General features: G+C 31.7%; 3 protein-coding genes across 3 annotated transcripts; 2 read left to right on the top strand and 1 right to left on the bottom strand.

Annotated features, from left to right (window-relative positions):
- Nucleotides 1-18139: 18139 nt before the first annotated feature.
- LOC21401798 (cytokinin riboside 5'-monophosphate phosphoribohydrolase LOG7) lies at nucleotides 18140-22785 on the bottom strand. Its single transcript, XM_010106483.2, has 7 exons — nucleotides 22622-22785; nucleotides 21417-21514; nucleotides 20562-20592; nucleotides 20296-20395; nucleotides 20084-20154; nucleotides 18827-18970; nucleotides 18140-18480 (listed from the first exon to the last, which is right to left on the bottom strand). Exons 1-7 carry the CDS (start codon nucleotides 22733-22735, stop codon nucleotides 18385-18387), a joined length of 654 nt encoding a protein of 217 aa, XP_010104785.1. The 5' UTR covers nucleotides 22736-22785; the 3' UTR covers nucleotides 18140-18384.
- A 28196-nt stretch (nucleotides 22786-50981) lies between these two features.
- On the top strand, nucleotides 50982-53131 carry LOC21401796 (aspartic proteinase nepenthesin-2). Its single transcript, XM_024171072.1, has 3 exons — nucleotides 50982-51156; nucleotides 52306-52482; nucleotides 52536-53131. Exons 1-3 carry the CDS (start codon nucleotides 50982-50984, stop codon nucleotides 53129-53131), a joined length of 948 nt encoding a protein of 315 aa, XP_024026840.1.
- Nucleotides 53132-60715: 7584 nt separating this feature from the next.
- Nucleotides 60716-62465, top strand: LOC21401795 (probable aspartyl protease At4g16563). Its single transcript, XM_010106480.2, has one exon. The coding sequence runs from the start codon at nucleotides 60921-60923 to the stop codon at nucleotides 62340-62342; it is 1422 nt and encodes a 473-aa protein (XP_010104782.1). The 5' UTR covers nucleotides 60716-60920; the 3' UTR covers nucleotides 62343-62465.
- Nucleotides 62466-69828: the final 7363 nt, after the last annotated feature.

Genomic DNA, 69828 nt, shown 5'->3' with positions numbered 1-69828 from the left:
GAAATAGAGAAGAAACGGAGGAGAGAGAGAGATTGAGAGGGTTTTGGATTGGAAATGGAAGAGAAGACAAAGGAGCGAGAGAGAAAGGGGAAATGTAGCCGTTGGAGGAGAGAGACTGGGGGAGATATGGGAGATTGAATTTTCGGGTAGAAGCACTGCATAGGGCCTTTTTTTTATCGATTGTTTGTGTAAATGAATTTCTGTATTTTTCATTACTAAAACTGATTAACACTGTATATATTTTTTCAAGTCCATTCTCTTAGTTGTTTTGTTTTTTTACCTAAAAGTTTATTTATTTTTTTCATTTTAGTCCTTATCAAAGTGCTCCCCCCTCCTTTTTTTTTTTTTCTTTTTTCGAAGCTCCTCTTTTTTGTTTTTTTTTTTTGTTTTTTACTCTAAAATTTTTTTATTTTTCATTTTTAGTCTTTTTTACCCTTTCTTTTTTATTTCTATTCCAAAACTTTATTTTATTTGTTTCTTTTGGTTTTTTTCCGATAATACTCTAGAACTTATTTATTTTTTTATTTTAGTCCTTTTTTTATCTTTTTTATCCAAAATTTTATATTTTTTTCGTTGTAGTTCCTTTTGTCCTAAAATTTATTTATTTCCTCATTTTGATCCTTTTTTACCCTTCTTTTTATTTTTCCACTAAAACTTTATTTTTTTTTGTTTTAGTTTCTTTTGCTTTAAAACTTATGTATTGATTCATTTTAGTCCTTTCTTGATCATTTTTAAATTTTTTCCCTTAAAATTGTTTTTTATGTTTTGGTTTATTCTATCCTATAACTTATTTATTTTTTTATTTTAGTCCTTTTTATCTTTTTTTTGGCTACTTACCTTAAAAATTTACTTTTTTCCAATTTAACTTTTTGAGACTTTATATTCAGATGATATATGCTTTTTAATAATAATACGATAATTAGAACTTAATATACAAATTACTCTTAACGTGCATAGCACGTGATCTTAAACTAATATATTAAGAAAAATTAAAATAACCAATTTGTATAGAAGGAAATATATATGTTGGCAAAGTCAAAGAAAAATTAAAATAACCAATTTGTATTGAAGGAAAAGTATATAGCAAAGTCAAGCCCATATGTTAAAATATTGAGTTCAATTTATATAAAATACCTAAAATTTTCTTCTCTCTTGTAACAGTTCATTTTAAAAATTCATTTGTCAAGAGTTGTATTAAATTTAGTCGGCAATTTTAAAAATGTGCCAGTGTTAATTACATACTTTATATTAAATATGAGAAGTTATATCAAATTTCATTTGTGAACTGAAGAATGTTTTCCTTTTATTATATAGATGGAAAACATTAGGACTATTATGTAGCTTACTCCTCGTTCTAAGTCACTCTTTAAAGCACATTTTTGTTTTTTGTTTTTGAAAGAATGTGAATTTTTGTTTTAGTTTTAGAAAATACTTATAGTAATATTATTTTTTACTTTTTCATTCAATTTATTATTAATTTTTTTTGCTTGTTTAAAAAACAGTTTTTTTCAAGATGAAAATTTCTTGTGTTCTAAAATCAATATCAGGATTGGGGTTGAGGTTGGGGTCAGATTTGGTTAGGGCTCTAGTTTTAATCTTGGCCTCATCCATGTTAGTCTTGACCTTAACCCCAACCTCGACTCCCTATTTATACCCTAACGCCAACCTCGACCTATACTTTCGATCCTCAACCCAGACGTTTGCTAGTTTTAATGCAAAATAATAACAATAATAATAAAAGCAATGAACTCATTAAAAATTTTCAAAAATGAAAGGATTGATTTTTTTGTTGCAAATATTTTTTCGTATTATGACATAATTTATCATGACTGAGAAATTTGTCGAAGAAATTATTGTATAAGACAAAATTTTTTAGAATTCTCTGTATTATAAATATGAATACTTTTATGATAAGTATTTGTTGATATTTATATTTAATAGCAAATAATAAGCTAAAGATCATAAATTTCTAAACTATGATGCAATTACTGAATTTCAGACTGTAATCAAGGAAGAGGCACGGAATGTTGTGTTATTCCAGCAAGCGGACAAACACATGAATATTAAGTTTAAGAAATGAAAAGGAATTGTAAAACATCAATGTTAGGGTTTTAGAAACAATCAGAACGAAACACGGACGAAAAAAGGGGGACGCATCAAGAAAATTAAGGTTTTCGACCGATTAGGGTTGACCGAGTCAAAATTTCTTGACCAAGAGTCGACCACTAGGTCACTCTTGAAAAGTTAGTCAAGGTTGAATAAAGTTGACTAAGTTAACCAACTGTTCGAAAAACGTATATAAAACGTGCACCAGATGAGAATTAAAGTGAACCGAAATAAGATAATTACTAAAAGTGAATGGTTGAGATGTAAGGTGATTAATGGATGGAGGGCTGAGATTAGTACACTTGGAAATGAAGGATGATGGCCGGCCAACCTTAGGGGAGAAGCAAGCATATATTTTGACTTTTTTTTGCAAAAAGAGACTTTAGAAAATGTCAAAATTGTACCTAGGTCCCCATCACCTTAAGACCGGTTTTATATGGGGAAAAATACAAACCAAATGTTCATTTTTCATGCAAGAAAACCAGAGAGCATTTAGCCAAAGAGAGAAAGAGAAAAATCTTTCCTAAAAAGAGAAAAACCAGTTCTAATCGAAATCGGTGAAAAAAATACCGTTGATTTGTGTCACCGCAGCTTTCTCTTCATTTCCCTAGGGTAAAATTTCAATTTTTCTCCTCATTTTCTACTGTAGTTGCACGTCCATGAACATTAGAAACCATGGAAATTTTTTTTTAGGGATGATGATTTGCTTATAGTTATTAAAGGGATCGAAAAACCTAATGACTAAAGGATAAATCTGTGGTTATTAGGTTACATGTTTAGTGTTTTTGTTTATAGAGAATTCTAGTGTAAATGATGATGAAACCCTAGTGTCTATGATGTTTATGATGATAAAAAGAATGAGAAAGGTTGTGATATGAGTTTGAGAGTTGAAACAAAGGATAAAATGTGCAATGATTAGCTCGAGAAACACGAAAGATTATGTGGAACTCTACCAAAATTAAGATTGAAAAATGTGAACCAACCTTGGTTATAATGAAGAATAAGAGGAATGAGATGTGTAAAATAAGTTGATTAGATGGTTAAAGATGTGTGGAAACCTAAAACGGTGAAAATTCCCAATTTCGGACCAAAATCGAAAACTAGGTTAATGACCCAGAAACTTGTACCGAAAATGTTTAGGCTAGAGGACCAAGATAAAAGCTTAATTTTAAAAAGTGACCAACATCAAAGTTGTAGAAAATTTTATTTCAAACAACTTTTGTGAAATAGCTTTTTTCCTAAATATGCACGGGTTTGGTGCACATTGGTGATATAGGAGATGTTTCGGTCCGGATACTGAACAAAAAAATCGTAGATCACAGTAAGAAACTGATTGTACAGTATTGCCCTAAAGTCAACTGTAAGTAGGTGCAAAACATCACAGTAAGAAAAGAAAAATGGGACATTAAATAGGTTTATGAAATAAACATAAAACCTAACGATTTTAGACACGACATGTGCACTTCATGAAAATAACATTTACAGAACAACAAATTCGAGTCAAATTGCATCGGGAATTTATATCATAGGATCAGTAGGCGATCAAAGCAATAAAGTTTTTGATGACTCAAAAGTTGTGACTTTAGCGGAACTCCTACAAGTACCAGCAGTTCCTTTGTCTATGACACGAACGCGCTTATTTCTCTGTGCTGCACAAAATTGTGCATATTATAAGTTCAATGTATGCTAATATGTGAAAGAAGTTTTTTGAACATTATTTGTTGCGAGGAATGTCCTTATGGACTTAAGGTAGTGGTAGAATTCTAATATGTGAAAAAGTCCAAAGTCAAAGTCAAAGTCAAAATCAAGAAAAGTCAAACTTTTAAATAAAGTCAAATTTCAAAGGAAATTAATAGAAATGCGTAAAGACGCAATAATAAGTTTAAAATTACTGTCATAATAAGAAAAAATGACAGTAAGACGATATATGAAGTAAAGATGATAAATGACAAAAAGTTAATAAAACTGTTTACACCGGCCTTCGTAGGGGAGGTTATTATGAATGAAACAGTGAGTAAGTTAGTTTTGGGTGGCTACCACACTCCTCATTGGTTATGCGTGCAACGGTTGTTGCACAAAATTGTGCATATTATAAGTTCAATGTATGCTAATATGTGAAAGAAGTTTTTTGAACATTATTTGTTGCGAGGAATGTCCTTATGGACTTAAGGTAGTGGTAGAATTCTAATATGTGAAAAAGTCCAAAGTCAAAGTCAAAGTCAAAATCAAGAAAAGTCAAACTTTTAAATAAAGTCAAATTTCAAAGGAAATTAATAGAAATGCGTAAAGACGCAATAATAAGTTTAAAATTACTGTCATAATAAGAAAAAATGACAGTAAGACGATATATGAAGTAAAGATGATAAATGACAAAAAGTTAATAAAACTGTTTACACCGGCCTTCGTAGGGGAGGTTATTATGAATGAAACAGTGAGTAAGTTAGTTTTGGGTGGCTACCACACTCCTCATTGGTTATGCGTGCAACGGTACAACAAGAATGGGGCCCATAAGAAGTAAAAATTGTGAAAAAGAACGATACAAGAAAGAAAGTTGTAAAGTGGTATGTAATAAAATAAAGAAAGCATAATACAATAAATGCTTTAAATGTTTAGAAAATATGTTAGGATGTATGACATGAATGCATACATGGGTATGCATTATTATTTGCACTTATTGTGGTCTGTTGTTACTTGTTGAGCAAAACCTCATGTGAAATAGCTAGAGGACCCGTGAAGCTTAATTTTAAAAAGTAACCAAAATCAAAGTTGTAGGAAATTTCGTTTCAAACAACTTTTGTGAAATAGCTTTTTTCTTAAAAATGACCCCAGACTTCAGTTTTGGGCTAATATTCAAAACATGTCCAAAATGGTGATTTTAGGCCTAAGTATGCATGGGTTTGGTGCATATTGGTGATATAGGAGATGTTTCTGTCCGGATACTGAACATGAAAACCGTAGATCTTTTCGAGGATAAGAAGCCCCATGAAGAACATTTTTCAAGAAACTGATGGTACAATATTCTCCCAAAGTCAACTGTAAGTAGGTGCAAAACATCGCCAATAAGAAACGAAAAATGGGACATTAAATAGGTTTATGAAATAAACATAAAACCTAAAGATTTTAGACACGACATGTGCACTTTATCAAAATAACATTTTCAGAACAACAAATTCGAGTCAAATTGTATTGTAACTACTTGTCTTAGATTGTAAATCTAACGATTGGGAATTTATATGATAGGATCAGTAATCGATCAAAGCGGTAAAGTTTCTGACGACTTGAAAGTCGTGACCTTAGCGGAACTCCTATAAGTACCAGCAGTTCTTTTGTTTATGACACGAACAAGCTTATTTCTCTCTGTTGCACAAAATTGTGCATATTATAAGTTCAATGTATGCTAATATGAGAAGAAGTTTCTTGACATTATTTGTTGCGAGGAATGTGCTTATGGACTTAAGGTAGTAGTAGAATTTTAATCTGTGAAAAAGTCAAAAGTCAAAGTCAATAAAAGTCAAACTTTTAAATAAAGTCAAATTTCAAAGGAAATTGATAAAAATGCATGAAGACGCAATAATAAGTTTAAAATTACTGTCATAATTAGAAAAAATGATAGTAAGACGATATATGAAGTAGAGATGATAAATGACAAAAAATTAATAAAACTGTTTGTACCAGCCTTTGCAAGGGAGGTTATTATGAATGAAACTGTGAGTGAGTTAGTTTTGGGTCGCTACCCCACTCCTCATTGGTTGTGCGAGCAACGATATAACAAGAACAGGGCCCATAAAAAGTAAAAGTTATTAAAAAGAACGATACAAGAAAGAAAGTTGTATATGTTGGGAATGGTGTCCTAGAAACATGAGATGTAATAGGATATTTATTATTTATTTAATAAAAGAGTTTATTCATCATTTTATGTGCATATACTTATGAATATTTTATGAATATCAAATGAAAATTCTGTGATTATTTATGTAACCTTAAACATTGTATATAAGTGTTGTATATGAGAGGATAATGTTTAAGGATAATAATCAAAATGTGATGTTTGTAATAAATCTAATTAAAGTTCAGAATATTTAATTAGAACATTACTAATACATGTCATTCCCATTTAGAATGGAACGGTGTTATTCGCACTGTTAATATGGTGTGATATTGAATGAGTGTATTACGCATAATGAGATTATGTGGAACATGGACAAAGACACAATATGAATTTTTAATAATTTCCATTAAGTATAGAAATTCTAATTGAGTCTACCGATGGTCATATATAGAATGGTCTTAATCATGAGTTCTTAGCAAACTCCTATTTATGGATTTGTGTCTTTTAATTTACTTGGTACGGATTCTGAGACCCTGAATCCTATTCCTTGTATTTTGGAGACATGATGAAATAGGTAGCTGAGAATGTTATTATACGAGATGGAATCCATTCCTTCTTGAGAAAGAAGTAGATAAATAATTCTCTTGAGTGTTGATTCGGTACTTGGATTAGTTAGAGCGCTCTGGTTCATGAATGTGTTTTATGAATCACTATTCATTAGAGAATCAATGGTATTCAATGATGAAGATATAATTAGAGAGGTTGACGGATTCTACTTGGCTCTAATTATGAATTATTTATGAAGGATTGATCTATATGCAGTGACTATATCAAATGGATACTTCATAGTTTAGAAGTAATTTATGTCTATAATTTTGAGAGTGCAATTCCAAGTTTATAGTGGAGTAACTATTAGAATTAATAGAATTAATTAATTAATTAAAGTGTTTAATTAATTATTAATTTTATTGGAGCTTTGGATTATAGGTCCATTAATCCCCATGTCGTCCTAGTAATTCTACTAGACACAAACGGCAAAATGGGAATTTTAGAATTACAGAATTCTAAAATTAAACACTCAAAAATAATTAATTGAGAATTAATTATTATTTAAATAGTGTGATTATTTAAATTTGAATTTGAATTGTGAACATAATTTAAATTTATCCTTTTAAACTTATTTGATAAGTTGTTTAATTTAGAATTCAAATTAATTTAAGTTTGACTTAAATTGGAATTTGAATTTGAATCAAAATTTGATTGCAGGATAAAGAATGATTTTTTATTCCTTCCCTATCTGTAATTGGCGCCACACAGGGATGAGAATCCCCGTGCATGGTCGGCCACATTAAGGATAAGGAAGAGGATATTTTGTTCCAAATTCAAATAAGAGATAATTAATAAGCTTTATCTTGTAGATAGAGATTGGATTCCTTCTAGAAGTTTGACTTCTACTCTATAAATAAGAGAATGAAAGAAAATTGTGGAGACAATTTTTGACCTAATTTTTAAAGGGTGGCCGAAATTCTCTTATTGTGGGAAGGAAAAAAAATTTTCCAAAAAAATTCCACATCGTGCATGCATTGGTGTTTATGAAAATTCGAGTGTTTATTCTAAACCTGTTTTGTCTCAGGTGTGCCCACACACACATCTTCATGGATTCCAGGAATTGACGTGAAAGACATTAGTTTTTTAAACACAAGGCTTTGGAGCAAGGATTGTTCGAGGTCAAAGAACTCAAGTTATCATCCTAATCGGTCGCCATGTATTATTCCTAATTGAGTTCTTAATAAATAAATTAATGTGATTAATTTATTCCTGCATAAATTAATATAATTTATAGAGTATCTCAAAGGTTTTATGAAAATTTTTGTTATACTTCATCCGCTATCCCCACGCTTCCGCATCCGAATTTGATTCGGAAACCAACAGTATCGTGGTATGAAATGAAAGAAAGAAAGCATAATACGATAAACACTTTAAATGTTTAGAAAATGTGTTAGAATGTATGACATGAATGCATATATGGGTTTGGATTATTGTTTGTACTTATTATGGTCTACTGTTACTTGCTGAGCAAAAACTTATTCATTTTGTTTGTATTGTAGGAAGCTAGGGTAAGACACCGGCTCCCTAAAACCTGTTGCTTGGTGTGCAGAAAGGATGAAGCAGTGGAGTGTGGGCAATTGGGTAATGGATGCACCACATGTTTTGAAAACGCTGCTAAGTGTTTAAAATAAACAATACTTATGGATGTAAATATGATGTGTAATGAATGTAAAGTATATGAGACAAGGAGGCTATGCTTAGCAACCTCAAGTCACAAAGTATATTAATGTATCTAAAATGCTATTATGTGAATTGCATATGAATGATAATGGTACGCAAATAATAAGTTAAATATATGACCATGCCTAAGGAAAATTTTTTAAAGTTTCAAAAGAATTTTATCTACAGATTATTTAATATTAAGAAGTTAAAAATATTTTAAGAAAAGTATTTTTAATATTCGAGTTTTACTATGAAATACTGATTGAAGTTTTATTCCAACAAAGTATATTAGTATTTATTTTACTATTAAAGTTTAAAAAATGTAGCCTAAAATTAGGGTTTTATAGTTGAAAAGTAAAAAAGTTAAGATATGAGTTAAGTATGAACGTAGTAATGATGATGAGAAGTAAGGGTCGTCACATATTTAAACGGTATCTCCCCCTTAAAAAAAGTTCTTTCGATATCCTAACACTAATTTTTGAGACATATAATGTCAGAACTACCATTTACATTAATAAAATAGAAATAAATAACTTTAAAAATATTTAAGAAAACTTTTTACTTATTTTAATTTTTAATTTATAAATATTTTAAAGTATTTTCATAATTTTTTAAAAAATTATTAGTTTGTTGTTAATTAGTGAGAAGGATATAATGGGCATTTTATATCGAAAAATCAATCTTAGGGTACCGTAAAAACATTTTTGCAGGTCGGACCCACAGAACGAGAGGAAGACAAGAACGACGGCGGATAAGAACGCGAAAGTGGGCTTTAGCCCAGTCTCTTTAAAATAGGGACCAGGCCCGCTTGGCATTACTTTCAGGTTCTAAGAGAAAAATCCCTATTTGACTACGAAAATATTAATAAAAAGGAAGGAGTACAAATCTAGGGCTAGTTTAGTTCGTTAATTCGAGTTTTTAATTTGAGTTGAAATGTGACTTTATGTGAGAGTTTTTTACTGTAGTAAAAAAGTTAGATGTGACGTTTCTGAGAGGCTTTTATTGTAGCAAAACTCGAATTTTAAACTCGAATCAATAAAATGAACGATGTCCTAAACTCTCAAAAGTACTTGTCTCCTTTTTTAAAGAGAATTATATAAACGTTCATTTTACATGGGATGAAAAAAAAAGACCACAAATTTTTGATATTTACATACAAGTGTGAGACATTCTTATCATTTGTTAATCATTCTTATTCTAAATTATACAAATTTAGCACTCATGTAAAAAATGACATGCAAAATAATATCATCACAATAATAAAGTAGACTGATTAATAATATTATTAAATTAAAGATACATTATAAACACGAAGTTTAAAAAGGATAATTTTGTGTAAATTCTCTCTTTAAAGAAAACTTTCAAAATGCTACAGCCTACAAGAATAGGTAGGGCCGACAATATGGGTCACGACACGACAACACGACTCGAAAACGACACGAATTTTGCAGGTTAGGGTTGAAAAAAAAAGAAGTTCAAGTCAGAATTGGGTCAACCTAAAATTAACACGAAAAACACGGATAAATTTTGAGTTGGACCCATCAAACTCGAACACGACACGAAACTCATAAAAAATTAAAAAATACATATATTTTTCATTACATATTTTTGATTTTATTATGAACTTGTAATATCATGATAGTTATACTCAAAATCTTATACTATTATTTGCTTAATTTCAATAGATGTTATTGTATTTTAGTGTGTTATAAATTTTAAGTTATTTCTAATATGTAAAAAACTAAATAAAAGTATACAATTTTCGCGTTAATTTCATATTCACGGGTCATTTTCTTGTCGTGTCGTGTCAACCCGTAAAGTGGTCGTATCGTGTGCGTGTTGCAGTTTTAAAACATTTCGTATCACGAGTCGTGTTCGGGTTGACTGCAAATTTAAAAAAAAAAAGGTCAAAACACGACATGTGACATGAATTACCACCCTTAAGAATATGAGCATCTCTTTAATGCAGCTTCCAATTACTATGCTAATTTTAAGTTTTAGCATTTGATTAAAAAACCACTCTCTTATATTAAAATATATTATTTCCTATGCTAAACTTAACATATATAGCAATGTTAAATTTAGTATTTGATTGATATTGCTTAATATATCAATTTAGCATAACATTGTCATTTTAAAATTATTTTTACTATTAAAAGTTTATTTTACAAGTTTCAAATCTTAATAATCATGATAAAAAGTAAATATATCATTTGAAATAGCTTTATGCAACATTGGCATTCTGAATTACATTAGAGATGGTCTAAGATATGTTAAAAAATTTTGTCATTCAGATAAGAGTGTTAGATCTATGTAATTTCAAAGCATCAATCAAGAATCAACTAAATGTGTTTTGTCAAAATTGCCCCGCCATTTGTTGGTGGGTAATATATTATAGATGTCAATTGAAAATTTTCGTCCGAATGAATAGTAACCACCAACCGTTGTCTAACCACCAACTGTTGTCGGCAACTAATCATCTAGATTAAATACTAGTTGATTACCCGCGCTGCAACGCGCGAGAAATAATTTCGTATTGTTAAAAAAATTGGAGATTTTTGTAATACAGAATTAGATTATACTAGCTGTATGCCCGCCCGCGCATTGCAGGCGGTAATTTTATATCAATTAGAGTTGATAATCTAAGGCGGACAGTAATTTTATATTATTCAAAGCGTTGATAATCTTTATAATACAGAGTTAGGTTATATGTACATATTTATATATACGTGTGTGTTTGGATAATGTTGTTGTAAAAAGCTGATTACAGTATAGCTGAGCTTTTGTCTTTGTGCTTTGTCCTTGTTTCGTCTTTTTAGCTGTAAAATATAAATTTTGAAAAGAAATCGGTATTGATAATCAAGAGAATTGGAAATATTTTGATTTAGGGATAATTATATTACCTAGCGTTTTCTAGCTTATTCTGTTTCCTTCTGTTAGGAATTGAGATGATAAAAAGTTGTTAAATATGTATATAAAATAATGACTCGTCTTTTATATTGATAAATAATATAAATTGGTAATTGTGTTTTACTTTGTGGCAGATTTTTTTAGATCTGGTGTTTGCGTATGAATTGATATTGGTGTTGATGTTGGTGTAGATGTTGCTGTTTTTAACCGGGGACTGAAATAATAAATTATTGGTTAGATGTGTATTTCAAATAATAAATATCATTTTTTATGTATAATTGATTTAAGTTGGAGAATATATGTTACCTTGTTGTTGGTGCTGTGATGGCCAAGACAATATATTTAGTATCAACAATAAATATTAAGAGTATTTGGACAAAAATCATTAATAATACCTGAACTATTGTGAGCTGTGCCTTAAATAACCAATATCAACCAACCAAATAAAACCCAAAGAGACAGGAATAAGACGGGCAGTAAATAGGCCAAGGTAAAACAGAACAATAAAAGATCAACCTTGGAGCAGAAAAGGAGAGATCTCAAGTGTGGAAGAGAAAACATGAGAGAATTTAGATAACACATTAATATACAGAAACAACATTTTGCATACATAAAGAGCAAGATAACCAATAACAATGCCACACGTAATAGTTGGAAATCGGTGCATGAAAATTGTAAAGAAAAAATTTCATTGATAAAGAAAATGATAGAAATGGGATGGGATTAAAAGCGGCAAAAGAGCCAAAAAAAAAGAGAGAAAAAAAAAAAGAAAATCATAAGCAAAAAAGAAAAAAAGAAAAAAAAACGGACGAAAAAGAAAAAACCCCTAACAATATTTAATACAGAAAAAGGAACAATATTCAATACAGAGAAAAAGAAAATACATTAAAAAAAGAGGGAGAGGAAAAAAAGATACATTTTTTTGGGCAAATTTTGTACATATTCCGGACAACAAAAAGAAGAAAAAATCCCAAAATCATTTAATGCTTCTGTAAAAACAAAATGACATAGATCAACATAGAAGTACAAATGAGTATCCTAAGCATCACAGATCAGCAACATAGACCAGTAAAAAAGAAGAAAAAATGCACAAATCATTTAATGCTTATGTAAAAAAAAAAAAAATGACACAGATCAACATAGAAGTACAAATGAGTATCCTAGGCATTACAGATCATCAACATAGATCAGCAAAATCAATAAATGTAAAAGAGATTAATTTAAGCGAAAGTCGGATACACAATAAGCAAATAGGAAGGTCTATAATGACAACTGCATAAATGTGTAAGAAATATGACCATTTTATGGCTACCAATTAATGGCAACTGAATAAAAGCACAAAAATTAATCAGATCTTATATTTGCCATACAGATTATGACTTTTTTGTCATATAAAATAAAGAGCCAGAGCAAAATATACGTAAACATGAACATTAGAAAGACAATGAGGCCGGACAGAATCTGACCGCAGTGTGGTTCTATGTTTCAGCCAAGTAAAATGGAGGAAATGGGTGGAACGAAGTCATTAAATAATAAATTGCTACTCATATTTTATTTGAATCAAAGTAACTAGGAAAGCTGAAGCCAACAACAATAGGGAAAATGAAGGCATAGAAGACAAAAATTTAATTATTTAATTCTAGGATTTTCTCTGTCATTACAGTTATTGCTGATGAAAATATTTCTGACTCTTGGATCTTGGATTCTGGATGTTCGTTTCATATGTGTCCATATAAGGAGTGGTTTGATTCTTATAAGCCCTATGATGCTAGTACTTTGTTGTTGGCCAATGATTTTAGTGTTAAAGCTGTTGAAATAGGTACTTTTAAGGTGAAGATGTTTGATGGTGTTGTTAGGAAATTGACAAATGTTAGACATGTTCCTCAACTAAAGAGAAGTTTGATTTCTTTGGGAGCTTTGAACACTTTGGGTTGTGAGTACTATACAAATGGTAGTTTTATGGAAGTTAAGAGAGGTGATTTAGTAGCCATAAAGGGTGAAAAAGTACAAAACTTGTATAAGCTGATTAGAACTATAGCTGTAGGTGGAGCTATAAAGGTAGAGCCAAGCCATAAAGAGTCTTCTTATGTTGTTAAAGAAGTTGCATGAGTAAAAAAGTGCAACAAGATGATGACAGTAAAAGATAATAAAAGCGAGATGGTGAAGACTTATGGCAATGAAGATGCTTTGAAGAATAAGAAGAAGACAATTCCTTGTGTCAAGTTTGATGAGAGTTTAAACTTGATGCGTGTTTATTTGTATTGAAGTTTGCATCGTCATCACCCCATCCATGAGGGGTGCGATGATACCTAAATGTGTGAGTTGAGAGAATTTGAGTTAAGGTGGAGGTTGTTAGGCAAGTGACTCAAATTAGTTTTGGAAAAGTTACTATTTTGTATTTTTGGGTAAGTTAATGTTTTCAGTTTTTTGGTAAGGGTTATTTTATGACTTATTATGAGTCTATAGATTACTGCTTTGTGTAAGACTTTATGTGCTCATAGAATAGTGTAGAGAAAGAGTGTCTCTTTTTTTAGAGAAAGAGAGAAAAGTGAGGAGAGAGATTGACACGCCCCAAAGCAGGGGTTAGTGACGTGGAGGCTCGTTTAGAAGTTAAATATAATTAAGAAAGTAATTAAATAATAGGAAATATAATAATCAAAACCGAAAGTAAAATATTAAAGAAATTTCTAAACAAGCCCCACATTTTACTGAAATTAGATTACAAGAAAGTGATGGGGACTTTCACACTTTTCTAATAAAATGGGTTTAAAAACTGAGCCTCTGGTATCATTCAGGGTTTCACCCAGAGGATATACAATATTGTACATACATGAACATATAAATAATATTTACAGACAGTAACCACAATCTAGAGTTTATAATCTTAGAATTTACAATCCTTACATTTATACACAAGGATAATGGATATAATGTCTTCACTTGAGCATATGGCAGCAACTAATTCAGCTACTCTGCATTGCTTCTAGCGTCGCCTGGGAGGGGTTTAATATATATATATATATATATATATAAACAGAAACAAAACGTGAGCAGAAGGCCCAGTAGGATGTATTTCAAATAAACTTTATAAATAAGTAAATAAATGAATGAGTAAATAAATAAAGATATTCAGTTTCAACACAACAGCTGGAACCTAACATCCTTTTTTCTGAAAGGAAGTATAAACATTAAATTTCGTATTACAGGCATCAGCAAATAATTTATACTATGATAAATTACTTACACAACCACAAGCACAAGCCTTAACACCACCGTAATGGCCCGGTCCGAATTTCAAGTTATGCCCCCAAGGATACTCTCTGCTTATCCTTTTTAGGCCATCAGCAGGTTTACTAGTTCGCAATATATCTTATCTTAAGAAATCATTCATTAAAACTTTGAAAGAGTTCATTATGATTCCAATAGCTAAAATCAAGCTATTGTGTTAAAATACTTTTCGTTATCAATCATGTCTTTTCTTTCAAACATTTATAAGGCCAAAACTCTTTAAAAACATGTTATCAAAGAAAAGGATAAGAAATCCTACCTCTTAAATACCAAACTTGTTGCTAGCGCTGCGTTATCCTAACCTCTGCTTTCTCAAAGCCCTCCAATCCGATTCTTCAACTAGCATTGATACAAAACAATGTTTTAGGATTCAATTTTCATTCCTAAAACAAATCAAGCTCAATTATACACTTTGATTTCCTATTAGTGTGCCTTAATCCAATTTCAAGTTTCACAAATCATTTCATGCTTCAAATCATCATTCCAAGGATTTTGATCTCAAAACATGGATTAAAGATGCTAATCCATCTACTTAAAGTTTCCAAATGAAACTAATTTGGGTTCTTTATGAAAATCAGGGTCAAAATAAGGTTTTAACACAAAACAAGTTCAAATCACGTGTGCACTGGTCGACCGGTGACAGAGAAGTTATTCTCCACCGGTCGGCCGGTGAAGAAGGAGCCGGTCGACCAGTGGGGGCTGCACAGGATGGCCGACATGGCCGATCCGAAGAAAATAAGACCAAAACCTATAAATCCAAGTTCCAATCTGAAATATTTCAAAGGAAATTTACTAAATCCAAGTTCCAAATGACAAATCCAATCCAAAGAACTAATTTTCCCAAATTTTTACAGTGATTTTACCCATAATCCATCAAAATCTAATTTAAACCAAAAATAGGTTTTTCTAACGGAAAAATTCAAGATTCAAGATAAGTTTTTCAAAAATCTTACCCTAAACCCTTCCCTTGACGTTGAAAACTCCTTAAAGTTCCTCTTTGGTCCAAGATCCTTGAGAATTGGTGACAAATTGGAAGAGAGCGAGAGAGAAGGCGTTCGAGAGTGAGAGAGAAACGACATAATGAGTGAGAGAGAGAGAGAAACGACAGGGAGAGTGAGAGAGCTGAGAGGAAGCCACGGGGAAAGAAAAGAAAAGGAAAGAAAAGAAAAAAGAAAAAGGAAAAAGATCAACATCAAAGATATTTAGGAAAATATATCAGAAAATGTGTCTACACACACTTTTAGGGTGCAAATGTAAATACTAAAAATGTTTAAATCCCTTGAAAATATTTAAACATAAATATCCGAAGCATTTAATAAACATAATTAGTTAATTAAACTAGATTAGGCACACTAATAAATCTCAATTATCTTAATTAATCTTGTTTAATTGCTCGAGGTGTTACAGAGATAGGCAAGGGTGTAAGGGGTTTTGGGTAGAGAGAAAGTGAGAAAGTTATATAAGTGTGTAATTCTAAAACTGTTAGTGACTTTTTCTTCCTCTTCCGTAGATGTAGAAAATTTTTTTGAACCACATAAATTTTTGTCTTTTATATTTTTCTGTTATTTTGTTTCAGTTTATTTTTCTCCCGCATGAATATAGGGGTGTGTTTTTCCCAACAAACATTAACCTGAAGATTCGAATAAATCATAAACAAAAATCTAAATAATCCAAGTTTAACCAAAAACACAGTCCTACAATAAACACAAACTCAAACATTTGCTCAATAACAAATACAAACTAATTCTGGGATTGAAAATCTTAACATAAACAACTATATGAGCATTTTTCTAAAGAAGTCGACCTATAACTGTATTTTAAGAGAATAAAGAAGTTGTGTTTGATACAAGCACAACTTAGGAAGCTTCTTCATATCATGTTCACCTTAATTAACGAAGTAGATGGGTCTAATTTACGAGAAAATACAATAACACATGAATGGTTGTTAGCCAACATGGAGGCCCCACCAAGGAGTGGGACCGCAAAGATCGGTATTTGCCATTTGGTCTATCAAACTCTCACACACGTGATTCACATTAAGACCTGAATCTGATCGTGAAGAGAAAAAGACAATTTTTTCTCTCATCCTTTCAAGTTTCAATCGATCGTTTTCTTTGGTTTTCTGAGTCCAAATGCCTCGGCCTAGCTTAGATCAGCCGACACAAAGTACACAAAAATTCTGTCGTTTGAAGTTAAGAAATTATGATTAGATTTATAATTCTTTTGCGACCTTAAGGTTGTGGGTTATTTATAATTTTTATAAATTCACGTCACAATTAGCGTCCTTTGTGGCAAAGGTCTCGGTCTTGAAATGGCTCGAAAATGTAGAATAAAGTAGAACCTTTTTTTTTTTTTTTTAATAGGATTTCCTACTTGGAGAAATAGGTTTGTCACATTTGCAAGTAATCGGTGGAAAGCTTATGCCTTTGAACAAAAATTTGAAAGGAATAATATACGTGAAGCACATTTGCATGAAAGTGAAAATTCTAGAGATGTAAATTATATTGGTGACCGTTTTTCCATTTCTTTTGGTTTTGGAAATATTGGGTTTTTCCACAAAGCAAAGTTACTTTCTTCCGGAAGAAAAGCTCCTTTTTGCTAATATTGACTAGTAAGAAATTATTTGTAGAATAATTTACACTTTGTTAATGTACAAAAGTAGCGAAAGAATAGAAAAACTTTGATATGCGCTAATAAACTATTACAGATTGAAATACAACGAAGAGTAAAAAGTAACTAAAAGTATTTGCAAATTGAGTTATGATAAAGGATTAAAGGAAAAAAAAAAAAAATAGAAGACTTTGAAAGATATATAAAATACATCTTTCACGGCTCTCAACCCTTTATCTAAGAGACGTCAAAATGCACTCCAAATCTTAAAAGCATCTCTCCAGAGAATCAGGATAATCAAATCGTATCTACTTCTAAGATTTGCCAAAATTTATTACTTTCATATGATTAGAACACTGGCAAATAAATTTTCTATAATGAGGATAAGATAAGGTCGGTTATGGTGTCTCACTCCTGATCAGTAAGTCTTCTAATAAATGAAATTATCAAATGAAATAAAATGTAAGATTTTATTGAAATAGTGGGTTGACTACTGTAATTACTATTTACAGTTCTTCGTATTTTTAATTTGAGGAAATCATCTTTGTATAAGTACAAAGAGATTTATAAAACCTAATGTAGAAAATTAATTATAGAATGTCCACTCGTAAATAATTTGTACCATAAAGTGATCGTCTCTAGATATATTTATAAGTAACCAGCTTGTTGTAAAAGCACAACTAAGGATGAAAAATATTTTTCCTATTTGTAAATATAGACATATTGCCGAACTGTATTAAATCTTCATCTTCTTTTTTTTTTTCTTATGTATTTTTACCTGCAACTTGGATTAAATGCAAGGTTTAAAGACCTGCTTTTTTTTTTGGCCAAATTGATCGAATTGAATCACCAATCCTTTGAATATCATCCCAGAAAAAATCACAATAGCTAAACCCAATATTTCAACAGATTTTGGATATTACTCCTCGGTTTTGACTCCAAAAAATCTCTAATGGCGTTCAAATGATAAAAGAAATTTGTACATATATTGACATGGAAAAATTGAATACATCCATAAAAGAAAAGAAAACGGGGGCCAAAAAACCTGATATTGAATTAAACATTTGATTCCTTCACAGTTTCACAAAATTAGGAAAGCCATACATAAACATTTGATTTCTTTTCTTCTTTTTTGTTTTTCTGGGACGTATATATATATCATCAGAAACTTTGACAAAAGATGACTGTGCTTGGCTCAGCTACAAAAAGAACCCAGAATTTCCTACGCTGCAGAGACTACGGTGTCAGACCCCGTATATATATAATATTACATACAACTACACATATATATATATATATGTATTGTGCAGAACGTACGCAAAACCCAAAAAAGACATGTATAGTTCATGTAACATGCACATTCATAATTATTATGTGGCAACTTCTGACTCCGCCACATAATTTAGTCTCTCCACCTCTTCCCACACCAACTTGGAGGTTACCTCATCATACTCCGGAACGTATTCCTGATAATTACATATTAATACACTAATAAATTATTAATTAAGTAAAACACATAACCCCTCAATCATAATAATGTTATATAATTCTCAACATAACTTGGATACATTAAACCATTTTTAGGGCATTAATAAACTGTAGCAATATAGAATTAGTCTTTGCTCTAGAAACACCAAGTCATGACCAACCATATATATCTACATATATAAATATATATGTAATATTGAAGGAGCAAGTGGGACCTTAAACACATAATTCTCCTCATAAACTCATTTTCTTGAATTGTATATTATTAATTTTTATAAGAGAAGGATCAAGAATAGTTAATAATATTATAGTTAATTTCTATACCTCAAGAAGTCTGACCAATTGTTTGGCTGTTGGAGCAGAAACGATAATGCGACGTGCGGTCGGCGAGATGAAGCCTTCATCAACAGCCTTGTCGATGAAGGACAACAACGAATTATAGTACCCATCAACATTCAAAAGCCCCACCTAATTAAAGAAAAAATATATAATTAATATCATTAATTACTATTAATATTAATGCTATAATGAATATGAGAAATTAACTTACAATATCCAATTACTATTATATTAATTAAGACGTCTAGTATATGTTGGTAAGGGTTATACATATCAACTTCTTTAACCAATGATCTCTTTTTCTTATTTTCTTAATAGACTATGAGGAATCTTTCTCCCACTAAAACGGAGATCCTTTAAAATCAAATTAAAGAACCACCAAATTATATATATGTAACACCCATTTGATTGAAATACATAACGCATATCTTCGATTGCGCAATTGCAAATCTTATACTAATCTTTCCATGTGATTTGGAATTAAATATCACAATCACTGATTCTAAGCCCCGTGATATGTGTGTGTGTGTGTGTGTGTATGATAACTTCTCTTGTATTACATCCATCCCACTCACAAAGATTTCTTTAGCTTATGACCCGTCAAACTTTGCTTTCTAATTGTATGGCTTATAAGCCTAGAATTTATTAAAAAGAAAGTAATAATAGCCGTGTGTACTTGAGAAAGCATGACAAATAATACTTGTATGATGGCACCACTACTTCATCACATGGAGACAAGGGAACACAAAATAAAATAATTTTTATTTATTTCGAGTGATAGTTTATTATTTACAGTTCCGAAACAGCTTCGCTGAAAGGAGCAGCAATTAATTTTAATTTATGGATCGTCAATTATTACAGTTGAACAACATGAAACATGCCCCATGTGAAAGCTTGATGTTTAAGCGTTTGATTTGAATAACTAAGTACCATTGAAAACATTTTTACGCATTGTTTCTCAATATTCATAAAGCTCAAAAGAGTATTTAGTAATTATTTTTAGAGTTTAGTATAAAAGATATATATATATATATATATATGTCTTGATTGTTTATGCATAACAATTAATTAAGAGAACAACTTATTTATAAACTATTCCTTTTAAAATGTTGGTCAATAGTACTTATCTGATGAGCACTAATTTTGGTCAAACTTAATACGTTTATGGGGACCAATCTTATCGCTATCATTCCAATCGCTTTGTTAATCAAATAGGGGAAAAAAATTGCAAATTATTCTTACAGGTTTGCGATGGATTCCAAGCTGAGCCCATGTAATGACTTCAAGAAGCTCTTCAAGAGTACCATATCCACCTGATATTATTTAGTAGAGCATAAATATTAATTCTACTATACATAAGAACTTTGTTGAAGCAATCAAACCAGCTATATAAACAATATACATACATACATAAATATATATATATATATATAATTTTGTATTAAATGGCATACCGGGAAGGGCAATGAAGGCATCTGCTTGACGGGTCATCTCAGCTTTCCTCTGATGCATATCAGATACAGTTCTCACTTCTCCAACAGTCTCACCAGTTATCTGTTAAAATTTAATGTTTCTTGTATGTTATAAATCCTACAATATATAAACAAAATTATCTGAACAGTATATAAACATATATATATATATGTATTATAATATGGTACATATCCAAGTATTAATTAAGGGATAAGACATAAAACAGGACTTTGAATATTATTTATACCTCTCTAGGCATTAGGGTCTTCGGAATAACTCTGCAAAATAAACAATGAAAACATATTAATTAGGTCGGTACTAAGATCATCTAGCCAATTGAAAACCAAAGGAACAAGAAATAAAAATATGTGTGCAGTATAATTTTACTAGTCAATAAAAAGCTAGAAGACAAGTCTACTACGGATTTCTACATGGTTTTTTTTTTTTTTTTTTACTTTTTATTTTTCAATTCTTTTTTCGGTGTGACAAATAGAGGGTCATGTATACCTTTTTTGTGTACACATTATAGGGCAAGTTGCATGACCAATCACAAAAAGTTTACAAACTTTCCATGTTGACACCTTTTTGTCTTTCACTTTCTAACTGGAAAGTTTCAGTTTACATTGATCGAAACGGATAATATTTAATTTTAACCTTATCCAACTGTATAAAATGCTCCTCAAAAGGTCTCCTATATAGTAGAGACACTAGTGAACTTTGCACTTCATTCAATAAGACCAAATAGACCTAGTTTTACTAATTAATCTCTGGAATACCCATTAAGCTATATAATTAAAAAAAGACACTTTGGGCTCCCAAAAAAAAAAAACATGCGCATGTATTATTATGTCTGGCCTAGCATTTGATCCTATGATGTCTGCCTTTGTGCAGTTTGAGAGAGAAATGTTAAACCCCACTTCATGGGTACTAGTGAAGAGAATTTGCAAGGTTCAAGAGCTAACAATTAAGAAGCTGATAATTATGGGGCATAGAAAATTCATGGCCTTTGTCCTATGAAAACCCATTTTCATTTTCTTGGAACTCCACACTTGAAGGCCGGAGAGAGAGAGAGAGAGAGAGAAAGAGAGAGAGAGAGAGAGACCCTAGAACATGACGCCCACCATCATGAACTGCCTGAGAAACAAGACCCATCAATCCCACGCTTCCACCTCCATACACCAAATCAATCCTTCTCTCCACCTAAACCCACACAAAAAAAAATATTGCACATCAAAATTAAAAACCCATCAACACGTGTCACAAAAATCATGAAACAAGAGTAATATAATCAATTTAATTAATGAATGACTGAAGAGATGTAGCTAGTAATAATAGTAGTATGCTTGAGGGAGGAAATAACAATGAAAACCCTAGCTAAGACTACGGCTAGTGACTAGTACTGAAATTATACTATTAATAAATAAACAAATAGATAAATAAATATTAATCTTCATGGAATCCCATAAACAAAAATCATGGAGGTTTTTGGCAATGGAGAGATAGAGGGTATAACAAGGAACACACTCAAAAGGGTCATGATACCAAAGGAGCACGTTAGGTTTCCTGTGGAAAAGCAGGAGATTATTATTTTAGAAAACCAAAAATATAAAAAGAGCTTAAAATTTTTGTTTCTTTTTTAAAAAATAAAATAAAATAAAACTGAGATCATGCAAGAAGGCTGCTTAACTGACAGGCAGGTTACAGCTAGCATTAATTCTTCTCACTCTCTCTCATTCATTCCTAACATGAACCCTAAAAAACACTTCGCTGCCTACTGCCCAAAAGAATTTTAATCATAATTAAGCCCGCGTTTAGAGCTTTAGGTATATAGATTAGAATCATTAGAATTATTTTTGATTTATATATATTTTTTTGTGAAAAAAAAATACTTTAACTAACCACGGATCATAATTTGAATAGGGATACAACTCACAATCCCACTTTAGAAGGAAGAAAAAGAATGAATAAGGAAGAAGAAGAAGAGAAAAATGGTTACAACACGGAAAAAAAAAGTAAAATTTCTATTATGAGAAAAAAGAGCAAAAAGGAAACACCTCCCATTGTGTATGAATTTCCCATGTAGGATGATAAATGGGAGAAAACTTAAAATATGCCAAAAAAAAAAAAAGAGAGAAAAAAAAAGGGTTTAAAATGCAAGATAACATTTATCTTTCTAGGAAAGTTACAAAGCTTTGTGAAGAGACGAAATAATAAGAAAAGAAAAGAAAAACAAAATGGAAATATATATGTGAAAAAGTAGTGAACAATGACGATGACTTTAAAAAGGGTTGTTATGATATGTAATACCAGTTCTTTTCCGAGTTCAACAGCAGCTTCCTGGTAGCTAGCTTTCTTTCCTGAACTGCTTCCACAGAAGACACAAATCCTCTGGAACCTCGATTTTGTCTGCAGATCTTCCATATCTTTCTCTTTGATTTGATGATCTCTCTCTCTCTCTCTCTCTCTCTCTCTCTCTCTAGCAGTTTAGTTATAAGAATGTTGATTGAGAATGAGAACAAAGTGAGTTTTATAATAGAAACTCCTTCAGGCTCAAACTAACGCGTTGGCCAGTAAGTAAATGATATATATTATATGTATATTTTATACACAGCGGCTGTACTTTTTCTTTTTAGTTTTTTCTTTTTTATATATTGTGGATGGTGGAAAATACAAACGATTGTCTTTCCATAAAAGGTATATATTATAAAGTCGTTTCGAATTTATATTCCCACTGGAGTTTTGATTATTAATATGAATAATCTCATCGACAGGTAATGATCTACTGCTTCGCATCTAGGAAATGACATCATGTTCGTTGTGGCACGTTGACACCTGGCATATGGATTTTGATTCATCAGCCCCATTAATTACCTCTCTCATAAATATTCACTTATTTGAGTTTTTAATTTGAATTTAGATGTGATTTTATATATGAAGTTTTATTGTAATAATAAAATTAGATGTGATTATTTTTAAAATTTTTTTATTATAATAAAATTTAAATTTTAAACTCGAATCGATAAAATAAACGGAGCCTAATTTTACATCTATATTAAGCTTGATTTTTAAAAAAAAAGTCTTTAGCATTCGAGTACTAATCCTTTAAAGTCACGTTTAATAGCTTGTATTATATTATATTGTATCGTATTATATAAATTAAGGTGTATTGTATTGATATGATAAAATATAATATTTAATGTCATGACATATTGTATAAGAGATCAAAATTTAAAAATTTTAAGCTCAAAATGTTTTTTAAAATAATTTTAGAGTCAAAATATAATTTTTCAAAATTTTAGGGTTAAAAATATAATTTTTTAAAAAATATGATCAAAATGTAATTTTACAAAAATAAGGACTCAAAATTGTAAATTTTAAAAATTATAAATTTACATTGTGTCTCTTAAATTTTTAAACAATTATAAATTCTGACATTATCCTATATTAGTTTGACCCGACTTCAATCGTGCCCGACCAATATAAATAATAGATTCACTGTAATTCGGTACTCTAACACAGTCAAATAAATATACTATAAGGGCGTTATTTCTCTAAATTCACTTAAATATCAATCAACTTTGATCATCAGTTGATTTGTTCTCTTTTTGTACATTTCTTGTTCAATTCGCTTAATTAATTTGCTTTTGGACTAGTGAAATATTAAACAAAGCTGTAGGACAGGTTAAATGCCTAAAAGTTCTAATCAATATAGAAAGGTATTAATTGAAAAATTAAGCCAAGATTTTCTTTCTAACACAAAAAAAAAAAAAAAAAATTAAGCCAACATTAATAGTGGTATTTAATTGACTAGAGGCCAGTCGTATTGATCAGGAGTTAATTAGATTCAAACATTTATAAAAAGAGGGTTCATGGTGATTCACATGTGAAAGCTCCCTCTTTCAACCTAAAAATACAAATGAAATATACTAAAAGAATTTTAAAATATGTATCGAACTCTTTTTAAAATTTCATAATACATATTGTATATATAGGCTCCGTTCATTTCGCTAATTTGAGTTTAGAATTCGAGTTTTGCTACAGTAAAAAACTCTCACAAACAATCACATCTAACTTTTTTGCCACAGTAAAAAGCTCTCACATAAAATCACATCTCAACTCGAATTAAAAACTCGAATCAACGAACTAAACGGGCCCATAATGATTTTGTCTTCTTTACACGGCATAGCAGCTCACGTGTAAACCCCATTTTTTGGGTGCGGCAGTCTCTTGAAGGCCCGAATTAAACAAATTAGATATATTTAATTTGTATTAGAAAAAGTATATTATATATCGTGCAACAGTAGCTACATATTTTATTAGTGTAGATACAATTTTATATTTGAGTTGCATAAGAAGGTACCGAGTGCTATCACATGCAAGGTGCATTAAGAAATTATGGATATTAATTCATCAAACAACGAAATTCTGGATTATATCCCTAAAAGTGCCTTTCAACAATGATTTTCTGAAATTTTGTTACGTAGTTGATTCTTCTACCACATATATATGCATATACATATGCATTTATAAAAAATATAAATAAAAAGGATACGAGAGAAAAATACTTACGGATATTACTAAATAATTAAGAGGGCTTTGTTTTCGCCCTTTGTTTGTTTATGATCTCAGTAACTTAAACTGACGTTAACTGATCGATATTCACTTATAATAATTGGGGTATAACAAACTGATGCCACTATGACATAATTTGGTGAACACAGAGGTTAAGTTTCGAGTCTCTTTAAAAGAAAACAACTAAATTATTTTCATGACTACCATATTTTAAGCACGTGTATATTTTACAGGTTTTAAAACCATTTGAGTATTAGTAATATTAGGCATAACTTAAGACTCTCTTTTACCTTCTCTCTCTCTCTCTTTGGTTTTTTTTTTTTTTTTTTAAGCAAGGTCAAGGACACAAATATCATTAAGAAATTTCTATGGTAAAATCTGAAAAATGAATTATCAATAGGTTTTTATTTTTTTACTGTCAGATTTATATCATGATTTATTTGTTATGTAATTTTTTTCTATTTTAGTGTGATTTTTATCACATTCTACAAATATAAGGTCCTATTGTAGAAGAACCCGTGTCATTGAAGGAAATCTTTATAATGAAGAAGACTATTTCGCTTGTTAGATAAGAATCATTATTTTTAGCTGCTAGATTAATTTTTTAATAATTAGATATGCAAATTATTGTATTATAAATTTACAACGTGCGATATAAAACTATTCTCACTACATATTCAACTGCAGTATATTATCAATAGAGTAAAAGAGCCTTTTCCATAGAAGTGCACCCAAAATTACTAATTTAATGACCGTATTTGGAATTGATCCCGTTTTTATTTTTACATTTTTGGAGAAAAAAAAAATGAAAACGTTTTTAAAACGACGTTTGACGAAATAAAGACAAAAAATATAAATGAAAATGATTTTTTTAGTTTAGTATAAAATGAGAGATAAATGAAAAATAACTTTTAGTCGTTTTTCATTTTTTATTTTCGTTTTCTCCTCTTTTAACAGAGAGAGACATTAATGAATTTTTTATACTGAAAATAATCTCTTAATAAAATTATTAAACACATTTTTAAAAATAATTTATGTAAGAAATTAAAAATATTTTTATTTTTATTTTATAAAAAAATAAAATTATTTTAGAATAAGTTTTAAATCGCTTAATAAAACTTTGTGACACGTGTAATTCTCAACAAGATTTTTTATAACATCAAACTGACCAGATATTGATCTAGTTTGCTGAACGGCAACCCAATCTCAGACAACTAGAATCCAAATGTCGGCGTTACTATGTCCATATTAGACATATAATTAAAACAATATAATTAGCGAAGACCCATTTTCTGAATCAAACCGATTTATACGCGGTACACACGCTGAGAGACCAATCACACCAAGGAAACACCCTTGGCACTAGACACGATCTCTTGCCACAGCCAAAAAGTTATTCCACTTTTTTGGTTGATCACTTTCTGTTTTTTCAGTTGAAATTAATTAATTATTTAAATTAAAAAATGAAGAAAAAAGAATTATTGCATGTGACGCGGGCCATGATCTTGACCAGTTATTTGTAGCCACATGGTAAATAATACAAAGCTGAAGGGGTTTTAAGCAATAAAAAAATCTGAAATTATATCGTTGATGCGTATGGAAATGAGAATGAAATACTCCTTTGGGAGATGTTTCTTACTGACTATGTGATCATTGCGCTTTTGCTTGATTTATGCATCTTGACTGATTGATGTGCTGCAAAATATTTAATTGAGGGATATTGCTGTTTTTTTTTCTTCTTTTTTCAAGAAAGAAAAATAATTCACTAGAGTCACTCTTACAACGACTGGATTCATAGGCCCTGCAACATGTTTGGGAGTATAATTATTTGGGACTTGTTTCTTTGTAATATAAGAGCCCGTTTAATTCGTTGATTTGAGTTTTTAATTTGAGTTGAGATGTAATTTTATGTGAGAGTTTTTTATTGTAGTAAAAAAGTTAGATGTGATTATTTGTGAGAGCTTTTTACTGTAACAAAACTCAAATTTTAAACTCAAATTAGCGAAATGAACAGGGCCTAATTATGTTTGTTCGTAAAATTTAAGAGTAAATTTGAGTTTTAATTTGAGTTGAGTTTAAAATTTTTCTTTCAATTCAAGTTTAAATTTAAGTTTATGAATAATTTTTTTATTTTTAAAAACGTCATAATTTTTTTATTTTAAGTCCAATTGAAATGATATTTTTTCTATACGCTCAACAAATAGACGAATAAAACATCACTTATATATTATATTAAAAATTTTTATCACCATTGAATTTTTATTAAAATATTATCTAAATATAAATTTAAGTTTTGACCTACTCAAACACAAACTCAAATAGATTCTCAATTTAAATTATAACTCAAATGTGTACATCTAAACACAAACTCAAATTATAACTTCAACTCTCAAATTATAACTCAAATTCAATTTAAGATCTACATTTAAATCATTATAACTCAAAAATACGTTTTTCTTCTTGGGAATATTGATACATTTTCTTGCCCATCTTATTTGTCCTTAATTATTTGGAGGAGATTTTGATGGTACGACTTGAAAAAATAAATTGTAAAGAGATTTTTAACTTTTAGCTGAAAGATCTACATTAAAAACTCTTTATTCTGTTTTATTTTGATGTGTTTTTAATGACTCTTATTCTCATTTATTTTATAAATTTGAGTTTTATTATAATAAAAAATTCTTAGAAACAGAAATGTTTAACTTTTTTATTATAGTAAAAAACTCTCAAATAAATCATATCTCAACTCAAATTAAAAATTCGAATTAGTAAACTTAAATAAAAATTTTACTCTATTCTTTACAATTGGATTGAATATGAATTCATCCCTAATTCTACAACAATTCTTTTAGTGCCTATTTAGTAAGAGAGTTCAAATGGGTTTGAACCTAAAAGTCAATTTAAATCCTTGTTTAGTTGCATAACATTTTAAATTTAGATTTGTATTTTGAACTCATTTAAACTTAAAATTGAAGTTTCTACCCAACTTGATCTCCCTTCCTTTAAATTTATGGTTGTTCTAACTTATATTACTTTTCAATAACTCATCCTAAAGGTTGAGAATCAACTATTTTCACTCACGTTTTTTTTGAAAACCCATAATTTTAATAATGTAACTAAACACTAGTTCAAACTTTATTTTTTATTTAGATTTTTTACTACTATACGCCAATTCAAACCACAAAAAAACTCACATATAGATTTAAACCCACATAATTTGAACCAGCAAAGTGAACGGAACCTAAGGTTCTGCTCATTTCACTCATTCGAGTTATAAATTTTAATTGAAAAGTGAATTTATGTGAGAAAAAATACTGCAATAAAAAAAATAAATTAAAATTTTTATCGGATAAAATACTATAACAAAAGTTTAAGCTATATTTCAAATGGTAAAACAAATGAACTGTAGATGTTGTCACGTGGCGTACAATTTAGTAGGAGATGTAGGAATGTTGTATATAGGTGGGTCAAGGGTTGTGAACGGGGAAGTCTTTCTTTGAGCTTTTGGAGGTGGCGGTTGAAGCGGGGTATTATCATAGAGTGATGTGAAGGTTGTCTTGGATTCTTTTACCTTATTGGAGTGTGCAGAAGATTGAGAGACTAAAGATTTGTGTTATAGGCCTTGGATTTAGCTTGCGATTTTCTGTTAATGCTCTTTCAGGAATTTTTACGGTGAAGCATATTATTTTGCTTCACAATAGGAGCAGTAAGTGTTAGTATCGGTTTGAATCTTTTAATACTTTATAAGACAATATAAATAATGCATAAACATAAAATAAAAGAACACGAGAGAAATGGTATCGTAGTTCGGTAATACCCTACTCCGCGGGGCAACGCCCAGATGATGAACAATCCACTAAGAACTCTTTTACAATTCAATTGGACTTAATCTACCCGAGACTCCCTCTCTAAGAAGACGCCTATGAACTTGCAATTTCCCAATGGACTTAAACAGCGAGATCCCCTCGACATTTTAACATTAGAATCCCTCCAACTAAGTTTTTCTCTCGAAAAACACTCAAATCATCTCTTTGAATACAAGTGCTCACTCATGTCTCACAACCAGTAAAAACTCATCAAAAGGCGTACAATTACTCCAGAGACTCTTTCAATAAAAAAACAAAAAGTTAAAGGCTTGACCACTTCTTGAAAAATTCGCTGAACAAAATCTGTTGCAGATCCTTGTTGCAACAATAATTGCAACATAGTTGTCACGGTCAACTTTCTCAAAACCAATCCGAATCAAACTCCTTTAATTTTGAAACCTTCCCGAACTGATATAAGAATCTGTACTCATTCCTAGGAGACAGAGGAAGATCATCCAGCCACGAAAATCTCAATCAAAAATCAATCAAATCAATTTACCATCTTTGGCTCAATAGTTGAGTTACAAAAATAGAAACTAAATTAAGTTTACAGATCTTGCAGAAACCTTCCATAAAGACCTTTCCAGCTGCACATCTATTCTCAATCACAATCAACCAGCCAAACATTTCCAAAATAATGCCAATCAAATCCGATTACAATCAATACACAAATTAGGAAATAAATCCCAACAATCTCTGAAAATAAATCCCAACAATCTTCCCCTTTAGCATTGTTTTGGCAAAACTAATAATAGCAACTAAAACACAATACTTTTTGTAAAGACAACCCGCACAAATCAAACCTACTAGGTTACTTACTCCCGCTTTTTCACAAAAATAAGCCAAAAATTCTAGAAACTGTGCAACATCTTCCTGCAAATCACGTTCCAATTCATTGAGTTTTACAAATTACTCCCCCTGAATCCACCACGAGTCTTACTCCCCCTAAATATGGTATTCTCCCATGCATATTACTTTTATCACCTATTAAAAGCTTGAAGTGACCATTACCACAATACTCAGAGTTAGTAGTACATGCTTTAAAAGAAGTATAAGCCCCTAGACACCTTAAATCAGATTTCCTTACCCACACACGTCTAGGAAATTTATTTTTCACATCAATCTTTGCTTTAGGTGTCCTTCTTGTGAATGCGGAATTTGGTGGATTAGTGATCATACCTCTTTCTAAAGCAGTCAAGTATTTGTAACATCTAGGTCTAATGTGGCCAGGCAAATTACAATAGTGACAGATAGGAATGAACCTGTCTGTTACTTGTCTTGTTACAACAGGCTTTGCAACAAATTTCTTGTCTAATCTTACCCGAGATTTCTTAAAGGACTGCATCATAGTACTGGTGGCTCCTTTCAAAAAGACAGTCTTCCCAGAAATTTCTTGACCCTTGTAGCCAAGGCCTAAATGATCACCACAAGTTTTTTGTTGTGAGAGCAAGTGATTCAATTTTAATGTGCCCGAGTTTAGCATCCTTAAATTCTTCTTGGTATGCTCTAATTCGAATCCGGTCTCAGCAAGCTTTCTCTGATGCTTTGTTGCCAAGATTTCATAATTTGTTGCAGCCTTCTTCAACTCATCTCTTTCCTTTGTTAAGACACCAACTTCATCTTCAAGCGATTTGTTTCGTTTACAAACAACAAGTCATTTGCTGTACATCTTGCTATAAGCCTCTTGAATCTCCTCAAGACTTAAGTCATCATTGTCACTGTCATCTTTAGTTTCATCTTCAAAATCTGTATCATCAACAATTCCACCAGAGGTTGTTGCAGACGCTGTTGCAACAGACTCTGCAACAACATTATTAGTGCAAAATAAATTTTTATCCGTGAGTTCATTTCTTATAGTGAAAGCCACATAATTGCTGGTGTGATCATCTGCATCCTCTTCATTTTCATCCAAATCATCACTCCATGTAGTTGCCATGGCAGCCTTATTTGTCTTCTTGAGAGTGTTTGCACATTCCGCTTGAACATGTCCGAATCCTTCACATTCTCGGCATTGTATTCCCTTATTTCTTTTCTTCTCTTCAAACCGTTGAGAGTTAAAATTCTTCTTTTGAGAATTTTTGTTCTTTGAATTCTCTCCAAATCTCCCTTTATTGTTGATCTTTCTCAGCATTCTATTGAAGTTTTTGGTGAGTAAAGTAAGAGACTCACTCAAGTCCTCATCTTCGTCGGTCTTATCTTTGGTGGACATATCATCACAATCTGCATGAAGAGTAATGCCTCTACTTTTCTTTTTATCTTTAAAGTTCATCTTAAAGGTTTGAAGATTACCCACGAGTTCATCAAGTCTCATCTTCTCCACATTTTTTGCTTCTTCGATGGCTGTCACTTTGTAAGCAAAACGTGCCGGAAGTGATCTCAAGGTCTTTTTCACCAATTTGGCGTCAGAATATTTTTCTCCAAGGGCGAAGGCTTCGTTGGCAATATCACAAAGCTTTGAGTTGAAATCGGCAATGCACTCATCCTCCTCCATTCGTAAACGTTCAAAGCGAGTTGTGAGCATTTGAAGCTTTGAGGCCTTTACAGCATCCGTACCTTCATGCGCAGTTTGAAGAATGTCCCAAGCTTCTTTTGCGGTTTCACACGTGGAAATCAATTTAAATTGATTAACATCCACAGCATTGAAGATGGCGTTCAATGATTTTGAATTGATGTTTGCCAGCTTGTCCTCATCACTGGATCATTCTTCTTCTGGCTTCGGAACACTATTGCCTTTATCATCTTTAGTTGTTGGATGCGTCTATCCAGTTAAGATAGATTGCCATGTCTTCTCATCAATCGCTTTAATGAAAGCTTTCATGCGAGCCTTCCAATAGGGGTAATTGACACCTTCTAGAAATGGTGGTTTGTTCACAAATCCTCCTTCTCTCATGACATCCATTCCTGCAAAATCAACCAATACACCAGGATCTCACCGAAACACACGTCAGTGACCCGCTCTAATACCAATTGTTAGTATCGGTTTGAGTCTTTTAACACTTTATAAGATAGTATGAATAATGCAGGAATATAAAATAAAAGAACAAGAGAGAAATGGTATCGCAGTTCGGTAACACCTTACTCCACAGGGCCACGCCCAGATAATGAACAATCCACTAAGAACTCTTTTACAATTCAATTGGACTTAATCTACCTGAGACTCCCTCTCTAAGAAGACGCCTATGAACTTGTAATTTCCCAATGGACTTGAACAGCGAGATCCCCTCGACTTTTTAACATTGGAATCCCTCCAACTAAGTTTTTCTCCCGAAAAACACTCAAATCATCTATTTGAATACAAGTGCTCACCCCTATCTCACAACCCCAGCAAAAACTCATCAAAAGGCATACAATTACTCCAGAGACACTTTCAATAAAAAAAACATAAAGTTAAAGGCTTGACCACTTCTTGAAAAATTCGTTGAACCAAATCTGTTGCAGATCCTTGTTGCAACAATAACTGCAACATAGCTGTCATGGTCAACTTTCTCAAAACCAGTCCGAATCAAACTCCTTTAATTCTGAAACCTTCCCGAACTGATATAAGAATCTGGACTCATTCCTAGGAGACAGAGGAAGATCATCCAGCCACGAAAATCTCAATAAAAAATTAATCAAATCAATTTACCATCTTTGGCTCAATAGTTGACTTACAAAAATAGAAACTAAATTAAGTTTCCAGATCTTGTTGAAACCTTCCATAAAGACCTTTCCAACTGTACATCTATTCTCAATCACAATCAACCAGCCAAACATTCCCAAAATAATGCCAATCAAATCCGATTACAATCAATACACAAATTAGGAAATAAATCCCAACAATCTCTGAAAATAAATCCCAACAGTAAGTTTTAACTGTTGGATTAATTTTTTTTTATAATTAAATCTGTGTTAATCTGTAGTAAACATTTACATCACACCATAACAAAATGTATGAGTTAATCTGTAGTAAAAATTTACATCACACCATAAAAAAATGTTCTTAATATAAATCTAACGGTTAAAAAATTAATCTAATAATAAATATACAATTTCTACCGATAAAAAAAGAATAACATGTTCCACTATAAAAACTCCTTTTTCTTTTATTTTTCGATCAACAAAAGTGTTGTAGCTCATATAGTGTTCGGATGAGTGCTCTTGTCTCCTGTAATGTGGTCTTTTGGTTTCCTCTCGGTTCCTAGGAATAAGTTATCTTTCTTCTTCTTTTTTTTCTCTCTTTTTAGTAATTTACCTTTCTCTTTTATCTTTCGCTGCCGCTTGTTGATTCCTTGCTGCGTTTTGTTGTTCGCTTTGTATTGTTTCACTATCGTAGTTTAAGACTTTCTCTGTTAGATTTTTTTACTGATAATATTAATTTTTAACCGTTCAATCTTATCAAAATTAAATCGGATTAATATGGTATATAGAATAAATTATTTTTAATATATATTTACGATTGAAAAATAGATAATTATTGGTAATTTTCTATATGAAATTTACTTTTAAAAAATGATCTTTTTGTGGTGGTCTTCTACTGATAGTGTTTATTTATTTATTTTTTTTTACCATTGACTCTAAATCACATTAAAATAAATAAATAAAATATGTAGAACAGACGTTAATATAGATTGTTAAATGAAGAGACCTATAGGTAACTTAATATTTTCAAGCCCTACTAAAGAAATCTAATGAAAGGTGATTTTTATGGTTGAGTATTTTAAAAAAAAGGAGATACTTTGGTACGTCAGTGTATGAGTAGGTTATGTTTTTTTAGCCGTTAGATTTTCATACCTTTTAACTTTTATGTAATTTTATACAAATCTAACAAACAAAAAACTTGACCTATCAGTATGTTAACGTACTGAAGAATGTTCCTTCAAAAAATATATTCTATGGCTATCATTCCTTTTTGAAGCATCACATTTGTATTAAGTTTTTTTTTTTTTTAGTGTGATATTTGCTAAATATAAGGTTTATTATACATGTTCTTTGGTAAGATCGTCTTATTAGTAGGATCAGTTTTTAATTATAGAATTTAGTTAAAATCACATTAGATTGAAAAAATATATAAGACAAATAGTTTATAATATAAATCCGGCGGTTTAAAACATAGTCTTATCGATAATTCATTTTTTTAATCTTACTAGAGAAACTTTCTTAATATACAGTAAAAGACTTCAAAAAAAAAAAAAAAGAGAGGTCTGATGTGAGTGAATTATTTTTGACATTTTACACTTCGTTTCACATATTTGAATTGGAATTTTGAGTTGAAAAATAAATTTATATTAAAAAATACTCTGTAAAAATATTGAATTCAAATTTTTATAACGAAAACTCTATGGTAAAAAATTTAAGTAGATGAAACGAACAAGGCCAAACTGTTCGTGTAACCGATAAGACACGACATCAATTGTGGAATTGTCATAAGAAAAGCACAGGGAGCAATATTTGACAAATAAGCGAAATTGTGACCGCATGAGTTGACTAATTAATGATATTTGTCTTTGTTAGAAAAGCATTCAACTAATCAGTAACACAATAGTCGTACTTTTGTTCACATAACTACTTACAAGTTTTCAATTATATTTGTTCCTATTGAGTTACCATATATATTTTTCTGAATTAAGAAGTTTCAACACCAACTTATTCAACGAAAACAAAAGGTTGATCATGTTCATGAAGTCCCATATTTTATGTATCAATTAGTACTCGTTACAAGAAAGTATAGAGTTTCACACGCCAAAGCAGAAAATAAATATTTTATATAAAATATGTCTCTAATGCTCTGTTTCGTACGAGGGATAAAGAGTAGCAAGGATGGTTAGAGTTAAAAGGATATAGAGAATATGAAAGATAAAAAAGATTAAGTTAATTCTTTATATTATTTGATAAGAGAGAGAAATAGTTAAAAAAACGAATAATGTAGTTGTTAATTTATTATATTATTTTTTTATTATTTATAATAGATTTTTTTAGAAGATAAAAAGTATTTTTAAGCACAATTGAGATAGATTTCATTAGTCATCTAATAAGAGGAAGGATGCAATTTTATGGGCTCAAGAACAGAGCTCTTCCCTCTATCTTTTTATTTTTTTTTCTCTCATCCTTCTAATCAAACAAGTGATTAGTCATCTTCCTCTATCTCTCTCTCCACTCCTCTTCATCGTTCCATCTCTCTTTTAAACATGCAAACACATGACGTTTGGTTCATGAATTAGAACCATGTGATTAGAATCATTTTCAATTTACGTGTATTTTTTATGAGAAAAAATACTGTAGCGAATCACGAACCATGATTCGATTCAGGGGACGAATCCCCTAACCAAACAACCTCTGATTGGCAATGCTTTAAAGCTATGTGATGTAACGAAAAAAAAATTAGGGGTTCATTTAGTTGATGTATTTAAACCATCGATTCTGATTATGTTATAATGTTTTTCTTTCATAAAATTTTAAATCAAAAAATTTCTACTAATGATTCTCTCACAAAATTTCTACCAATATATGAGAATCACTAACTTAAATGTATAAATCAAATGAGCCCTAACTGTCCAAAAAAAAATTTTAAAAAATAGAGAATTTACCTTTGAGAGTGCATGAGTTTGGATCTTTACCCCTTACTCTTGATAAATACTCTTTTGTTAGTGTAATTATTTGATTAAAAATATTATGAATTAAGAGTCAAAGGTAAAAATCCTGACTCATACTCTTTTAAAAAGTATTTATCAAGATTGCTCTAAAAAATTTTAGGTCTTGTTGGTTAATGTATCAAGCTAACATGCATGGTAATTGGCAATTTGGCATTGGCATATTATCCGAGAGAATGGACGGGTGAAGTATTTAGGGGTTGTTTTTTTGCATTTTAGAGTTAGGCATTCTTGAGTTAAGATTTTGAGTTGAGTTTGAGTTATAATTTGGGTTGAAGTTGTAACTTGAGTTTGTCTTTGGCTGTGTACATTTGAGTTATGGTTTGAGATAATAATCTTTTTGAGTTTGTGTTTGTTTGTGATAAGACTTAAGTTGTGAATAGTGGATAGCATTTTTTTTCTTTTTCAGTTTTATTCAATTCTTTTGCAATTTTTTTTCTTTTTTGAATTTATTCAATTTTTTGTAATTGAATATGAATAATTGGAATTATTTGCAAATAATTATGAATAATGGGTAATCTGATAATTTTAAAAAATACATAAATACCAAAAAAACTATAATAAAAATAAATAGTAGAATATGAGTTTCCATTATAATTAAGTTCAAAAGGACAACAATAAATACAAAAATTATAACATAAGTATTTATACACCATATAATATCATATTGCAGCACATCAACGTCTTATGAATAAGGGCTATTAGCGCGCACGACGGTGACAGTACACTACCCACATTGTATGCGCCCTTGCATCCCTTAAAGCATTCATCTCCACTTCTGCATTATAATCCAATGGTTGACCCTCATGGTTAGTATTGTTGTTGATGTCCTCATCAACATTCTGTGGATCAATGTCCGCAACCGGAACGCCATCTTGTGAGTACTGCTCCAATAGGTTATCTCCATTACGGTACATATGGATAAAATTATGTATTATAGCACATGCTACTAGAATCATAGCTTGTTTGGTCATAGGGTAACGGTTAATGGTTTTCAAAATACGAAATCTAGCCTTCCACACACCAAATATTCTTTCAATGACATTACGCAATGAGGAGTGGGAGTTGTTGAACAGCTCATGTTCACTGTGGAAACCTTCTTCACGGCGATTCCTATACTCTTGTAAATGGTACGTTGTCCCCCGATATGGTGCCATGAAGCATCCGTTGTTAGCATAACCCGAGTCGACGAGGTAAAATTTTGCTATACATATACGTATAATAATTAACAAATAAGCGTACGGATGAAGTATTTGGAATGTCATTGTACATATAAAAAAATTATTGCTCTCTAACGTGGTGGCGGTTTCAAAAATCTTTTGATTGGGCTATCTAAGGCGGATGCGAGTACTCTCACATCGTGTGCCGAACCCTCCCATCCAGATAACATGTACGTAAATTTCATATCAAATGAGCACACCGCAAGCACATTAAGTGAAAAGAACCCCTTCCTATTTCTATAAAGTTTAACAGTTTCGCGAGGAGGAACACATGGGACGTGAGTACCGTCAAGTGCGCCAACACAATCCTTCACATTTACAAGAGTTTTGTTGGTTATATTATATAAGGTAATAATTTTTAGAAAGCATTATAAACTGCATTAAAATTTAGATGTGCCTAATTAATGTAGAATACCGAACTTACATCGAACCACGGCGAGTATTTGTTTCCACTAGCAAGTATGTGCGGGTGAACGGTTTGAAAATCTGGATGTCTAATGAAGTCCTTCTTCAATGTGCATACCGCCTCAAGAACTTTGGTGAAGTACTCTGACACCGTTGATCCAGATCGCTGCCAATGGTTATGCGCCTCCCTGTTAGTTTGGTTCTGACATAATATAGTTAGGAATATGAATAATTACTTGTCAACATTTAGGTGGACGATCGGTTGCAATAAGCCCCTCTCCTCAAGGATATAACGTAGACGCAAGAATGCATCACTACTCATACGGACTTTGTTATACATCACTGCTGGACTGCGTTCCAGATAATAATTCACTCTAATTGCACCTCCCCAACCTGAAGTGTGCCTTTGGCGGGAAGGTTCTCTGTACACAAATCCAACACATAACAAAGTCGCTGCAACTACCACTTGCATGAAAAAATCATCCTCACTATCATTTGCTGATTCATTAAAATCCATTGGGTTTGAATTCCCACCTATATCCATCCGTGCCAAATTTTTCAACTAATAAAGCATAAAGTTAAATACTGCAAATCGTATGCATAACTATAAATCATATAAAACAACTCTTGGAGAAAATTAGTTTGCATTAAGCAACAACATTGTCCTCAAATTGGATATGCTTTTCAGTACTAATAACGACAAATAATGAAGGAAATAAAACCATAAATGAATAAATAACGACAAGCCTATTTAAGTTCGTAACAAGTAAATGTAATCTAGGATTGTCAACCAAGTCTGTCGCCATCATCACAGTTGTGAAGAACCATCCCATCCACGTGGCATTGGAAATGGTGGCCTTGGAAATGGTGCCACATACAGTTGAAAATTTGAAGTGGTTTGATGGAATGTGTAGGCAGGTGCAGGGTTCGGTTGTACGTTCGCCAGAAAGAATGAGGGGATAGGCATTTGATGTGGTGGCGGAGGAGGAACTTGTTGATTTGCACACTGCTCCATAGTCTGCTGAATCCACGCAAGCCGATGGTGTTCTGGCATACAAAGGAATGACCGCTGAAGTCTAGGATTCAAAGTCATTAAGTTGAACATGAAAAGGTACTGATCTTGGGGTATTTGCAACGTTCCTAATAAATTAATGCAATGATCCTCAATGTTTTCAATTTGAACGGACATATTCGCAAATGAATTTATACCTCGAGTCTGACTACTTGTTTCTATAAAACTTACGAGTCGATCCACGACACGCTCCATAAAGGTCGGTGAGACTCTACGAGTGTTTCGGCTTGACTTTTTACGTATCAATCGTGATGAGAATTTGGCACATGGTGCGCGGCTTTGCCTCATATCTCTAAAAGGTAAATCCTCACCGTCATTAAAACTTGTTGGTCCTCTTTCAATGTTAATGGGGCTGTCATCACATTGTTGTGGTGGTGGAGGCGGACTGTTTGGTGTTTCATCCTGGCCATACTCAAAGGTCCTAGTTGCCCATGAATTGGCGAACGCGCAATAATACAAATCGTAATCAATCAAGCATCAAACTTACACTGATAAATTGTTGCTAATATTCGTCAGTGCAGGTGGGTTTCTTATGAATTGAATCCCAACCAAGTCCGGTGGCAGTACGAAGTAGAAACTCAGTATCAAACATTTTCTTCAGTCTACCAGCTTTTTGTTTCACTTTGTCCCAAGTTAGAGGGACGATAAAATGCTCACTTAGTTGGGTTGCCCATTCAGCATACTTGTCTCGGTTTGTTGCAGTATCGGATGAGTGGGCTAAATTAAAGTCACCTAGTCGCCGATGCAACTCCACCTCTGCTTTGGGGCTCCAATTGACATCTCTATCCCTTCTTCATGCCATCTAGTTAGTGGTGAAATCCAATCCGGTTGTAATACATATGTACATTTGAAGCAAAAATCATGTAATGAAAGAAGTTGTAATCAAATAGGCTCAGGAATTATAATGCATAATTTTATCCACATGTACCGTAATGGAGACACACTATTAGATCAGTACTCACAATGGTTTTCCGGTTGCGGACATTGATCCCCATAATGTTGAAGAGGACATCAACGACAATAACAACCACGAAGAACAACCATTGAATTATGAGATGAATGCGTTAAGGGATGAAAGGGCACACACAATGTGGACAGTGTAGCGTAATCGTCGTACACGCTAATAACCTAAAATTTTGATGTTCAAGTGCTGTGAGGTGATATTACATGGTGTATGTAGACTTATGTTATAAATTATGTATATTTTGTTGTCCTTTTTGCTCTCCATTATAATAGAAACTGATCTTCTAGTCTTTTTATATATGGTTTTTTAATTTATTAAATGAAGAAAAATTTTAACTTTATTTTTAAATTTATTGCTACTTATAGATGATTCCACTTTTATTTATAGATTTTTTAATTACCTAAAAACCCATTAATCAATTAAATTAAAAAAAGGAAAAATCAAGTTACTATTCACAACTCAAGTTTTAGTAGAAACAAACACAAACTCAAATAGATTATAATCTCAAACCATAATTCAAATGTATACAACTAAACACAAACTCAAATTACAACTTCAACTCAAGTTATAACTCAAACTCAGCTCAAGATCTACACTCAAATCACCCTAAGTCAAAAACGACAAAAGAACAAATCCTAAACAATATATAACTTTTCTAAATAACCTTAATATGTCGATGAGAAAAAAAAACCTTAATATGCCAGATTTATAAAACTATAGAAAAAAATAAGAGAAAATTTTCAATATACTTAGCGTATTAGTAGATTAAATTTTTTTAATTATTAAAGCTATATATTTCTTAATTTTTACATGATTTTATATAAATTTATCAGACAACAAATTTAACCAACTAATATGTGTTAACGTGCGGGGGAAATAGTTAAGTTAAAAAAATTTAATAGACGTTTAGTTTATAAATTCAGAATTATAATTTAAAATTATTTTTAATTTATATATATTTTTAAAAATATATATATTATAATAAATAATAAATTATGATTTAAATTATAACACGAATTTACTAACCAAACGAACACTAAACCAACCGAAAAAAAAAGGACAAAAGGCATATTCGGCAATTTCATTCCTTGCCGACACACAATAACGTGGACCTAGTTACGACCGCACGATTTATTATGGTACGCAGAGATGACGTCATTAGAAACATTTAAGATAAACGGCGGAAAAGCAAAAGCACAAGAAAGGCGACTAGAAAATAGGGATTCATTGTCTGAGCGGGGCCCACAAAGTCAATTTCACGTGGTGATGAGATAAGATGAGATGACACACGTGCGACAAGCCGCCGGCAGAGCAACCGACTGATGAAAGAAAGCATTGGAATTATATGTTTATAGAGAGAGAGGAGAGAGAGACAGAGAGGAGAGAGAGAGAGATCATCGTTGAATTGTCCACGTTTGGTTTTTATATGTCCTCAGGCTTTTTGTCTTGTTTTGATTTGTTTTGTTTTGACGAATTGGGGGTTGGTTTCTCTGTGTCTTTCCTTCATCGAAGCAAAGGCCACATCGCAAATTTAATGCAAACAGAGATGAAATAAGTTCGATTGGACATCTTTCTGTCATTCTAACTTAAATGCTGTTTTGATTTGATGGTGGTGGGATTAGGATTTCGTAATTTTCTTCTTTCTCTCCGCTTATGCTAATAATAAGAAACTCGTGCACGTTTCTGACCTTAAAATTGACCAAAATTACATCAAAAATTGTATCAGAATTAAGAGGTATAAAAGACATATGATCATTTTTAATATAGATATAACTGAAAGCCCGACACCTACCAGTATTTTACGTTTTTTTTATTATTATTTAAGTTCTCTTATTATAGTATTTTTTTAAAATTATATTTAATTTTTTTATTATAATATTTTCTCTCACATAAAAAAAATTAAATTATTACTTAAATTATAAAAAAGATACATAAATATTATATGTTTTTTAAACCATTTTTATATAAAAATTTTGATTGTAATTTTTTGAAAAATTTTAACATATAATAGTATGGCATGGCAATGCTTTTCTTTATAATTTTTTAATTTTAGGGTTTTTTCTAATAAGGTCTCCTTACTAATATGGTCAACTTTTATCGTTGAATATGATCAAAATATTTTAAATTAAAAATATGTAGAATACATAATTTTTAATATAAATCTGATAGTTAAAAACATAATGTTTTTGGTAATTCATTGTGCTACTAAAGAAATCTTTTTAATTTTATCGTCTGACTAATGTTAGAAACATCAACGGTACTTAATACAAATCAAAATAGATGCCTGACCTCATATAACATAAGACTCATAAGTGTAAGAGTTTACTTTCTATTGGTTGTAGTGTTTGATATTAGCAGTTCTCTCAAGCATTTTTCTCCAAACGATGGAGATTAAGACTTTGTTCGGTACACACATTTAAACTCATGATTTTAATTTTGTTACAATATTTTCTTCTCACAAAGAATTTGAATCAAAAGAATGCTCACCAATAGTTCTCTCACAAATTATTTAAATATGAATCAGAATCATTAAGGGTATGTTTCACAACTAAGGATGAAAATATCAATATCAGAAGAAATATTGGTACTCCAATTTTATGAAAATATCAGAAAAAATATTGATGTCGGTGGCAATATCAATATCGGTGGAAATATCAAAAAAGACATTTATGAAAATGACAAAAATTTACGTTATTTTTAATACTTTTTGATAACATTAACATTAAAAAGTTACATAAATAAACAAGTTTTACATAAAAAAAAGCTTCGTACATATTTCTTAATACCCAAAGAAAGTTCTATGAAGCTCAAATGTGGTCACGATCGTATCTTGATTCAAACAATATTGGTATTATGACATGTTATTTGAATAATATTGAACATAATTATGAACGTGCCACATGAAAGTTTGTTGACTTTCCCACTGTATTTTTATGAATTAGCAACTGTGAATTTCCCTAATCATTTGCCTAGATGGTAGTGAGATGTTCGGGTTAGGATAATTTAAAATTCCATACCTATTATAGTTTCCACAATTATGATTGTATGGATAATGAACGTTAGAAGTCTCTTGGAAGAATTGCAATAATTGGAAGCTAAATTTATCGATTGTAAACTAATGGAAAGATTATCTTCTTCAGATGTTTGCATTCTTGATATTCCTCACTCTCTTTGCTCGATGACAAAAGAAATATTGCAAGAAAACATATATTATAAAACATATTAAAAAAAACAAAAAAAACTTTTAAAATTTCCATTTCTGATATCACTGAAATTCCACCGAAATTTTGCTGAAATTTTCTGACATTCTGCCATAATTACTCTATATGTAAACCGATATCGATATTTCAACCGATATTTACTGATATTTTTGATATTTTCCCTATATTGATATTATAGTGAAAAAAATTTCGAGACCCTCAAAAATCTAAAATTTCCATCGAAATTTCAGAAATTTTAGTGAAATTTTTGTCCATGTTCAGAACTCAAGTTAAGAACTTGAGTTATGTATATGAGAGAAAATATTATAGTAAAAAAGTTAAATTTAAATTTTTATGAGAGAAAATACTGTAGCAATAAAAACTTAAATTATGAAATGGACAAACCCTACCTTAAACAAGTGAACCAAACGAGACCTAAGCATTTCAAATTCACTCGACGTGACTCTCTCACCTGCATCATTCTAGAATTGCAAAAAGCTCGGTCTAACGCTAGAGTGAAAAAGGCTGAGGGGCAAAGGGCAAAAAAATAAAAAATAAATAAATAAAATAAAAGAGAGAGATCTTGAAAAAGAAAGAGAATGTTAATTAAGCTTGGAACAAAACAAGTTTATATACATTATTAGATCTTTTTTAGTACGTTAACATATTAATACATCATATTTTTTGTCTATTAAATTTACATAAAATTTCGTAAAAATCAAGAAATATGCATATATAACAATTAAAAAAATATGGCCTAATGCTACACTAGGAGTACCAGAAAACCTCCTTATGCTGTCTCCAATTTTCCGTTTTATTGTTGTCCCATTATACACTCTTGAATTTATTTATTTAATCACATACTAATGCTGAAAAAACTTCAAACGAATCTGAACTTTGGAGAGACGAATTTACCAAGTTATCATTTCAATCTTAATCACAACTCATATTTTCAATTGTGTGAAAGTACATTATTATAATTGTAAAAATAGAGTAGATTAGATTTTTTTTTTCTCTATCTAATCGCAATGAAATAAAAACGAGGTCTTTGCAAAAACCAACATCCCGAGAAAAACGACAACGTGCTAAAAAACAACAAAAAACTATAGCTGGGCTTGGAACCAAAAACCAAATGTAAAATACCTTAAAAAAAAAACCAAATGTAAAATGACAACGTTACGAAAAAATTTAGGAACATAAAAACTATAGTCCTAATAAACGAGGTCATAACATATTAGAAAAAGAGAAATTTAGAACGACGATAATAGAAAGAAACGACCTTAGAAGAAAAAAGTCTAATAAACAAATACAGAGAACCAGATTAACATAAAGAAAAATTATAACGTCAAAAGCATTTTTTGTACCCCCCTTGTTGCGGTATTTTACAAAAGTTTCCTTCTCGTAATAAAAATCAAGACAAAATCTGATCATGTCATTTATAGGGAGCAAAACTAATCTCACTAAGCAAAAACGACAACAAACAATTAAAACAGTATCTTGGGGAAAGAGAGCATCAACGTCACTAAACAACAACAATATCAATGAAAGACGTCACGAAATCATAGAAACGGCAATCTCTATAAACTCGGCATTTTGAAGGCGACATTGTTTTTCTAACGATGAGATCAAACGATTATTATCAATTCTTTAGTAAGGAGATCTTAAAACAATTATTGTCATTTATCTAATTGTTTAATTTTCGATATTTGAGGGGGTGGAGGATAATTTTATATGTAATTCCGCGCAACTTACAGATTAATTAATCGCATTATATTTTTGTATCTTTGAACCTTGGATATTCTAAACTATATATAGGATTAAATATTTTTAATCTAAAACTAAGATCTGGCCGTCCCTATCTTTTTGCTTCCATTAGAGATTCTTCAATCTTTGTTTGATACCAAATTAACCAAGTACATATCTATGTTGATTTGTTCAGGTTCCAGTTTGTTTGATCACTTTCTTGGAAAAATTGCTTTCGAGAGAACTATTGGGGGACCATTATAATTGGATATTTTCATCTTTTTCAAGTTTTAAAACTTATAAAAGGAAACTTTCAATTTTAAAAGAATATGAAAAGGACAAGTAATGATTAAATGAAAATCTCAATACATCAATAAGAACTAAATAAGAAATTTGGCATATGTTATACTTAATGTCAAATTTGCCACCAAATATAATATATGTACAATTAGCATAAAAATAACATTTTATTGTAGTGGGTTTTCTAATAAAATGCTAAAATTTGATATTAACACACTGTAACGAAGATGTTCTAATGCATACAAGTCTTGCCTAAACAGAAATAGTCAATCGGATGTATTAGCTATCAATTCTCTATGATTATGTGTAGTTTGATGATTTGATTGCAACTTGCAAGTTGCAGCTTAATATTTCATTCCAACATTGTATATTAGATTAGATTACAATTTACAAGAACTTAAAAACAACTTGGGTCAATTGCTAGGCTCATGGCAAGTACTTTAGATATGATTTTGATGATCTACATTTTTCAACTCCACATTTTTCTCCCCAATGATTAACATGCTATGTATTTGAAAAGTTTTAAAAAATAGGAAAAAGAAAAAGAAAAGGGATAGATTTGCCTCTAGACATGATTTTTATGGTTGGTGGTTGCCAACGCTCAAAAGAAACAACATGATGATTTCCTATCACATCCAACTTAGCTATGAGCCTATGACCAGCATGGAAAATTGGGAATTTTAAACTACACCCCAAGGCCAAAAAAAAAAAAAAAAACGAATAATATTAAAATATGCGGGTCTTTTGAAAAGTTCAGATTTGATTCGTGTTTCATTTTCAGTGTTCTAAAAAGCTCTTAATTTTGTAATTGGCTGATGCTCTGAAGTTTAAAAAAAGGGTGCAATTATGTTTGGTTTACAGTTCAAAAACATAAATTATGCAGGGGAAGAAAATTTATATTTGGGACCGTTTAGTTCGCTGATTTAAATTGAGATGTGATTTTATATAAAATTTTTTTATTATAATAAAAAAATTAGATGTAACTGTTTCTAAGAGTTTTTTATTGTAACAAAACTCGAATTCTAAACTTCAATCAGTGAAATGATCGGTGCCTTAATTGATTTACTTTTAAAAACACAGACTTTTTTTTTCGGTAGAACTTTTTTATCGGTAGTATCAGTTGTTTTTTATTATTAAATTTAATTAAAATCACATCAAATTAAAAAATATACAGAATAAATAATTTTTAATAAAGATCTGATAGTTAAAAATAAAGAATTATATACATTAGTTCATTCTTTATGGTCCTATCAGGAAAACAATCATTATAAAAAAAGAGAGTTTTTCTGGTTGGTTTTGAAAAAATGACCTCCTGAAATGTCCATGTTTTCAACTGTTAAATGTGTATTAAAAATTATTTATTCTGTATATATTTTTTTAATCTGATGTATATTTAACTAAATTTAACAAAATATATCAGTAATGAGACTCTACCAGATAAACTCTCAAATTATATTATTTTTATGGTTTAGTGCCCAGTATTTTAGGACTAAGTTGATTTAAGGCATGTTCTTTTTTTGAGCTTGAGTTAAAAATTTGAATTCAGTATGTGAGAGAAAACACTATAATAAAAAAGTTACGTTTAGTGCCCAGTATTTTAGGACTAAGTTGATTTAAGGCATGTTCTTTTCTTGAGCTTGAGTTAAAAATTTGAATTCAGTATGTGAGAGAAAACACTATAATAAAAAAGTTATATTTGAATTTTTATAAGAGAAAATACTATAATAAAAAATGAGCTGTGATTTAAGTTAATTAAAAGAACATGCCCTTCAAAAATCGGGCTATCCAACGAGTTTCAAAAGTGGTTTTTCTTCATTTCTATTTTCTGTAAAAGTGGTTTCAGAAGTGGTTTTCGAGATTTACATGGATAAATATGTTCATGTTAATTGTAAAATGGGTCAAACTGATATATCCAATTATAATGGTCCCAAATTGTTCTCACAAAAGCAATTTTTCCAAGCAAGCGATAAAACAAACTAAAAATTTCTGCCTGTGGTAGTTGAAAATTCTTAGCTTAATTCTATTTGAATATATCAAACTAGATAAACCTACCATAAAGAAACAAACATGGATATGTACTTAGTTAATTCGGTGTCAAACAAAGATTGAAGTAATCTCTAATGGAAGCAAAAAGATATGGACGGCCACGGCCAGATCTCAGTCTTAGATACTGATCCAAATTATATAGTTTTATACGTATATTACAAATGATAATATAAACCTGGGAGCTGGGACCTGAGTTGTCGTTATTTAATCCTATAATTTAGCATATCCAAGGTTCAAAGATACAGAAATGTAATGCGGTTATTTAATCTGTAAGTTGCTTGGAATTACATATAAATTATCCTCCTCCCCTCAAATATCCAAAAATAATCAAATAGATAAATAAAAATAATTTTTATAAAGATTTCCTTACTAAAGTGTTGATAGTAATGTTTGATCTTCTCGTTACACCAATAAAGTCGCCTCTTTAGAGGATATATATATATATATATATATATATATATATTGATGAACAAACTAGATTACGGGGATAATATTCGTCGTTTGAAGTTGGTACAAATTTGTTGAGGGCTTGGAGATGGTTATTCTTGGTGATCGCGCTGAGAATGGGTGAGATGATGATGAAGAAACACAAGAGAAACAAGGTCCAGAGATGTATTTGCAAGAGAGAAGCCATAAGTAGTTGCATGCTAATCAACTGCTGCTTTTCTAATTCATGTGTTTTTCTTTGTAACTAATTCAGTCCCCGATTGATATGGTTCGAATTGGCTTAATTAATTGTATTATAATAATGCAATTAGAACCAGATCATAATTAGGTTAAACTTCTTCTTCTTGCTTTCTGGGACCAGTTTGGGCACGTACCTATCAAGAAAAGAGGAAAAAATAGTGTAATTTAAAGCCATGTTCACATATCTAAGATTTAGGAGCTCAAATATCCTTTTTCCCTTCAACACGACAAAGTATTCTCTTCTGGCCAATACGACCATATAATATGTAGTAACCTTTTACTTTCGTTCAGGAATAATAATGTAAGAAATTAGTAAGTAAAAACAGATGAATTATTTGTGTACGCGTATGTTTTATACCACTATATCTTAGAAATGGGGCCTCACTGTTCCTTCTTTCGTCGTCGTTTCGCACCGTTTTGGTGCTTTGTTTTTTTTTTTTTTTTTTTTTTTTTTTTTTTTTTTTTTTTCGGTGGTTTTTGTTTGGGCTTTTTATGATCGCTTTTTTCTCTCTCTTTTCTTCCAAAAATTTTATATTCTTGTACTTATCTTTTTTTTAAAAACTTTTTATCTTTCATTTACTTCAATTAATTTTTTTTTTCCCAAACATTATCCTACTTAAATATTTCCTTCCGATAATGATTTAATATATTGTTATGTTAAAAGTTTTTTTCATAAATTTCTTTCTAATTGTCCCGTATTAAAACAAAAATTCTAAAAATAAGCCTCTACTCAAAAATTTTTCACGGCCTTCTCGACTAATACTATTGTTCACATATAAAGAGCTATCATAGCTCTGCTATTCGTTTTTTAGTCACAAAAATTTTAAACGAGTCCTTTTAGCTCTTTTCTTTTTTTAAAAAAAATAGGGTTCTTTGCTTCTTTCAACATTTTTTTTGTTTCTCTTTTTGTTTCATTTTTTTTCTCTTTTCAAACACTTGAAATTAAAAAAAATGATGTGTTAGTAAACAACCTAGAATATGGACCATCATATTTATCTTTTTTCACTTTTTATGGAAATCTAAATGTTAAATCCTACCTTATCTATATAGTAAATGCTAAATATAAAAGAGTGGTTTTAATGTTCATTTTTTATAGTCATTTACACACTAGTTTGATCTTTTTTTTCCCTCTCTCTCTTTTCTTTGCTTGTTTTATCTTTTATTTAACTCTTCTATTTTTCCTTTTGTTTTCCATAACCTTTTTAGTTATTTATTTTTTTTCAACTTTTTATTTCTTTCTTTTGTCTTGCATACGTGTTAAATCCTAATCCTAATCCTAAGTATATAAAAAGTAGATATTTAGTTGTTGTACATTATATAGTAGTTCTAAACAGCTACTTTATTTTTTCTTTCATTTTTAAGTTTTAACTCCTTTATATTTTTCTTTTGTTATTTCATAATTTATGTTCATGGTGGTTTTCAAGACGGTAAATTTTTAAGTGTTTTACTTTTTTTTCCTTTTATTTTTAAGTTTCAACTCCTTTATTTATTTATTTTTTACTTTATTGTCTTATAATTTATAATGTTTCACGTATTTTTATAATTAAACATAACATTTTCTCTTAAACTATTATTAACATATACTTCTTTAAAAAAAAAAGAAAAAGATGATGTGTGGAGATTCAAACTCTACATTTTATGGTGGAGTTAGGTGAGAAATTTTCTTTAGAACAGGAATACTACTACTTAATATATACTCTTTTTTAATCTCTAAATAAAAATCTTCATCTATTTTTTATTTCTTGCTTATTGTTGTTTGTAATTTATGTTATAAAAACATCAATTATAACTAAGTACATCCCACATGCCAAAACTAGTAAAACTATAAAAGAGGCTTGCCACTTCCTAGACTACTAGCCTTATTAGCTGTTGCCTTTTGCGTTTAACTTAGGGTGTCATGAGATATTTAAGCTTTAATGTATCCTTTTACGTATTTCTATAACCTGTAACTCAAATAATACAGAGGCAAATTTCAGTAAAGAAAAAAATGTGCAACTCAAAAGATCAACACATTTTACACAAAAAAAAAAAAATTAATCATAATAATAAAAAAAAAATAGAAGGATCAACACATGTGATCAAAGTACGTAGAAGATAGAAATAATACCTCTTCTGGAATACGATACCTGTATTAGGATTAAGGGCGTGAAGTATAATAACCAACTTTTTGACGTTTGTTCTTAGAATACATATTAGGTGTACATATATATTATGTATGTATTATATGCTATATGGATAAGCAATTTCTTTAATTGATTAGAAATCTTTGCCTTTTCGGTAATACTGAAGGTCTTTTACTCATGATATTCAAACCCCCATTCGAGAAAGCTAAAAAGGTTTCTATCTTTATTTAAAAATAAAAATAAATAATTATCTGTTTTTCTATCAGCCATGGAGTCACATTATATAAATTTTAACTTTTATTTTGGACCTAACATTGATAATCTTTTTTTTTTTGGTGGGACAACGTAAATTTGATAATTACCTTTAACAATTATATTTTATTTAATATTTGATGATAAGGTCCATCAGTTAATGGATGGAATACCCCCATGATGTCTGCACAAACATTGCACCGTTTCGAACTTTTTATAATTAAATGATAATTAGTTGGACCCCTAAACTTTTTAATATAATTTGCATTGAGATCCTAATTGCCCTCTATCAATTAATTTTTGTTATCAGTTGGACTACAAGTTTTGAAGTTTATGGTTCAACTTGCAAACAACGAAGAAATATGCTGAAAAGAGAAAGAACCCGTTAGATTATTTATTTGAGTAACACTATTGAATAGCCTTTTATAACAAAAACAAGTTACCTATATTAAGCCTTTCTCATTTTCATCATATATACGTACAACGTAAAATATACCATATATTATGAGATATAAGATTCTATCCTTCTAGACATTTAGAGTACGTACACATAAATATATAAGACAGAGAAATATTACAATGGCGAATAGTTCGTTAATTATTTGCCTTTTGTTTTTCTTCCTCTTACCCTTCTCATATTCAACAATCAATCCCAGTAACAATATTATCACCACGTCCCTCCCTATATCTTCTTTTCATCGTGATCAACGTAAAACTACATGAGATTCCATACAAAGTGAGTTCCTCAAAAAGCTCCTACGCATCCCCTTCAGAGGACTTGAGCGTCCCGTGGTCACCATAAGAAAAAAACCAAGGAATTAAATCCCCGAGAAGCATGTACAAAGCCAAGAAAGGCAAAGGTGAAAACGAATTCAGACGCAAGAAAGAAGACCCTCCGACGAAATTCCTGCTCTTTCCCCGCAGCTTCGGAGCTTATCCGATCTCTCTAGGGTTTGGAATTCTCAAGAAAACTAGCATACCCTTTATCATGTCTAGGGCTGAGATGACAAGACTCGAAACCTGCACGAAATTAGCGGGTTTTGGTTTACTATAAATGAGTTTTGTTCATAATCGAGTTGCCACGATTAATAAATGGGTTGGGTTATGATTGACCTCCTAACACGAAGTGACACGAATAACTATATGTGTCATCTGCAATCTAATGATATGTGATATAATATGAAAGTTTATATGACATATTAACTACAAATAATGTGAATTTTAATATTTGTAGGTAAAATTCATTTAATTTTCTTAAAAGAAAAGATAAATTGACCAATAAACATATTAAACTTGTCTTGACCGTGTTAAATAAATCATTATTATATTAGTTATTTATTCAATATATTAATTTAAATGGGTTGACACGATTAACACGATTAATAAATGAGTCGTGTTTGGTTCACATTTTGACACGATTAATAAACAAGTCGTGTTTATATTGATGTTTTCTGACACGATTAATAAACGGGTTGACATGAATATGACCCATTAACACAAGTTGCCACCCTTAATCATGTCCACTGATTCCTCCTATATGTGGTTTCCTTGTACCTAAAACTATATGTGCACGGAATGTTCTTTCCCAAACATGGAACTCCCACCAAGCCCGGCTTTTGATCCGGATAAATCAGTCTCCTCAAAACCCCTTCACTGCTATTCTTCTGCTGGGAAATGTGCTTGGATCCATGGCAAGAATTCTAATTGCAGATATGCATCGCTTTGCCCCGGTTATGAATTTATGTTTGCTTCATGGACAACAGATGGTATAGTGTTTAAAAATTTGTCCTGCTGGTGTTAATTTTGTTTTGGGTTTTAATGTAAATGGCCGTCTCTTAAGTATTCTTTTAGTAAATGATCCAGATTTTGTTAAATTAGGAAAATGGCAATTTTTAGAAAGGGTTAAGTAGTGACTACTGATTTGTGATTTAATATATTATTGATTAACTTGGTGTTTCATAACTGATAAACCAACATTAGTCAGTTATTAATCAATATCAATTAATAATTTATCAGTTTATCATTGATAAACCATGGTATATATATAAGTTGATCATAGTAAAACAAAAAAAAAGACCATTTAGCTAAAAAAAAAATAACAAAAATGAAGAATTTATCTTTAAGAGTGCATGAGTCTGAATCTTTACGTCTCTTACAATACCTTTTTGATAGGGTAATTATTTGACTAAAATGGTTATGAATCAAGAGTAAATGATAAAAATCATGATCCATGTATTTTCAATGGGTATTTATCAAGATTATAAAAAAAAAAAAAAGATCCAGCCTTAATTTAAAGGGCAACCAAAACTGGTCATCTTCCTAATTTTTCTATGTTTTTTTGGTTTTATAAACGGGGTGTTTCACTATATCAAAGGGTAACAAAATAATTTTATTTCTTTTAATAAACACTTACTTAAAATGTGAATTATTACTTTTTATTGATAAACGCTTAAAAATCATCGCGTCCATTAACATTAAAAGGATTACATTTATCGATTTTGTATTTAAAAAATTTGATAATTGCTTGTTTTGCAAAAAAGAATTTCTTTGATCCTGTCGTTACAAAGTTAGACACGTGTGTGATCAATTTTAACTCGGGTTACGAAAACTTCTTTTAAGGGCTTGTTTGGTTTATAGATTTAAATTAGGTGATTTGAATTTTTGAAAGAAAATACTGTAGCATAACTTTTTAAGTTCAAATTATTTTGAAAAAAAAAAAAACATTGCAGCAAAATCAAAATTAGATTAGAGTTCCAACCTATTTACCAAACAACCCCTAAAGGTTACCATGTATGAAAGGACATTAAATTATATAAGATAACACTCCTATTCCTAATTAGCTGCTATATATAGGTACGCTAATGATTTAGGTTCTATTTTAACTAAGTCTGCTATGTATTATCTAAGTAATGCAGGTTTTACATTCGGATCAACATTCGGCCACTTAATCACAGAGACAATGGAAAACAACATCCCTGATTTCCTCATCGGCTGCTCAAACTCCCCTTCCCGTCTACCGCTCGGATACGCCGCCTTTGGAAACGCCAACCAATCACTTCCTTCCCAAATGGCCCTAAAGAAATTCTCCTTCCGTTTACTCTCTCACTTCAAAACGACTCCTCAATATACTCCCACCTGGTCTTAGACGACGGCGTTTCATACCCCGACCTTACTTACACACCGCTGTTCGATGTCGCCGTCGAATTAGGCCCCCACTTCCGCGGGTACTACTACCTTAAGCTCCAAGAAATCGTCGTCGGAGATAAGCGGATAGCGATACCGGTCGAAAAACAGCTTCCGAAACGCGACGGCAATGGAGGGACGATAGTGGACACCGGGATTCCCTTCACTTTCTTGGAACGCTCGATATACGAGGCTGTGAGGCATGAGTTTGAGAACCACATGGGTAATTTTAGTAGGGCTCCTGATCATGGTGTTTTAGGGACTTGTTTTAGTTCTACTTCTTGTCAGGATATCACGATGGTTCCGGTGTTGTCTTTTGTGTTTGACGGCGTTGCGAAGATGGATTTCCCTACGCAGAAATACTTCTTGATTGATGACAAGGTCGGCGCAGTGTGTTTGTCCCTTACGACGGATGTTGTCGGCGGTGTCGGTCCCAATGTGGGGTTGAGCAGTGGTCCGGCGGTGTTGTTGGGGAATTACTTGTTGATGGATTCTTTTATGGAGTTTGATTTGGTGAATTCTAGGTTAGGGCTTCAGCAAGAACATTGTGACATTTGACGTGCATGTACTTACCTTTTAACGTCTTGTTAATTGTTATAATGTTATTGTGCCGATGATGAAAATCATGTGTAAGAAGCCTTGACAATGTTCGAAATTTCGAATTGCATATTATTTCTATATATCCTAGTTATTTGTACAGATATACTAACACTCTCTTCATTTCACCAATTCGAGTTTAGAATTTGAGTTTTATTATAGTAAAAAGCTCTCAGAAACAGTCACATCTAATTTTTTTGCTACAATAAAAAGTTTTCATATAAAATTGCATCTCAACTCAAATTAAAAATTCAAATTAACAAACTAAACGGCCCTAAATTTCTTTTTTTGCCTTTTTTAAACTAATTAAAAGTTGCATATAAAATCATAAATATGGTGGTACGGACTTAGTAATTATTGTAGATAAATTTGTAGTAGTACGCAATTGTATGGGTTGGGTAAGTACGTACGTACTGGTTGTTGGTCGCAGGGTCTGTTCACAGAGGTGTTCAAATGATCTAATTATCAGCTCAACCGACTCAATTCAATCTAATTTAATTCATTTTTATGAATAACCGGTACTAATAGGATTGGATTGACTTTCATTTCTTAAAAACCGACCTAAATTGGATCAGATGTTAATTTATCTTCAAAATATCCAATTCAAACCAATCCAAACTCTACCTATGCTATATATAATTTTTTTTAAATATTTATGTATTTATCTTGCATATTATTAATACTAAAATTTGATGTTTATTTTCTTTAGTGAATTTCATGAATGTCTAATATAACACTAAGAGTTTAAAAGCTATCTAATTTTATAATTTGTCAGCAATATTTATCCTTCATATGACACAGTCATTACCGTAATGATCATTTCATTAGTTTAAAAAGTTTCAATTATGCAAATATTAAAAAAAAAAGTTTATCGTTTTAAACTGGAGGTTCAATATAGATCATTTTGTGTAATTACTTCACGCACCTATTTCTATCACAGTTGAAGAGAAAAGAAAAAAAAAGTGAAAAAATTTGGAGCCCAACAAATTAAAGGCCATAGTACAAAATCAATTGGTCCAATCCAATCTAAACCGACTTTAATTGGATTGGATTAGATTGGATGATACACTAACTATTGGATTGTATTGAATAGAATTTCTAAAAACCAACCTTTGATTGAAGTGAATGATACACTAATTATTAGATTGGATCGAATAGAATTTTTAAAATCGACCTTTAATTGAATTGGATGTTATTTGACTAAAAAATTGGATTGCATGACACCCCTACTGGTTCAAAAAATGAGCAAATTTGAGGCATTATGTGAAAATTTTAAAAGAGACCTTATCACATATTAAAGAACAAAAGGAAAGTTATCACCAAAAGATTAATTTGTTACTTTTTTTATTTTTATAGTAATACTGATCATAATTAATAAATATAACTAATTAGGATTTTTAATTATTTGGGGCCTTAAACAATTGCTTAAATGGCCTTCAAGAATATCGAACAAAACTTCTTAACCAAAAGGATTTTTAGGGTTTTCAACTTTCCTCCTCTCTCTCTCTCCCACACGAACCAGAGAAAAAAGAGTGAACGACGGCCGGAGTTTTGGGGCCGCTTCCTGGCATGTCGTCGGACTCCCGGCCATGAAACTTGATCCTCCAGCTCGTCTCGTCGTGAGCTTCTCATTAGTGGTTGCGGTATACGGTGTGGTGGTTCCGTTTAGGTGGATCTAACCCAGTTTGGAGCTTGGAAGCCGAACGGATGGACTTCGTTTCTAGGCGAGTTTGTCGTTTGGTGGTTGAGATCTCTTAGCCGATTATTTTTCTTGACGGCCCATTGGCCGGTTGCCCTTCATCGGAGGCTTCTAACAGCAGTGGTCAAAGGTTTTTCTGTTTTTCTTATGTAATTTTCGTGTTTGTAATAAGGGCGATGGTCTCCCCACCCGACCCTCGTTTGTCTTACTGTTTGTTGTTATATTTTAGTGATCTACTTAAGGCCGTTTGTATGTCTCCTGATAGGATTATCTTGGTCCGGCTAGAATTTTTTCTATGTCATGTAGATATCCCCTCATTGTGGAGTTTGGCAATCTATCCCTCCTACACTCGAAAGCCTATCTCGATGGGAGGGGTTTCTTCATTTCGAGCTTTATGTATGTTTGTTGTTAGTGTGCCGAGGTGTTCTCATATTTTTAGGTCTCAAGTGTGCGTCTATCCCTTTAATGAGTCATTAACATTGTATTAAAATGACTGTTTATTAATTTTTAATTAAATGCAATTTTCCTTTTAAAAAAGTAGCATTCTGGAAGAGCCGGCATTGGTTGGTCGCAAAGTTAACATGACCAGTTACAACACAAACCTCTAGTCCACGTTTGGTGGATGAGAGATTCGAGGAGATAAAAAAAATTGCGAGAAGTAAAGGGGCCGGATATTTTTTAACGCCAATCATACCTCATGTCTTCTTATTTGTATGAAAGAAAAGTTCACATTTCTTCTCTATTTTCCACACCTTAGTATTTTGTCAATTCCTTTTTGTTTTCCATTCATAAAATCTCATTTATTTCACCGATTTGAGTTTAAAATTTGAATTTTATTACAGTAAAAAGTTTTAAAAACTAATCACATCTAACTTTTTTATTACAGTAAAAAATTATCACATAAAATCACATCTTAACTCGAATTAAAAACTCAAATCAACGAAATAAATGGATCCTAAATGTAGCATTAATGTGGGTGTGATAAATTTGAATTTTCTAGGGCTTCATAAAAGATATAAAAAACATGCTCGAAATATTTTACTTTAATCAATTTGAGTTTGTTGTTCCATCCAAATAAAAATATAAAAAAAGGAGTCAGTTAGCTGCAATTATATGGGTTGGGCTTTCTTTTTTCTTTTCATTCTTGAATTATTTACTTGCTGGGCTATGGCCTTATTATACATATGACCTTTTTGAAAACTGGGTGTTAGTTATGCTTCTTTCACCAATTTTCTCAGTTTTTACTATCCTTTAAAATGATCATATTATCCGTGCATAAATAATTCACTTTTCATCAACTTGTTGTCCCCTTGCCTTTCTCTCTCTTCCTCTTTCTCTCTTTTTCCCTTTATCGCTCTATCTCTCTGGATCTCAGTTTCTCCGTCGCTGACTCATGTCAATGATCTTAAGGCGACGCCGACGACAACAACAACGATAAAATATAGGCACGATCATGACAATAACACTTATGTGGTCGAATACCTGTCACCTTTTTCTTGTGAATGGTTTGTAAGAATTTAATTTTGATGTCGCCTTTCATTTATACAACCAGAGAGAAATGAATTAAAAAAAAAATATTATCTTTTTTTTTAATTATTTTAAAATACACAGCATTTCCCAAATTCTTCATAAGTTCCAGTACCAACCTTTGAAATTAATCCAAGTCACCTTCTATACACTTTTTGTATCCCAAGCTTTGCAATACTGAAGTTCATGATATTCTTTTATTACTTTTTTAAATTTGAGCGTGGGAGATTCCAATTCCGAAACCTATAATTAAATGTGATCTTATTGTTAGAAATCAAAGATTTGGTGAAAATCACCACTCAAAAGCCAATAATATTCATGTTAGATCATCAAGAATTAATAAATCTGTAAGCGGAAACGTACCTGAATCCATATCCAGATCAACACGTTTTCCTAAAGAACCCTTTAACTTTCTCTTTGTACTCTTTCTGATGATGGGATGTCAGAATGAATGAAATGATACATGTGATCTGCGGACCATAATTGTCATTTATTGATAATTTCCCTGTTATCTTTTGGTATTTCTATTTTAGCCCATCATAAAAATAGAAATTATCCTTAAGTCTTTACACATTAAAGACCCACACCCTATTAGATACATTAAAGCCTAAAATACCTAAACCTTAGTATATCACTTTTAATTAGGCTTAACCTTATATGACAGCTCGCAACACATAATTATTTATATATAAGCCCAACGTTAGATTAATGATCCAACACTTACTACTGAATTTTTACAAATAGTTTTTAAATTGACGTTCAAGATTTGAGGTCATTGTAATTGTGACATCACTAGTACAATATCAGACCAGATCTCAAAAGAAAGCGCCGAGCTGTAAGTCCATACAACTCAATAAGTTGTAGCCTAACTAATAATATGTCGTCACATTATGCCACAAACTTTTCCTTATCCGTCCTTAAACAAGTTGTTGTACACCAAGAGTCCCACATCGGTTGGAGACGGGGGTCTGAAGAGGTATATGTACTAGAGTGCCAACCCCTCCTACCAGCGAGGCGCCTTTTACGAAGAGACAAAACCCCACCCGTCACGGCGGGCCCAAGTGGGGACAATACTTCGCCGGTGGGTCATCGGTGTGTGAGAAATTCTGACGTCAACAGTTGGCGACTCCACTGGGGACGTTTGGCCACGACCTGCCTCCCCAGTCCCCCCGTCTCGGGGGGCACTGTTGTACACCAAGAGTCCCACATCAGTTGGAGACGGGGGTCTGAAGAGGTATATGTACTAGAGTGCCAACCCCTCCTACCAGCGAGGCGCCTTTTACGAAGAGACAAAACCCCACCCGTCACGGCGGGCCCAAGTGGGGACAATACTTCGCCGGTGGGCCATCGGTGTGTGAGAAACTCTGGCGTCAACACAAGTATACATTAAATTCTTCATCTACCAATCCTAATAAACTTGTGCAACAAAATCTATCTTGGCTTCTTTTTTATCATATAATTAAGCTTGTTGCAATATAACGCTGTGAAAGATAAAATCACATTATATTCCCGGACTTTTCTCAAGTTTCTCAAGACTTGTGTCAAATATAAGGGAATCTTTACTTGCTCCACGTGTGGAGAAATTTATTTTTAACCGTTAGATTAATTTTTTAACATTTAAATTTGTGCAGCATCGTATTAAAAATTTATAGCACGTCACACAAAAGTACTCTTACAATAGATCCGACTGTTAAAAAATTAACCAAACAATAAAAATACAGTTTCTATCAATAAAATAAATAACTTATTTCACCGTAAAAACCCTCCAAATATTATTATCCGATGTAAATTTGGACAACATTTTAGCCGTGTTTAAAATTGATCCCATTTTTATTTTTTACGTTTTTCGAAAAAAAAAATAAAAACGTTTCTAAAACAGTGTTTGGCGCAATAAAGACAAAACCCAGAAATAAAAATGATTTTTTAATTTAGTGTAAAGTCGTTTTTTATTTTCTCTTTTCTCGAACAGAAAGAGAGAAAAAAAGACATTAATAATTTTTTTTATACTAAAAATAATTTTTTGATAAAACTAATAAACACATTTTTAAAAATAATTTTTATTTAAAATTAAAAATATTTTTATTTTTATTTTTATATAAAAAAATAAAATTATTTTAAAATGAATTTTAAACGCTCCTTTCACTTTGTATTGCTGCGAGCCGTCTAAGTATGATGCCTTTTTGAGTAGCGAAAAAAAAAGAAAGAAAAACAAAAAGTAAAGTTTGATGACGCATGAGATAGCGACACGTCACTGCCCAACGCCAGCTAGGCTCGCGCTTCCCATCCATAATTCACGTGTTTGATTCCATGAAACAGCCATTTTTCGAACACCCAAACAGTGACGCAGCCACTTATGTTGCTTTCGCCCTTCTGGGTCCCGCCATTTGATGGATTTGTAAAAACCACAGGATTTGCACTTCAAATACCCTGGCTTAATGTATATCTAATATAACATGGAATTCTACCAAAAATTGAAAACCTTGGCAGACCTGCGTTTTTTTATAATCACTTGGAGAATTACACCCCATAATATAATGATAAGGATCTTATGACTTCAGCCCAGTAGCCGTATCAGTCCTGTAAATGCAACATTTCTTTATTTGTCTTTGTAACATTATTTGTTCATTTATTTAATACTGTCACGTTCATTTCACCGATTCGAGTTTTATTACAGTAAAAAGTTCTCAGAAATAGTCACATCTAATTTTTTTATTACAGTAAAATTTTTTTACATAAAATCACATCTCAACTCAAATCAACGAACTAAACGGGCCCTCAATACAACTTATCACCATGTTACATATAACTTGCTTTAATATTGTTATATTACAAGTTCTTATAAAAAAAATGTTACACATGTCGTAACTTACAACTACCGGACTTAATAACATGTTATAGTCCTACTAAATTTAAAAGTATAATAATTCAACAATTTTAATAAAAGATTGACTTTTGAAGAAGCAGATCACATTAGGGCTGGCAATTTCAGACACGACACGATGAAACGACACGAAAACGACACGAGATAAATGGGTTTAGACCGCACGATTATTAATTGGGTCGTTAACGGGCTGGCACGAATAACACGAAAATAAACATGTTGGATTCGTGCCAGCCCGTTTAACACGCTTAACCCGTTTAGTTATACGGGCCGTAATCGGGCCGACACGTCTCTCATTCTCTCATTCTCTCACAGCCCGTTTTATTTATATTCTCTTGTTTGCATGAAGGGTGTTTGATAAAAGAGTTAACTTAATATAACACTCTAACTTTTAAATAAGTTATGGCATGTTGATAAAATTACAAAATGCCAATGGATTTGTAGATGGATGATTTGTAGATGGACTTGTAGATGGTTGATTACAAAATGCCAATGGATGATTTGTAATGGATAAACCTAAACTTTAAATATGTTTTATGTTTTATGCACTTAAATATGCCAATGGACTTGTAGATGGTTGATTATATTTTATGCACTTAAATTTTCAAATATTTGGTTATGTTTTTAAACTTATTTAAATGTACTTGGTTATGTTTTCAAACTTCTTTAGATGTTTAGTAATTGGTATGTTTTGAAACATATGTCATAAGTGATGTTTTAGATATTTTAATATGTGTCGGCTATTATGCATGAATTTAACTATAAGTGATATTAAGTAGTCAATTAATATAGTTTTGAATACAATATAAAATTCACTATTTTTGCTAGTTGGGTCATAAACGGGTCATAAACGTATTTTTTTCGTGTCGGCCCGTCACGGCACGTTTAATAATCGTGTTCGCGTGTCGTGTCGTGTTAACCGTGTTATTAGCGTGTCGTGTTCGTGTTTAGATTTTTGACACGTTTATTAATCGTGTCGTGTTCGTGCTCACTATAATCGTGTCGTGCCGTAATCGTGTCGGCCCGAACCCGGCCTGTAAACACGAATTGCCAGCCCTAGATCACATCATTAGAAATTAGAACACACATTTTTTATTACCCAGCGAAGAATTCCGCATGTAAATAATTAGGGGGACAAGTCTGAGATCTTATATACATGGGCGATTTTGAGATCGGAAGCAGCTGATTATTGCTCTCTCCAACCGAACATTGCGTGGCTACACTTACTTGCGGCACCGCACCGTCTTGTTTACGTTTTCAACGGTTAGAAATTTAGTAAAACCTCCATACGGAGTTGATTTTTGCACTTTGGCACCTTTTAGCGTACTTTTGGTTTTTCTTTGCCGTGCTTTGTCCAAAACTTGACGCTGAAATTCCTGATATTTACAAAAAGCCCAAGTGGTACCTTTCGTAAAATTTAGAACTAGAATGGCAAATTACATCTCCCACATCGAACATGATACGCTAGCATTTCTGTTTACCGTTGGCTCCTCCGTCTTGTTCCTTCTTCGTCTTTGTGGAGTGTGTGGACTCCACTGAAAGACAAAAGGCAAAGCAAAAAAAACCTTAAAAGGCTCATCTTTTAGTTCCCATTGCATTCAGTCACTCGGTATTCATTCTCAGAGAAAATCAAGCTCACAACAATGGCGTCTTCGTCTTCATCTTCATCTTCGATTCTCTTTCTAATTTCTCTCTCCTTCCTGTTCTTCATTTCACCTTCTTCCTCCGCCAAAATCACTCTCTCTCTTTCCCCATTCCCCCACCATTCTTCAGATCCACTCCAAACCATCACTTCTCTCGCCTCTGCTTCTCTCTCCAGAGCCCATGCTCTCAAACGCCCCAAATCCGTCAATTCATCTTCGTCTTCTTCGTCTACTGATTCCAAATATCAGACCAAAACCCCTCTCTACCCCCGCAGCTACGGCGGCTACTCCGTCTCGCTCCGATTCGGCACGCCGCCGCAGATTCTTCAGTTCGTCATGGACACCGGCAGCAGCCTCGTCTGGTTCCCCTGCACCTCCCGCTACCTCTGCTCCAAATGCTCCTTCCCCAACTCACAAAACCCCCCAAAATTCATCCCCAAAAAGTCCTCCTCCTCCAAGCTCATCGGCTGCCAAAATCCCAAATGCCAATTAGTCCTCGGCGCCACCGCAAAATGCGACGACGCCACCGCCGGAGAAAACCCGAAGAATAAAGCTTGCCCGGCCTACATTATCCAGTACGGCTCTGGATCAACCATAGGCCAATTGCTCTCGGAAACTCTGAATTTTCCCGGGAAAATGGTCCCCGATTTTATCGTCGGCTGCTCGGTTCTCTCCATCCGCCAACCCTCCGGCATCGCCGGGTTCGGCCGGGGAAAGGAGTCGCTGCCGTCGCAGTTGCGCCTCGCCAAATTCTCCTACTGCCTCGTCTCCCACCGCTTCGACGACACGTCGTTTAGCAGCGACCTCGTTCTGTACTCCTCCTCCTCCGACGACAAACAACCAGAGGGCTCAATCAGCTACACTCCGTTCCAGAAGAACCCTTCGCTGTCCTCGATTCCGGCGTTGAAGGAGTACTACTACATACTTATCCGAAAAGTGATCGTCGGAAAAACGCACGTGAAGATTCCGTACAGGTACTTAGTCCCCGGATCGGACGGTCACGGAGGGACGATTGTCGACTCCGGCACGACCTTCACGTACATGGAGAAGCCGGTGTTCGACGCCGTATCGTCGGAGTTCGCGAAGCAGATGGCGAATTACACGAGAGCGAAGGGGATAGAGAACCGGACCGGTTTGGGCCCCTGTTTTGATATCTCCAAGGAGAAATCTGTTAATTTCCCGGAGCTGGTTTTGCAGTTCAAAGGAGGTGCGAAGATGAATTTGCCTTTGACTAATTACTTCTCTATTGTGGGGAGTCCGGGTTCGGTTTGTTTGACCGTCGTGACGAATGATGACGTCGGCGGACCGGAGTCAGTCGGCGGACCGGCCATTATTCTGGGGAATTACCAGCAGCAGAATTTTCACATCGAATATGATTTGAAGAACGAGAGGTTTGGATTTCGTCGACAAATTTGTAAATAAGGCACAACGTGAATGTTAATGTTTGTGTTTGTGTATTTATTTTAAAGAGTTTTGCGATGAAAATTTGAAATAACAGAAGTACAAGATTGGTCTACAAATTTAGTGTAGACAGTTTAGTGTTTAGCAGTAAATTTATATCTATTTTAGAGAAATTTCTCAGTTGGATTTGTTTACTATGAATAGTTATTCTTATTTTAATTGTTGGATTATATTTTAAACGGTTAGATATATATAATTAAAGTGGTTATACATCGAGTGCATCATGTAGTAGATCGTTAAAATCTTAATTGAGTAGTTAAAATAAGAATAACTATCGTTTATTAAAAATGATACGTCCTACACAAAAAGCTCCTAGTTGGTATTTTACTTAGATTTCCTACCTTGGGGTTTTTTTAAAGAAATTGCACCCCCCATTTCATCATACTATCTCAATTAGATGGTTTTTTAAGTGTTGGGAAGGTGTTTGTGAAAAAAAAAAGAAAAAAAAATATATTTTAAACGGTTAGATATATATAATTAAAGTGGTTATACATCGAGTGCATCATGTAGTAGATCGTTAAAATCTTAATTGAGTAGTTAAAATAAGAATAACTATCGTTTATTAAAAATGATACGTCCTACACAAAAAGCTCCTAGTTGGTATTTTACTTAGATTTCCTACCTTGGGTTTCTTTAAAGAAATTGCACCCCCCATATCATCATACTATCTCAATTAGATGGTTTTTTAAGTGTTGGGAAGGTGTTTGTGAAAAAAAAAAAAAAAAAAAAAGAAGACAGTTTGCTTATTGTTCTTTTTGTTTTTTCTTTTGTTTCGTTTTTCTGAGTTCGAACTTGTAGTTCTGACTTGGCGAAATTTCATAAAGCATAAATATTATATATATATATATATATAAAGCAAGTTGTTTCATAAAAATAGAGGTGACTCACGTGTTGTATATGTATATCGTTTTTTTTTTTTTTTTAAATTTATAGTTAATCTGAACACGAACACTTACCCGTGATATAAAATTTTTTAAAAACTGTAACACGAACACGATAATATCACTTTATGAATTGACACGACACGACACGAAAATGACCCGTGACATGAAATTGACCTGTGAACATGAAATTGACATGATATAAAGCAAGTTGTTTCATAAAATTAGAGGTGACTCACGTGTTGTATTTGTATATCGTTTTTTTTTTAAATTTATAGTTAATATGAACACGAACACTTACCCGTGATATAAAATTTTTAAAAAATTACAACACGAACACGATAAGATCACTTTACGAGTTGACACGGCACGAAAATGACCCGTGACACGAAATTGACCTGTGAACTTGAAATTGACACGAAAATTGTATATTTTTATTTAGTTTTTTACATATTAGAAATAACTTAAAATTCATAACACACTAAAATATAATAATATCCATTGAAATTAAGCAAACAATAGTATAATATTTTGAGTATAACTATCATGATATCATAAGTTCATAATAAAATTAAAAATATGTAATGAAAAATATATGTATTTTTTAGTTTTTTACGAGTTTCGTGTCGTGTTCGAGTGAGGCAGGTTCAACCTAAAATGACCCGTGTTTTACATGTTAATATCAGGTCGACCCAATTCTGATTCAAACATTTTTTTTTCTCAATCCTAACCCGTAAAATTTGTGTCATTTTCAAATCGTGTTATCGTGTTGTGATCCATATTATCAGCCCTAAATAAAATATATATGGGTTGGTATTAAGTTGAAGGCTATAATTATGCTAGCTTTTCAATATCATTAATCACGATAAATGATGACACTTTTATTTGCCTTTTGTGAAAGCGTTTGCCAACAATAAGACGTGAGGAAATCTTCATGGCCAAGAAAGCAAAAAGCATGGAATATGAAAATTTACCTTTTTTCCCCCTTGTTGGCTGGCAGGCCTTTTACGACTTCTTTTAGTAGCTTTGATGGTTTCTAAAACACCACCGATTGAGTCTTGACTACCATTTTTTTCAGCTGTTGACCTAATACATGCATACCCAAAAAAAAAAAAAAAAAAAAAAAAAAAAAAAAAAAAACCTTGAAAGCAGACAATTCAGACAACTGTAAATCCTCTGTTAAAACTGCCGGATTTAATTCATTTGCCTCGTTGTAAGTGACCAGGTTATGTACCACTTGTTGCCAATCGGTCCTAAATAAACGACAAAGCGCTAGTTTGTTCAACTTATTGGTTGTATATTTTAATTTGTTGGCCATTTAATATTTATGGTTTACAATAGATTCTATATTATTTCCTTGCCACTATATTTGACCAATTATTACTTGTAAATAATTTATCACTTTCTTTTCTTTGCGATGATTTGTGTGCCAAAAACAAGCACAAGTCTCATAAGTATCAGTTTGTCTGTTTGAACCATACTTCAAACATTTTTACACGATTTTTTCTCTTATTTAATTCATTTATCAAGTTTAAAAGTTGGGATATTTAAGTTTTTCCTTAACATTTACTGTTTTTTTTTTAAGACAATAATTTTTAAGACTTTCTCTGGTAGGTCTCTCTACTGATAGGACTAGTTTCTGATTGTTATATTTAATTAACATTATATTAAATTTAAAAAATATATATAACATACAGTTTTTGATACAGGTCTAACAACTGAAAAATATAAAACTAACGATAATTCATTTTTTTAGTCATATTAAAAAATTCCCTCACTTTTTAATCACTATTTGGAGTTACTCTAAGCAATAATGTTGCGTCTTTGCTGCACTAGTCAGTCTGCTAAATTAGGTGAAAGTTTTAAATCGATCATTGTATATCATAGCATTTCTTTTATGGCTTTGACACTATTTTTGAAGAAATTGTGAACTTCACCGGTAATTGCTAAAAAAAAAGAAAAAAAAAAAGAACTCTAATAAATGATTTTAGATTGCACCGTTTGAATTGGCACTTCAATATGTCTTTTGTACCATGTCATCATGTGCAAATGACCTACTCATCAAACTCAAGTCAACATAGCCTTTTGTATTCTTACGCAGTACAAAATATGAATATAACCAACAAAATTAAAACACTTCTAAATCTTTTTTGGACCATAGCATGGAGATGATGAGGGGGTGGAATCTTATCCTCTCTGCTGAACGGTGAAAGAATGATGCTATAGTACAAAACTATATGTGTGTTCTTGGACGTTTTCTTTCATTTATCAACTAAAAAGCAAAAATTGTAATATTTGTCTTTTTATCATTTCAATACATGGCTAGTATTCAAAATGTGTTCTAATATTTGATGTATTATTAAGTTTTAAGTAAAGTTTCCAAAGACAATTGTAGTTTGTAGTACCGTTGGTAAACTAATTCCAGTTTTTAAGACTAAATCAATTTGTGAAAACTATACAAATTAGAACCATATATATATATATATGGTAAAGTCTAGATATAGAATTATTTAAAGACAACAAATAGGACATGCAACACCGATGGAAGGGGGAAAAAAAAAAGGCGTTAGTGGACCTTCCACGTTTTTTTCACCGAAGACAGCTAAAAGAAAAAAACAAATGAAAAGGACTTTTGCTTAAAGAGGGTTTTGTTTTTGAGAGAAGAGAAAAGTTTCGGATAGGTGATAAGTGAAGGATTAATAGGACATGTTGATTGAAAAAGAACAAAGGAAAATGAGTCACAGCACATGGTTGGGAATTGGAAACTTATTGCTTTCTGATGTTATCCTGGAATCAATAGCACTCAATTCAATTCCCACTTTTCGCCTAAGAAAGTGCCTTTTGTGCTTAATGGAGAATTTTCGCTTTTGTTTTGTGGAATATATATATATATTTATATATATGTTTGTGGGATTTATTAGATTAGTGCTCACTGCACTTGTCAACAACCGCTATTAAGGAGTTTTAGAAAGTGCAGTTGTGGTGCCTAACCACATCGGCCCCACGGACATCTCTCGGAGCCACATTTTAAGTAGACGACCATACCATTTAAATTATATTTTTCTTTTAATTTCGTGTGAAATGTAATAAAATTTGCAGTTCATTCTCTTTTGAAAATTTAATTCTATGTTTATCGTACTTAATAATATGTCAAGTTTTCACTCATTTTATATGTGAAATGAAATCTAATGAGATTTTTAGTATACTCCCCCATCCACCTGACTTATTTTCTAGTTTCGTCTTGCCATCTCTGATTATGAAACAACATTTTCCTTTTGCAAATTAGTGGTATGTTTGTCACGAAAACGAGAATAAAAAAACTAAATGATTTATTATTTATTAACTTTGAGCAGTTGATCCCATGCAACTTTAATTAGTTCAATAGAGAGTTGAGAATGAGTTTGAATTTGATGTTCATACATAATTCTTCACTGATGTAATTCATAATAATCAAATAATGGTTGAGTAAAAACTACTCAAGAATAATTCACTAGTAATTTAGTGATAAAAAAAAGTTTTTTTTATTTTTTTATTTTTATTTTTTATTCAAGGATCATTAGCGATGGTACCTTTCTCAAAACTCTACTAGCTACTAAACGATGCATATATTTTCCTTCATCGCTTGAACTTGTTTCTAAACTCAACGTCTTATTTTATTCATGCTAATAATCTGTGTCGTGAAAAGCTGGCAAAACGACAATGAACTTAATTTGACCGTTAAAAAGTTTCCAACAGCGTAGGAGCTAAGTAATTGAGGTTGATAAGGGCTCCTAATTGAACCTTTCAAGAAGAAAATGATTTATTTCTTGTACCTTATAATAAAAATCAACGCAATCATATAACATGATTGTTGGGCAATAGAATCACTCCCACTTTGTTCAATCTAAGAAAGTTTCCACCCAAGAGAAAAATAGAGGTCCACCTTCTTTTCTTCCAAAATTTCACCTCTCCTTTTATATTATATAACGTGCATAATGGTTGATGCGTCTTTATCTCTCATGAAACATCCATTATAACAATTGGTTTTTCTTTCTATCCTTTTCTTTTCTTTTTTCTTTTTTCTTTTCCCTGCAATAGCTTATTCATGAAGAAACAACGAAAGAATTGAATTTTGTGTTTTTTTGGAAAAAAAAAAAAAAAATATTGTTAAGACACAGTTATAAACTGTTAGATTATCTTAACACAACCTTATCAAATTAAAATTTCACAAATTAACGAACCCCACTTATATTATTATTATTGTTATTTTCCCACTGTTACATAATTCTCCTTATAATTTACATTGTGTAGCTGGCATGTTTCTCTCTAAAATGTACCTTGGATTTTATTGTGATTGACCTAAGTCTAATAATTCGGTTCGCAATTGATTGCTAATTCATTACAGATGTTTCCTTTTGTCTTTCTCCAAATGGCTGTCACAACGAAACAAATTTTTAATTTTTAAAATGAAAAAAATTGCAACTATACCAACTCCACGTGTAACTTAAAAAATGGTAACCTACTTTTAACTATTAAATAAAATTTTCAATTATTTTATCAGTAAAAATAATTTTATATTACATATAGTAATTTAATATATATAAATTTAACCGTTAAAAAATTAATTTAATAATTAAAAACAAAATTTTATACTAATAAACTAAAATATTCTCCTCCACCGTAAAGATTCCCTTTAAAAAATGGGTGTCTGGTCACGGAAATTGTCTATTCATTCCCGGGTACAAAAGCATGCAAAGCCCACACAAACAGAAACTAAGATTTTGAAAGAGATAAGAAGCATCAAAATGACTGTTTTCCATTGAATTAATGTTCTGTTTAATGACTTAGGCGCTAGGTGGCTAGTAGGTCCAAAAATGAAAAATCCAAATGCTCCAACGATGTTTATGTTCATTTAATTGGATAGGATTGAATCTTGCAATTAGGTGATTTTTGCAAGAATGGAATTAGGTAAATTTTATCATATGGACATTCATGTGAATTCTAATTGTTAGAAAAACTATATTGCATTTCTGTGAGTTGTCAATGGTTTTTTAATTTTTGTCACAACCACAACTAATCTCTTGCTAGGGCCTACGAGTAGTGTTTAATTATCCGAAGACTTTGGAATTGTACAGTGAAATATCGATATTTACATTACAAATTTCAATATATATATGCACGGAAATCTATATAAACATTCATATATGATATGAATATGCACATTTTAATGAGGTTCAAGCAAGTTGGTCTTGGAGATTCAGAATTGAAAAAAATGTTGCCACGTTAATGTTAACATGGCAGAGTTCAGTCACACGTAGCTGGCAGAGTAATTTATAAGTTACTATCAATTCTTTCAAAAAAAAAAAAAAACAAAAAGTCCATAACTATTAATCAAATTAAAGATGTAGATAGGCACAAGAACTTTTAATGTGCACTTAAGAAATTTCATGGCGCATTATGAAACTTGACGTGACTAATTAATAGTTAAGTTCTACCAAGAAAATTAAAAGAAAAAAAACTAATTAATAGTAACGTACCATGTCTTTTAAATGAGAACTTTTTTTAGGTTATCTTTAATTTTTCTTACCTGAATAAGGTCTGCTAGATTTTCTCTTTCTCTCTCTCACTTTTTTTTTTAATAAATTGGATATCTAGTTACCAAAAAAAAAAAAAAAGAGTATCTTAAGAAAAGGAGAGAATTATATGTTTTATCCCATAATCACTAAACCTCCTAATTCTATCATTTTAAAAAAATTCTACCCCATTAATTTATATGAGATATTTTCATCACAAATTAAAAAGAGTAAAATACCCACAGATTATGGATCATAACCTGATGGATCATACTATGACTAACGCAGGTGACCAGAGTCGCACTACAATAATTATGCCCTTTTGCGACGACATTTTTTGCGACGACATTTGTCGTCGCAAATAATACACTATTTGCGACGACATGTCGTCGCAAATACCTACCGTTAAATAAAATAACAATGTCGTCGCTAATAATTTCAGTGTCGTCGCAAATAATATTGGCACGCAATTTTTAATGGCGCAGATTATTGGCGCCAAGGTAATCCGTTTTTTTGCGACGACAAGTCATGACTATTTGCGACGACATTAGGCGTTGCAAATAGTTTTAGCTTATTTGCGACGACATTGTTTTACCGTCGTCGCAAATAATCTTATATGACGATAAAGTAGGCGCGGGAAAAAAGCATTATTTGCGACGACTTTAAAATATTTGCGGCGAGAAAATATCGTCGCAAATATTTTAAGTATTTGCGATGACATTTTATTAATTCGCGACAATATTGTCGTCGCAAATATTATTATTAGCGACGACATTTTAACTTTATTTGCGACGAATATGTCGTCACAAATAACTCTGACCTAATATCCCCTTCTTCTTCATTTTCTCCCGACGCTCTCTCTCTCCTACAAATCTCTCCGCCGCCGCCCCCCGCCTCCGGCCTTCCCCTTCCCTCTCTCCCCTTGTCTCTCTTCCGGTCTTTCCCTCTCTTCCTTTCTCTCTCTCTCTCTTATTTCCGTTTCCTGCCGCCACCGCCCACCGCCCTACTCCGGCC

This window comes from Morus notabilis, unplaced genomic scaffold (assembly GCF_000414095.1).
Source record: "Morus notabilis unplaced genomic scaffold, ASM41409v2 Scaffold406, whole genome shotgun sequence".
In the NCBI taxonomy this organism is placed as follows: domain Eukaryota; kingdom Viridiplantae; phylum Streptophyta; class Magnoliopsida; order Rosales; family Moraceae; genus Morus; species Morus notabilis.
Note: the sequence above shows the minus strand (reverse complement) of the source record. Positions and strands in the feature narration are given on the sequence as shown.

Bases quoted from the DNA above. Each gene is read 5' to 3' on its own strand.
- LOC21401798 (XM_010106483.2), bottom strand. From the start codon at position 22,735: ATGGAAGATCTGCAGACAAAATCGAGGTTCCAGAGGATTTGTGTCTTC. The intron at 20,396-20,561 runs GTATAAATAATA...AAATTTTAACAG, and splicing joins AGACCCTAATGCCTAGAGAG to ATAACTGGTGAGACTGTTGG. The intron at 18,971-20,083 runs GTAAGAATAATT...TTCTTTAATTAG, and splicing joins TTGGAATCCATCGCAAACCT to GTGGGGCTTTTGAATGTTGA.
- LOC21401796 (XM_024171072.1), top strand. From the start codon at position 50,982: ATGGAACTCCCACCAAGCCCGGCTTTTGATCCGGATAAATCAGTCTCC. The intron at 51,157-52,305 runs GTATAGTGTTTA...TAAGTAATGCAG, and splicing joins TGCTTCATGGACAACAGATG to GTTTTACATTCGGATCAACA. The intron at 52,483-52,535 runs GTTTACTCTCTC...ACCTGGTCTTAG, and splicing joins CCTAAAGAAATTCTCCTTCC to ACGACGGCGTTTCATACCCC.
- LOC21401795 (XM_010106480.2), top strand. From the start codon at position 60,921: ATGGCGTCTTCGTCTTCATCTTCATCTTCGATTCTCTTTCTAATTTCT.